General features: G+C 37.2%; 1 pseudogene; it reads right to left on the reverse strand.

Annotated features, from left to right (window-relative positions):
* Window positions 1-11,414: 11,414 nt before the first annotated feature.
* LOC124509295 (40S ribosomal protein S23-like) lies at window positions 11,415-60,047 on the reverse strand (annotated as a pseudogene).
* Window positions 60,048-72,089: the final 12,042 nt, after the last annotated feature.

Here is a 72,089-nt window from a genome sequence, read left to right on the forward strand (position 1 = left end):
TTATTACAGCCAAGTCCTTTACATTTATCAACATATTTAGTTTTCAGAGCAGTCAAATGAGGCAAGTGTTAATACCAAGTTCCTTTTGTTTTCCATATTCTTCAAGATCTTCACTTGGATGGTTCCTTATCATTAAAGGTTTAGTTTAAATGTCACCTTCTCAGAGAGTGCTTTCCTGATCATCTAACCTAAAGGAGTCCAAAGTTACTTTCTAGCGCTTACTCGGTTTTATATTCTTCATAGTACTTGCTTTTTATTTACTTATTTATTTTAGAAATTTTGTTTTACTTTATGTCTCTTTCCCAGAAGCTAGAAAGTAACATACATAAAGGTGAAGACTATGTATATCTTGATCCCTCCTGTATATCTTTTGTACCTAAAACAGTGTCTACTACATGGTATGCAATCAATAAATATTTTGAATGTCTAAATGGATGAATACTTATAGAACAAGAGAAAAGGTAAGAGAAATATACAGATAATCTCTGATACGTTCAGGTGTCCAGACACCACACCACTCTCTGTTTGCTTATTGAATTGTGATTTTTTGGTCTATGCTTATCCTTCTGAAAAGTTTGAACCCCCAAACTATAATTTTCTCTCTTTACTACATTCAAATGCCACACTTTCTAAAATATTATTAAATAAGTATTTGTTTATTATGTTTTCCCCAGTTAGAATATAAGATGTAAGAAGGCAGATGCCCTTCCATCTTGTTAACTTCTATGCCCCTAGCACATAGAATGGTGCTGGGCACATAGTAGGTGCTCAGTAAATATCTGTTGAATGAATGAATAATCATCTCTTTATATCAGTGGTGGATTAGCAATCCTGCTTCTTAGACTAAGAAACCTGGATCTGTAGGCCACAAGGATTGGATGGTCAGCATGATCATACATGTAAATGGTTTTCAGAAGGACAAAAGATGTCATAGAAGAAAAAAGCTAATATGCATGAGTTACTTAAATTTTATGTCATAACAACTTTTTGAGGTAGGCATTATTATCTCCATTATGTAGATGAGAACATTAAGCCTTTAAAAGTTAAGTTCCTTGATTTAGCTCACCAGATAGGAAGACTAAGGAATATGTTGAATTCTGAAGCTCAAGATTTTGAGGCTTAATGGGCTTATATTAACCCACAGACTGTCAGAAGTTTAGTGCAGTCCTCATTATGGTCATTACCAGTTTTGGATCCAGTCCCAATTACAAAAGGATTCTTAAAGCACTACAAAATCTGTAGACTGATAAGACTGTTTTTGAATATATGTCAATGTATTATAAATATTTTACAATAAAATGCGTTTTATAATCAGAAAATAAATAAGTAAAAATGTTTTCTATTTTGCCTAAAGCACCATTGAAAGGCATATGAGAAATAGTAATAAGACATTTACATCATATATTACAGGCAGAGGGTTAATACATTTAATATGTAAGTGTCTATTACATTTTACATCAGAGAGATTATCAAAGGAATTAACAAGAGATTTAGAGAAAAAAAATCAATTTAAAGAGATGCTCTATAATATTAATGATTTAAAAATTGCAAATAAAAATGAAATTACTTTTGTGCCTATTGGGATAACAAAGGTGAAAAATGTAAATAACAGCAGAACTATTTAGGATGTAGTAAAACAGGCATTTTAGTACCATGTGGTAGGCATGTAAATTGTTGCATTTTTTTAGATCATTTGGCACCATCTACTACAGTAAAATGTATTAATATCATTTGGTTCAGAAAGTCCACTTTTAGGATTGTATCTTACAAAAATTCTCTTTTAAATATACAAACATGTATGCCTAAAAATTAATTATAACAATATTTATAACACCGAAAAATTAGAAGAGTAAAACACCAAAAACAATAGTGGAAAACTGAAAATGACCACATCTCTACCAAAGGAAGAAAGGATAGTTATATTTGAGTAAAGTACTTTCAAACAATAAAATAATCCACAGATCTAAAGAGAAGTAAAGAAGCTTTCTTTGTATTGACAATAATATGTCCAAGATACATAAAATGAGAAAATATCTCACAACAAAATTGTAATTGGTTTGTAAAAAATATATGTAAGTATATATATATATGCATCCTCAAATTAATGAAAATATACATAAAATATTAATAATATTTTTAACTGAGAAGTAGACGAGAATGACTTTCCCCTTTTTGCTTTTGTTTCTAAATTTTTGTTTCTAAATTGTTTCTAAATTTTCTATGGTGAAATGTACTATTTGTGTAATAAAATGTTAAAGAATGAGAATATATTTCCATCGGAAATTGTTAGGGTCTATTAATGGAAGCCTAGGATATATAATGTCCAACACATTCAATATGTTGTAATTTCTTTTTTGGTGTCATGCAGTATAGATAAGAGTGTAATTTCACTAACAGCACACCTAAAGGAAATAGAAGCAGAACAGCAAAGGCAGCCTAAACCCAGCAGAAGAAGAGAAATAATAAAGATCAGAGCAGAAATAAACAATATAGAATCTAAAAAAACTGTAAAGCAGATCAACGAAACCAAGAGTTGGTTTTTTGAAAAAATAAACAAAATTGACAAACCTCTAGCCAGGCTTCTCAAAAAGAAAAGGGAGATGACCCAAATAGATAAAATCATGAATGAAAATGGAATTATTACAACCAATCCCTCAGAGATACAAACAATTATCAGGGAGTACTATGAAAAATTATATGCCAACAAATTGGACAACCTGGAAGAAATGGACAAATTCCTGAACACCCACACTCTTCCAAAACTCAATCAGGAGGAAATAGAAAGCTTGAACAGACCCATAACCAGCGAAGAAATTGAATCGGTTATCAAAAATCTCCCAACAAATAAGAGTCCAGGACCAGATGGCTTCCCAGGGGAGTTCTACCAGACGTTTAAAGCAGAGATAATACCTATCCTTCTCAAGCTATTCCAAGAAATAGAAAGGGAAGGAAAACTTCCAGACTCATTCTATGAAGCCAGTATTACTTTGATTCCTAAACCAGACGGAGACCCAGTAAAAAAAAGAGAACTACAGGCCAATATCCCTGATGAATATGGATGCAAAAATTCTCAATAGATACTAGCAAATCGAATTCAACAGCATATAAAAAGAATTATTCACCATGATCAAGCTGGATTCATTCCTGGGATGCAGGGCTGGTTCAACATTCGCAAATCAACCAACGTGATACATCACGTTAACAAAAAAAAAGAGAAGAACCATATGATCCTGTCAATCGATGCAGAAAAGGCCTTTGACAAAATCCAGCACCCTTTCTTAATAAAAACCCTTGAGAAAGTCGGGATAGAAGGAACATACTTAAAGATCATCAAAGCCATTTATGAAAAGCCCACAGCTAACATCATCCTCAACGGGGAAAAACTGAGAGCTTTTTCCCTGAGATCAGGAACACGACAGGGATGCCCACTCTCACCGCTGTTGTTTAACATAGGGCTGGAAGTTCTAGCATCAGCAATCAGACAACAAAAGGAAATCAAAGGCATCAAAATTGGCAAAGATGAAGTCAAGCTTTCGCTTTTTGCAGATGACATGATATTATCCATGGAAAATCCGATAGACTCCACCAAAAGTCTGCTAGAACTGATACATGAATTCAGCAAAGTTGCAGGATACAAAATCAATGTACAGAAATCAGTTGCATTCTTATACACTAACAATGAAGCAACAGAAAGACAAATAAAGAAACTGATCCCATTCACAATTGCACCAAGAAGCATAAAATACCTAGGAATAAATCTAACCAAAGATGTAAAGGATCTGTATGCTGAAAACTATAGAAAGCTTATGAAGGTAATTGAAGAAGATTTAAAGAAATGGAAAGACATTCCCTGCTCATGGATTGGAAAAATAAATATTGTCAAAATGTCAATACTACCCAAAGCTATCTACACATTCAATGCAATCCCAATCAAAATTGCACCAGCATTCTTCTCGAAACTAGAACAAGCAATCCTAAAATTCATATGGAACCACAAAAGGCCCCGAATAGCCAAAGGAATTTTGAAGAAGAAGACCAAAGCAGGAGGCATCACAATCCCAGACTTCAGCCTCTACTACAAAGCTGTCATCATCAAGACAGCATGGTATTGGCACAAAAACAGACACACAGACCAATGGAATAGAATAGAAACCCCAGAACTAGACCCACAAACGTATGGCCAACTCATCTTTGACAAAGCAGGAAAGAACATCCAATGGAAAAAAGACAGCCTCTTTAACAAATGGTGCTGGGAGAACTGGACAGCAACATGCAGAAGGTTGAAACTAGACCACTTTCTCACACCATTTACAAAAATAAACTCAAAATGGATAAAGGACCTAAATGTGAGACAGGAAACCATCAGAACCTTAGAGGAGAAAGCAGGAAAAGACCTCTCTGACCTCAGCTGTAGCAATCTCTTACTCGACACATCCCCAAAGGCAAGGGAATTAAAAGCAAAAGTGAATTACTGGGACCTTATGAAGATAAAAAGCTTCTGCACAGCAAAGGAAACAACCAACAAAACTAAAAGGCAACCAACGGAATGGGAAAAGATATTTGCAAATGACATATCGGACAAAGGTCTAGTATCTAAAATCTATAAAGAGCTCACCAAACTCCACACCCGAAAAACAAATAACCCAGTGAAGAAATGGGCAGAAAACATGAATAGACACTTCTCTAAAGAAGACATCCAGATGGCCAACAGGCACATGAAAAGATGTTCAGCGTCGCTCCTTATCAGGGAAATACAAATCAAAACCACACTCAGGTATCACCTCACGCCAGTCAGAGTGGCCAAAATGAACAAATCAGGAGACTATAGATGCTGGAGAGGATGTGGAGAAACGGGAACCCTCTTGCACTGTTGGTGGGAATGCAAATTGGTGCAGCCGCTCTGGAAAGCAGTGTGGAGGTTCCTCAGAAAATTAAAAATAGACCTACCCTATGACCCAGCAATAGCACTGCTAGGAATGTATCCAAGGGATACAGGAGTACTGATGCATAGGGGCACTTGTACCCCAATGTTCATAGCAGCACTGTCAACAATAGCCAAATTATGGAAAGAGCCTAAATGTCCATCAACTGATGAATGGATAAAGAAATTGTGGTTTATATACACAATGGAATACTACGTGGCAATGAGAAAAAATGAAATATGGCCTTTTGTAGCAACGTGGATGGAACTGGAGAGTGTGATGCTAAGTGAAATAAGCCATACAGAGAAAGACAGATACCATATGTTTTCACTCTTATGTGGATCCTGAGAAACTTAACAGGAACCCATGGGGGAGGAGAATGAAAAAAAAAAAAAGAGGTTAGAGTGGGAGAGAGCCAAAGCATAAGAGACTGTTACAAACTGAGAACAAACTGAGGGTTGATGGGGGGTGGGAGGGAGGGGCGGGCGGGTGATGGGTATTGAGGAGGGCACCTTTTGGGATGAGCACTGGGTGTTGTATGGAAACCAATTTGTCAATAAACTTCATATAAAAAAAAAACTGAGAACAAACTGAAGGTTGATGGGGGGTGGGAGGGAGGGGCGGGTGGGTGATGGGTATTGAGGAGGGCACCTTTTGGGATGAGCACTGGGTGTTGTATGGAAACCAATTTGTCAATAAACTTCATATAAAAAAAAAGAGTAATTTCAGAGGAATTATATGTGTGACATTTTAAAAGGGTGAAGCCAGGACGCCTGGATGGCTCAGTTGGATAAGCCTCCAACTTTGGGTCAGGTCATATCTCACAGTGAGTTCCAGACCCGCATGCATGGAGGCATCAAGCCCCACAAGCATGGAGGCGTTGCATTGAGTCTGAAGCTTCCAGGCATTGAGCCTCACACTGGGCTCCATGCTGACAGTGGAGCCTGCTTAAGGATTCTCTCTCTCTCTCTCTCTCTCTCTCTCTCTCTGCCCCTCACCCACGCACATGCACACACTCTTTCTTCTGTCTCTCTCTCAATATAAATAAATAAACTTAAAAAAATAAAAGGGTGATGTCACACATTGGTGACGGCGGAAAGTGTACCAAAGCCATTTTTAATAATTGAAATTATTTCAAAAAATAAAAGAAAAAAATAGATAAGAAAGTGTAAATCCATAAAAGACCTTGAATAACCAAAGCAATCTTGAGAAAGAACAAAGCTGGATGCATCACTCTATCTGATTTCAAACTACATTACAAAGCAAGAGTGATTAAAACAGTGTAGTATAGGCATAGAAATGTATACATTGATCAGTGGAACAGAATAGAGGGCTCAGAAATAAACCCACATATATATGTTCAATTAATTTATGAAAAAGAGCTAAGAATATACAATAGGGAACAATTTCTTCAAAAAAGATTGGGAAAACTGCATAGCCACCTACAAAAGAATGAAATTGAACTACTTTCTTACACCATACACAAAAATTAACTCAAAATGCATTAAAAGCTTGAATATAACATCTGAAACCATAAAACTATTAAAAGAAAATATAGGTGATAAGCTCCTTGACATACGTCTTGACAATGATTTTTTTAAATTTGACACCCAAAGCAAAAGCAACAAAAACAAAAATAAAAAGTGGGACTACAAAAACTAAACATCTTCACAAAGCAAAAGAAACCATCAACAAAATAAAATGGCAACCTAATAAATGGGAGAAAATATTTGCAAATCATATATTTGATAAGGGGCCAATATTGAACATACATGAAAAACTCATATAACTCATTAGCAAAAAGCCAAACCATCAGAAAGTGGACAGAAAATCTGAATAGATACTTCTCTAAGGAAACCCACGGTTCATGGGTTTGAGCCCTGCATCAGGCTCGCACTGATGGTTCAGAGCCTGCTTGGGATTCTCTCTCTCCCTCTCTTTCTCTCTTCCCCTTGCCTGCTTGTGCTCTCTCTCACTCTCTCCAAATAAATAAATAAACTTAAAAACTGTGAACCTAATCACAGATATTATACCTTACACAAAATTAAAGTGTGTTATATACCTAAACGTAAAACCATAAAAATTCTATAAGAAAACATAGGAGAAAAATCCACGTGACCTTCAGTTTGGTGATGACCTTTTAGATATAACACCAAAAAGCACAATCCATGAAAGAAAAAGATGATAAATTGGACTTTGTTAAAATTAAAATCTTTCATTCTGTAAAAGACACAGATGAACTTATAGAAATTTTTGGTTTCTAACACTATTCTCCAAATAAAATGACACAAAGCTCTTTGAAGAAAAGCTTAATTCTAGGACTGGGGTAGGTATATACAAGATAAGCCTGGAGCATATTATAGTGCCAGAATGTAGGAGAAACTTTAAACAAACCTAAACAAAATGCCACACACAACTATGGGAGTATGCCAAAAGGCACAGAAGCCAACTGAAAGAACTTCTTATAGCCAAAGCTTGAACAAATTAAGGGGCAAATAAGTGATGCAATATTGGACTATAACAAAGTATAAAATAAATATCCATAAGCTCATATTCATATAAATAAATGATAAATAGAAAACAAACAAACAAACAAAGAAGAATGGGCAACTTTCTTCTGAAGAAGAATTCCAAATAATTTACGTAGATACTCCCTTCTCAAGGTATGGGGAATGGGCATAATTTCCCACTCCTTAAGTGGGACCTGTGTACAGTGACTTCCTCCCAAATAGTATATTACAGAATAGGGGAAAAATAGTAAGTTTATAGCATGAATCTGACAAACACTCCTCTAGCAGGTGATCACAGTTTATATTCACAGTGATATCACATTGGTAGCATGAACTCTTGCTATGATGTGATGAGAATAGCATCTTACTTTTGTGGCCCTTTTCCCAAAAATCTATAACTCTAGTTTAATCATAAGAAAAAAAGAAAACCCAATTCAGAGATGTTCTACAAAATTCCTGTCCAGTATTCCTCAAGACCTTCAAAACTATCAAAAACAAGGAAAGTCTGATAAACTGTCACAGTCTAGAGAAGCCTAGAAGGAAGCATATTAATTGAATTTAATGTGGAATCCTGGATGGAATCCTGAAACAGCAAAACATTTGGTAAAATTGGGTAAAATCTGAATAAAGTATGAATTTTAGGTAATAATAATATGTTAAAAAAGGGGGGGGGATATGTAAATCCCCTAAACTATGTAAATCAGGTGCAGGAGAAATGCCAGAGATCTTATGTGAATGATGGGGAAATATCATGTAAGACACTTTCCAATGAGAAGCTGACTGAATAAAGAGGGTTTGGAAAATTGCCTCAGATCCCATGGAAACTTAGTGACCACAGACGTTGTAAGTGGAAAATAAGAGAAAAGCTGGTGTGTTCTTTGGAAGAAAGGGTCAAGGATAGGGTGAGGGCCAGGGGTGGCTGTTGCATACATAGTTTGGCATCAAAAACATTCTTTTGACATTCAGCATTGACATTTTGAAGCAGCCTTGGCATAACAGCTGAATTAAATCAGCCTTGTCAAAATTTCCTGCTTTCCTCTGAGAGAAAGGACCTCTGAAAGGGAAACTTAGCATGAAGGATGACAATGAGCATGCTTTCAGAGACTTCGGATTGAACAGAGACCTGTAATAAAAAACTCAACCAGGTAATTAGGGTAATATTTGCCCAAATTCTGCCTCTAGTGACTAGGAAAGTACAACCATTTCCTCAAACAGCTTGTGGAACTGGTCATATGCTTGTCATCAATTATTTATTTTTTAAAGAAGACCAAAAATAAGAATGATATAAATACATGGAAGCTGCAGCAGAGTGCTTTCCCAAATCCCCAAAATAATTTGGATATAAGCATACAGCCAGAGAATTTAAGAATAATAATCTACTGGCAGTGTTGATTGTTATCCAACTCTGGGACTAAAGATGGAGGTAATCACTACATGTATTTCTGAAGGATCTGTGTTTCATTCTTACAACCAAAGAGAAACAGCAGTAATTCTATGGTGGCAGGGCTGAAATGCATTTGCATTCACTCAGAAAAATCTAAGCTATGTCCAGGGGACACATTAGGAACAGTAATAAAAAATAGATATCAGAAGTCCTACAGAAAATGTAAAAGACATTTTTGGAAGAAAACTAACAAATGGATGGCATAAGTTTGACTCATGAGGTAGCAGAACTTTGGAAATATTCAAGAAGAGGGAAAGTTGAGGTAAAATCACCCAAACATATCTAAGATATGCTGGATCTCTGGCCTTTAAGGATGGATATCTGCAAGGGAAGATAATCATACTGATGCACCAGACTATATAACACACTTGTGGATAAATGCAGGACTATAGTGAGAAAGCCTAATAGGTAATCAGAAGAAGGCCGGTACAGAGACAGTAGGCATGACTTTGTTGCAAAGGACTATGTGTTCAGCATGATTAATTCCAGTACTCATGAGGCCACTGATTACAAATAGATGGCCAAGCAACTGATGGAATAGAGATGTATCAGCAAATACCCTCTTGGACAGGAGATTCAGAGACTGGAAGGTTCTCCTCAAAAATATTCTCATATTATATAAGACCCCACATTCCAGAATTTAAGTACAGCTCCAGGAAATTAGAATAAAGTGATCTAAGAGAACTCTGTATCCATCTGGCCCAATGTGGGCTATATGATCAGATTGACAATCCATGGATACTCAAGATGAAAATAAGATCTGCTTAAAAATAAAATAAAAGGAAAGGGTAACATCTCTTTGGGAGACCATGAAAGAAAACCTTCTCCCTATAACTTTGAATTAAAATGAATTTCTGAAAGACAAACAATTAAAAACTACGCTATATATATATATATATATATATATATATATGGCCAGTCATTTAAAATTTTAAGGTCAGATTTCCTAACTTGAGAGCAAAAATTATAGTAGTTTGATTAGGTAAATGTTGGAATAATGAAGGAACAAAAACTTGTACCCTTATGATAATTATTATCTCTTAATTTTATTGTATTATTCATTTGACATTCAAAATTTGTTCTTTCTAACATTAACATAGTATTAGCCACATTTATTGTTTAAAAGAAGGCAAGAATACTGTCAACTAGAAAATGAATCTAAATTTTTTTTTAATGTTTATTTATTTTTGAGAGAGAGACAGAGAGAGACAGAGCATGAGCAGGGGAGAGGCAGAGAGAGGGAGACACAAAATCTGAAACAGGCTTCAGACTGTGAGCTGTCAGCACAGAGCCCGATGTGGGGCTTGAACTCACGAACCGTGAGATCATGACCTGAGCTGAAGTCGGATGCTTAACTGACTGAGCCACCCAGGTGCCCTGAAAATGAATCTAAAGGTTATTTATGTTTGCATTTTACAGTAGCAACAGAAACAGCTGATCTGGAATATTACTTCTGAGTGTTGTTACTACACTGAAGAGTGGTGGCAAGCATTAGGAAATGGAAATTTCTGTTTTTCCCTGTTAGCCTTTTGTATCCTGAACCCTTTCACTTCACTTGTGAAAAGATAATGATTCAGCTTCCAAGAGATATTGTAGTGATTTACAAGTACCCGTGGAACCTCAGCATCAACTCACTAACCAATGGTAAGGATCCATTTATAACATGAATCAGTTAGATGATAGGCACTGGATTGAGGAATAAGAGCCCCACCTCCTAACTAACTCTTAGAATTTGAGTATTGATTGCTTGGATATGCAGGTACATGTACTTATGGACTTTACCATTTGCCAGATCAGAGTTTGTAAAGTATGGCCTGCGAGCCAAATTCAGCCCACCCTCTGTTTTTATAAATAAAGTTTTATTGGAACACACCCACAATACTTTGGCACTGCAATGGGAGAGTTGAGTAGTTGAGACAGAAATTACATAGCCCAAAAAGGCTAAAATCTTTACTCTATGGCCTTTTACTAAAAAAAATTTGCTACTCCCTGGGCTAGATGGTCAAAGCAGATATATAACAACCACTATAAATCTTTCAGCAGATCCACTCCTTGGTCTGTCTGCCAAATACTTTTTTAAAGTTTATTTTATTTATTATTTATTTTTGAGAGAGAGAGAGCGAGCACACTCTTGTGGGGAAGGGGCAGAGAGAGAGGGAGAGAGAGAGAATCACAAATAGGCTCGGCATGCTGTCAGAGCAGAGCCCAACTCGGGGCTGGAACCCATGAACAATGACCTGAGCTGAAATTGAGAATTGGAGGCTTACCCAACTGAGCCACCCAGGTGCCCCAGCTTGCGAAATTCTATATCAGGTCTGTTCTTTTTGCCCATCCTCTATTTTTCTGGAATTGTTTACACAAACCTTTGTCCTCAGTGAATTAGAGTCTTCCTATGAACAATAGGTTTAAGAGATTCATACAACCCTTATTTCTTTCTAAAGAATATTTTATTTATTTATTTATTTATTTATTTATTTATTATTTAATTATTTGTTGGCATATGAAAATTTATTATTGTCATGTTTTCACCATCAAAACTTATGATCTTGGTCTTTATTTCTTGTCTTTGCATAAGGCCAAAGACATTGGCTACTTTGATAACCTTAAAGCAAACTCCAAGAATGTCATTGACAGCATGACCTTTGAGACAAAATCCAGCAACCAGAACTTCATCATTTTCCTCAATAAAATTCAAACAACCGTCATTGTGTACAAAGGCTGTGATTTTTTTTGCCATTTGATTAGCTGGACCCTGACACACTTCCTAATGGCAGAATTTGTCTGTTTTCTTTCAACCCCTACTTTTTCCAGCACAATTCCTTTTGCATGAGAAGCAGGGTTGGCCTTCAGGGCTGTGCCCAAATGTGCTTTCTTGTATTGTTTGTCATGCTACTTCTGATCTCCTTGGTAGCTACCGAGCTTTCTGGCACTTGCTCATTCTGTTGGCACCACAGGCCTGAGCAAAAGAGCTCTAAAAAATATTTTGAAAGTAAACAAACAAAAATATATAGTATCAAACGTGGATGAGAAGCAATTGAATGTGGCCATTCTGTCATTGTGTCAAGCACAATCTAATTCACAGATATGGATGACTGAGGCCTGAGCACTCTTTAATAGAATACAAATATCTAGGCAAGAGTGAAGAATAACTGCATCTTGATGAGGGTGAGGAAAAGAGGCAGGATATTTGTGGCAGAAGCTTGAAGTGGATGATGGGGATGTCCCTTAGGACTTTATAGGGATCTTGGAGCGATGGTGCTTCAGATTATACTAATACATTTGGAGAAAAACATAAGCTTGTGAAGGCTCTTAAGACTGAAAATTTATGCAAGGCTTTGCTGGACCCTGGCTCACTCCATGAAAGGGCCTCTCATACACAGTGGCCTCTCAGAAGGGGAGACACCAGCTGTGAGTTATGTTTTTAACTTCTAGGAAACAGGCTACATAGAGGGTCTATGTTTATATTATGAGTCACGGCAGGGACAGGTGGTGGGTCTGAAGTTTGACGTTTGCAAATGATGTCTCTGACTGCCAGGATTGTTCAGAAGAGTTGCTTGTTTGTAGGAGTGAGTTTGGAAAAGAAATGAAGAAATGAAAAGGCTTCTTTCTCTCAGTTACCATTTTATAATTAGACTCTTTCCTTGAATTTGTTAAGGAAAAATGATACCAATATACAAGGGCTATTGTAGCAACTTAAATTCATCAACAAAATGTGAGCAGAACTTCAAATGAAAAGAACTGAACACTAGATTCTACCAGCATTGGGAATAATATAAGAATGAATGAATAAATAAATGAATGAATGATGAGGGAAACTCTGGATAAGGAAAAAACAAAAATTAAACCCTCCTTTTTTTCTTAAATGGAGAGTCAGAATTCAAATATTGGCTGCCTAGAATTTCCATTATCTTGACCTTAAAGTTCTCCCTTTTATTTCTGGTTTATATCTTTAAAATGTTATATGCTGTCTGAGAGATGTTTTAGCTTGTCACCATAATATCTATCAACATTTTGTGGGTCCACTTCTTAGTCAGAAAGATTGACATCAAGGACATATTATACAGAACTTCCAAGGAAGTCAATCCAAATACATTTGCTGTATGTATTTGAATTTTGCCTTAACTGCTTTGACAAAGATTTGAATTAGAGAACAAAAGAGGAACTTTGAAAGAATGGCAACAGCAACAAAAGAGAAACACACAACATTGATCTAGGTATAAATGCACATGCACACATACACACATTCACACAAACATAGACATAAATAGCAAAATTTATTCTGGACAACCACTCCCCATACTCTACCACTGATGTGACTTTCATCTCCCAGTTCATTATTAACCTAGGGGCATTTGAAGATGAACAAAAAGGACATATTCCACAATTCTGATGAAAAAATTCAACCTTCAATTTGAGTTAGAAGATAACAGCAAAGAGAAAGCTATTTCTTTCAAATTTTGTGCATCTCTCGTAGGTAGATTTATGAAGACTCAAGGAAGTATCTTACCCAACTTACCTCTGTGTCTACTAAAGTTTGCTTTTAAAATTTGATCTAAGTTATGAGTGTGAATGGACAGTGAAGAACATTAAGCTTCAAATAATATTTACAACTTATTTGGCTTTGCAGTTGTTCTATATTGTTGTCTGAGATATATATTTGCATTTTTGACTGATGGGACCATCCTAGTCCAAAGAACTCCTTTCTGCAGTGTCCAGCCCCAGCAGCCCAATTCAAATTCTCAAGCAGACCAAATGTTCTCTTGAATTCCATGGCTTCACTCACATTGCTCCCTTTACATGTCGTGTTATACACCCACAAGTACTGATTCAATGTTTTTTATTTCTTGTTGGTGTTTATAATAGACATGTCATGCTTGTTATTTGGCTAAAAGGCTAGGGTTGAACACTCTAGGAACTTGAATTAGCCCCATGCCAATGTTTTGGAGAGGAAAGAGTACAGATTGCGGAAATACAGAGGCCAGAGGTGAATTCTAGGCTCTGCTGCTTACATACTGTAAATATTTATTTACATATATAAATACTGTAAATATTTATTTACATACGTAAATATTGCCTCATAGGTTTACTTTAAGTATTAAAAGAGCTAGCACATGGAAAGCTTATAACACACTAGCAGGTACAGCTCACATGAGTTTTCTTAGTTCTGTAAAGAGCAGGATTCATGTTCGACTGTCATTTGTGTTTTACAAATGCTTGTTGATATTTCATAAATAATAGCCACTTGAGTGCTTAATGTGTAGTGTTCTATTATTCTTGCAAATTAATTTCTGTTAAAATAATTTCTTGGCCTTAACAGATCTTCCCAGCTGAAAACCCAGAGTGCTTGCCCAGCTTGAGTCTCAAGGATCTCCACAGCTCTCCAGGATGGTTGGGTGGGCTCCCCAATTTCATCCTGGTGATCAGTCCAGGCCAAAAGAGGGGAAATGACTCACCAAATGTCCTGTTATCAGGATACTTCCAGTCTTGGAATCAGGCAGCTCTTCAGGCCCTCTCTCTGGCATCCTGCCTAATGTATTTATCTCTGTAGCTTCATACTCTCATAGTCTTTCTGGGGCTAAAAGGATAGCAGAAGCACCCATATTATGGACTTTGCAATGTCTTCTTTGAGATACAGAAAGAGAAGAGGGGGAAAAAGTTCAAAGGATAGTCAATATTGCTTTCCTCTTTGAACTCAACACACAAGTCATTCTATTAGATTGAAAGATATGAAATTGTTTTGGTAGTTCAAAAATGACTGAATTTCAGCAATTTCATGTTGTTTTGTCCAATATAACAACTAGTGAGCTGTGTTTCCTACACAAAGTAAATGTCTGTTGGTTTTACTTTCTATTGTAGCCATTCCAAATGTTTTCCATCACATAGTTGTTCAATTGTGTTTATGGCAATGCCACATCTGCTATAGAATGGAGGGAATGGGATAGGAAGTAAACTTGTGCTGAGTGCCAAGGATGGGCCAGAAACTCTGTTAGGCATTTTACCCGCTTTTAGTCTATGTTCAAAAACGTTGTACGGTGGACATCAGGATCTCTTCAATATTCACCTTTTCACTAAGTATGCTCTGTGAAGCTCAGAGAAGTTAATTAAATTTTCCAAGTTTGTAGTCAATAAGAAGCAGAGGAGTTCTAACCCAGTTGTATCTGACTTAAAGGCCCAAGCTCTCTCCACTTTGCCATATGGCCTTCCTTTTATGGTGAACTTTTAGGATGGCAGGACCAAAGCTGGTTTAAACTTGTTTGGTACAGTCCATGTGGGGCCATAGATATTGAGTTGGTTAGTAATATCTGTCTTCTTCAAATAGGCATGTGTAATACAGAGTTTCCTATATGAGTTTGGAATTTAGGAGAAATAAATTATGAGATGAAGCTAGGGAATTACACATAATAATTCCCTATAAATGTTTCTCGAATGAATGAATGATTAGATGAGTTACAGATTTTGAGAGTCACCAGTAAGTAACATTGAATGTATATCCTTCTATATTTTTCTATCCATATCCATTATTCAAAGTATTTGAGATTATACTATATAAACTATTTCATCATTTCTTTAGAAATAACTTTTATTGATTTTTAACAGGTATAAATTTCTAGGATTTAAAACTCATCTGGTAAAGAAATTTCTGTTTTTATATAACTAATCTTAGTCTGCATTTGAGCCCCATTCTGCCTACTGCAAAAAACCTAATCTTGCTAATTGAAGGTAAACTCAGCTATATTATGGTTTTCTTAATCGATTCAGTGTGGGGTAAATCATTTGAGGCTGAAATTTAAGTCCCAGATGTAAGGGACTTACATTACATCACTGAATCATGAATGGGGGTGGTTAAATAAAAATAATTTGTCTGACAGCAATTAGGTGTGGAAGAACAAGTAACCACCCTTAAATGAGGAGGGTAAAAAAATATATCCAGTATCCATCCTTATCCACCTGACAAAAGGGGACCCTGGGGAAGATAATACCTGCCTGCTGATTTGTATATGGGAGTTACTATTGTAGACAAATTTTTACAGCAACTTCATTCTTACCTTCTTTAAGGGGTGATACCTATATTTTCTTTGTGAGGGAAAAGGATTTGCTAGGGGTAGAAAATGTGGCAAGGTGAAATATTATCTGGTATATTTCCTGCCCTCTCACATATATTTTTACCTTGTGATATTTCCCTCTTCCTGTTTGGATACCTGAGAAACTATAGCCTCACAGGAATTCTTGGTGTTGCCCTAATGTGGGTGTGGTATAATAGAAATGGCTTTCTTTCATATGAAGGTCAGAGAATGTCCAAGGTAGCTCCACTGAGTTTCCCATATCTTTCAGAGGTGTGGAACATAGTCCAGTTTTTCTGTGTTCCCAGCAGGCTCAAAAGTTAGCTGAGCAAGAGTGCCTATGGTGCTGAGCCAGTCTCATGGTCAAGTTGAGAGGCTGCAGCATGGCAACATGAACCATCTCTTTGTGGTTTAGATGGGAATTAATTAAAATATCTTAGGGATGTCACCAAGAGTAGTAAAGATCAAAACACTACATAAGCTCTGATAATTTAGATGTCATATAATGAGAAGTGGAGACATATTGATGGGTTGGATTTATCATACATTAACAAAGAAAAATGAGAAGAACCGAATTTACACTAAATTGGAGACAATATACTTCCTACTCACGACAGACTTGGAGCTCAAAATGGAGATTAGATTTAGTTACAATATAGAAAATACACAAAGTGACACTTCTTATATACTGTGTACTTTATTGTGTCTTGAAAATTCACACCTGCCATATTTTTCCCTCCTTGTAAAAATTATATTTATTTATTGGAGGAATTTTACAAAATATAGCAGAATTTCAGCTCTTGATCAGAACCAGAAATGAAACTTAAATATCTCAGACAAAAGAAGGAAACAAAGGTGAGGATCATTACTCCAGGCATCTGTCTGGAAGTTTTTTTCAGTAAAGGAAACATTCTTAGAATCCCCATTTTCAGAACTCTTTAAGACATGTGACAGAAATAAATAATTGTAAAAAATTTAAATAATGCAGACATGAATAAGGTGAATCTGTTTATATTACCTCTTTTTTTCCAAAGATATCTTTTGATCTAAAAATCCTTTAATAATTTCTTTGTATTTATTATACTAGCACCTATGTATATATACACACACAAAAGTTGTTCATATCTGGGACACTTGGGTGGCTCAGTTGTTTAATTCCCCTTCAAAATGAATAAATTTAAAAAAGTGTTCATATCCTTACCCTATTTTTCTGTTGGTGTGTAAGTGCATTTTATATATTAAGATTATTGACCACTTTTATATTATACTTTACAAATATTTTCTCTCAAGATTTTTATGGCTTTTAATTGTATTCATGATAATTTTTGTCATATAGAGTGTGTTTACATTTTGCTTATGCACAAAGTTCAACATAAATAAATTTGGACCAAATAACAGTGCATCATTGCTAATTGTATAAACCTCAAAGTCAGCTAAGCAGGAGATCAGAAATCTACAAAATTGAAACCCTAGTAAATGCAGGACTTAGTGTAAGGGGCAGGGCTCTCAGTGTCAGTTCTAGTTTTGTATCTCTGCTCTCACATTTATATGTTTGGTGATTTGGGATAAGCAACTTATCTAAGCCTCCAGAGGTTTCACCATTATTAAAGGATATTTAAAAAGTTATCACTATGATATTCCTCTATTCTAGCTTTTTAGGCTAAGGGGCATAGTTTCACATTGTATGTTGATGTCATGTTTTTCCTCCTTCTTTTTTCCCTTCTCTTTCCCCCTCCTCTTCCTCTTCCCCATCTCCTTCTGCTCTTCCTCCTCCTCCTCCTCCTCCTCCTCCTCCTCCTCCTCCTCCTCTTTTCCCCCCTCTTTATCTACCTTGGACAACATGACTAACACGTTTAAAGCAACCACTCCCTGAACCCTGAAAACACATCTAGCAGAAAGGTATATAGGGAGAATGAGAGTTAGAATCATCTTATTGCCATTTCTTATGTGCTCATCCTTAGAAAAGTTATTTACTTTCTATAAACCTAAGGTTAATCATCTGAAAAATGTAAAATATTGCTGCCTTCTTTAAAGAATTTTTTTCCAAAGAGAAAATGAGTCAATCTAAAGAAGTTTTCTGGCATGTGCTAAGGCTTCTGGGATGTTATCTAACCTCATATGGCTTTCCTTTAATTATAGTGATGACTGTGATATAAACTAAATAGTATACTGATTAAGCAATGCCCTTCCTACTTAGATGAGTACCAAATTATCAGTAAAAACTTGAATGAAGGTAAATTGTATCTGAACATTCTATCATTGTGTCAAGTAGTACTTGACACAGGGAGGGATGACTGAGGCCTGAGGACTCAACAGAATACAGAATACAGAATACAGATTTCTATGAAAGATGAAAGCATGACTTCCTCTGGTTGGGGGTGAGAAGAGGTAGGATCTTTGTGGGAGAAGCTTGAAGTGGATTATGGGGCAAAGGACATTGTAAAAGTCTGGGAGAGATGGTGCTTCAAATTGCTGTCTGTGGTAGATCATGTTTCTTAAGACGGTGGCAACAATATCTGTCATTCCACGTGCTCCTTTGGAATGTGACCTTGCGTTTAACCAGTCAAGAATATAAGTTTATTTTCCTTTTCCTTGAATCTTTCCAGAGTCCCTGTATTTATTTTTGACCAATAAAATTCAGCAGAAGTAATGCTGTAGAGTTTCCAAGTCTGTGCGCTAAAAAGTCTTCAGCTTTCACCTTTATCTCTTGGAATTCTCCTTTTTCTGTAACTCAGCTGCCATGCTGTGAGGAGTAATTACAAGCAGTAACGTGGAAGGGTCCACGTGGAGAATTGAGTCTCCTTGCTGCTAGCTCCAACTGAGCTCCAAGTCAGTGGCATGCATCTGAGTCCTTAGTATGTGATACTATTTTCGACCTTTTGACCATCCCAGCACTCCAGCTGAGGCCACCTTAAACAAAAGAACCACCTAACCAAACCATAGAATCATGACAAAGAATAATAATAAAATGTTGATGTTTTAAGCGTCTGTGTTTGGAGTGACTTGTTATGGAGCAGCAGATAACCAAACACTGCCTACATTTGGATTTGTAGAATATGGGAAAGACTATATATATATATATATATATATATATATATATATATATATAATTTGTGAAAGCTCTCAAGATCTGATGAACCATGACTCCCTGACCCACCTCGTGAAAGGTCCTCTCCTATATGGGGAACTCTCAGAAAAGAGAGACACAAGGTTCAGATTATATTTAAAAATTCCAGAAGACAGAGAGTTGCTTACAGATGATACTACATAGTTAATGAGTTTTATTTTTTTTTTTATTTTTTTTTTTATATGAAGTTTATTGACAAATTGGTTTCCATACAACACCCAGTGCTCATCCCAAAAGGTGCCCTCCTCAATACCCATCACCCACCCGCCCCTCCCTCCCACCCCCCATCAACCCTCAGTTTGTTCTCAGTTTTTAACAGTCTCTTATGCTTTGGCTCTCTCCCACTCTAACCTCTCTCTTTTTTTTTTTTTTTTTTCCTTCCCCTCCCTCATGGGTTCCTGTTAAGTTTCTCAGGATCCACCTAAGAGTGAAACCATATGGTATCTGTCTTTCTCTGTATGGCTTATTTCACTTAGCATCACACTCTCCAGTTCCATCCACGTTGCTACAAAAGGCCATATTTCATTTTTTCTCATTACCACGTAGTATTCCATTGTGTATATAAACCACAATTTCTTTATCCATTCATCAGTTGATGGACATTTAGGCTCTTTCCATAATTTGGCTATTGTTGAGAGTGCTGCTATGAACATTGGGGTACAAGTGCCCCTATGCATCAGTACTCCTGTATCCCTTGGGTAGATTCCTAGCAGTGCTATTGCTGGGTCATAGGGTAGGTCTATTTTTAATTTTCTGAGGAACCTCCACACTGCTTTCCAGAGCGGCTGCACCAATTTGCATTCCCACCAACAGTGCAAGAGGGTTCCCGTTTCTCCACATCCTCTCCAGCATCTATAGTCTCCTGATTTGTTCATTTTGGCCACTCTGACTGGCGTGAGGTGATACCTGAGTGTGGTTTTGATTTGTATTTCCCTGATAAGGAGCGACGCTGAACATCTTTTCATGTGCCTGTTGGCCATCTGGATGTCTTCTTTAGAGAGGTGTCTATTCATGTTTTCTGCCCATTTCTTCACTGGGTTATTTGTTTTTCGGGTGTGGAGTTTGGTGAGCTCTTTATAGATTTTGGATACTAGCCCTTTGTCCGATATGTCATTTGCAAATATCTTTTCCCATTCCGTTGGTTTCCTTTTAGTTTTGTTGGTTGTTTCCTTTGCTGTGCAGAAGCTTTTTATCTTCATAAGGTCCCAGTAATTCACTTTTGCTTTTAATTCCCTTGCCTTTGGGGATGTGTCGAGTAAGAGATTGCTACGGCTGAGGTCAGAGAGGTCTTTTCCTGCTTTCTCCTCTAAGGTTCTGATGGTTTCCTGTCTCACATTTAGGTCCTTTATCCATTTTGAGTTTATTTTTGTAAATGGTGTGAGAAAGTGGTCTAGTTTCAACCTTCTGCATGTTGCTGTCCAGTTCTCCCAGCACCATTTGTTAAAGAGGCTGTCTTTTTTCCATTGGATGTTCTTTCCTGCTTTGTCAAAGATGAGTTGGCCATATGTTTGTGGGTCTAGTTCTGGGGTTTCTATTCTATTCCATTGGTCTGTGTGTCTGTTTTTGTGCCAATACCATGCTGTCTTGATGATGACAGCTTTGTAGTAGAGGCTGAAGTCTGGGATTGTGATGCCTCCTGCTTTGGTCTTCTTCTTCAAAATTCCTTTGGCTATTCGGGGCCTTTTGTGGTTCCATATGAATTTTAGGATTGCTTGTTCTAGTTTCGAGAAGAATGCTGGTGCAATTTTGATTGGGATTGCATTGAATGTGTAGATAGCTTTGGGTAGTATTGACATTTTGACAATATTTATTTTTCCAATCCATGAGCAGGGAATGTCTTTCCATTTCTTTAAATCTTCTTCAATTATCTTCATAAGCTTTCTATAGTTTTCAGCATACAGATCCTTTACATCTTTGGTTAGATTTATTCCTAGGTATTTTATGCTTCTTGTTGCAATTGTGAATGGGATCAGTTTCTTTATTTGTCTTTCTGTTGCTTCATTGTTAGTGTATAAGAATGCAACTGATTTCTGTACATTGATTTTGTATCCTGCAACTTTGCTGAATTCATGTATCAGTTCTAGCAGACTTTTGGTGGAGTCTATCGGATTTTCCATGGATAATATCATGTCATCTGCAAAAAGCGAAAGCTTGACTTCATCTTTGCCAATTTTGATGCCTTTGATTTCCTTTTGTTGTCTGATTGCTGATGCTAGAACTTCCAGCACTATGTTAAACAACAACGGTGAGAGTGGGCATCCCTGTCGTGTTCCTGATCTCAGGGAAAAAGCTCTCAGTTTTTCCCCGTTGAGGATGATGTTAGCTGTGGGCTTTTCATAAATGGCTTTGATGATCTTTAAGTATGTTCCTTCTATCCCGACTTTCTCAAGGGTTTTTATTAAGAAAGGGTGCTGGATTTTGTCAAAGGCCTTTTCTGCATCGATTGACAGGATCATATGGTTCTTCTCTTTTTTTTTGTTAATGTGATGTATCACGTTGATTGATTTGCGAATGTTGAACCAGCCCTGCATCCCAGGAATGAATCCCACTTGATCATGGTGAATCATTCTTTTTATATGCTGTTGAATTCGATTTGCTAGTATCTTATTGAGAATTTTGGCATCCATATTCATCAGGGATATTGGCCTGTAGTTCTCTTTTTTTTACTGGGTCTCTGTCTGGTTTAGGAATCAAAGTAATACTGGCTTCATAGAATGAGTCTGGAAGTTTTCCTTCCCTTTCTATTTCTTGGAATAGCTTGAGAAGGATAGGTATTATCTCTGCTTTAAACGTCTGGTAGAACTCCCCTGGGAAGCCATCTGGTCCTGGACTCTTATTTGTTGGGAGATTTTTGATAACCGATTCAATTTCTTCGGTGGTTATGGGTCTGTTCAAGCTTTCTATTTCCTCCTGATTGAGTTTTGGAAGAGTGTGGGTGTTCAGGAATTTGTCCATTTCTTCCAGGTTGTCCAATTTGTTGGCATATAATTTTTCATAGTATTCCCTGATAATTGTTTGTATCTCTGAGGGATTGGTTGTAATAATTCCATTTTCATTCATGATTTTATCTATTTGGGTCATCTCCCTTTTCTTTTTGAGAAGCCTGGCTAGAGGTTTGTCAATTTTGTTTATTTTTTCAAAAAACCAACTCTTGGTTTCGTTGATCTGCTTTACAGTTTTTTTAGATTCTATATTGTTTATTTCTGCTCTGATCTTTATTATTTCTCTTCTTCTGCTGGGTTTAGGCTGCCTTTGCTGTTCTGCTTCTATTTCCTTTAGGTGTGCTGTTAGATTTTGTATTTGGGATTTTTCTTGTTTCTTGAGATAGGCCTGGATTGCAATGTATTTTCCTCTCAGGACTACCTTCGCTGCGTCCCAAAGCGTTTGGATTGTTGTATTTTCATTTTCGTTTGTTTCCATATAATTTTTTGATTTCTTCTCTAATTGCCTGGTTGACCCACTCATTCGTTAGTAGGGTGTTCTTTAACCTCCATGCTTTTGGAGGTTTTCCAGACTTTTTCCTGTGGTTGATTTCAAGCTTCATAGCATTGTGGTCTGAAAGTATGCATGGTATAATTTCAATTCTTGTAAACTTATGAAGGGCTGTTTTGTGACCCAGTATATGATCTATCTTGGAGAATGTTCCATGTGCACTCGAGAAGAAAGTATATTCTGTTGCTTTGGGATGCAGAGTTCTAAATATATCTGTCAAGTCCATCTGATCCAGTGTCTCATTCAGGGCCCTTGTTTCTTTATTGACCGTGTGTCTAGATGATCTATCCATTTCTGTAAGTGGGGTGTTAAAGTCCCCAGCAATTACCACATTCTTATCAATAAGGTTGCTTCTGTTTATGAGTAATTGTTTTATATATTTGGGGGCTCCGGTATTCGGCGCATAGACATTTATAATTGTTAGCTCTTCCTGATGGATAGACCCTGTAACTATTATATAATGTCCTTCTTCATCTCTTGTTACAGCCTTTAATTTAAAGTCTAGTTTGTCTGATATAAGTATGGCTACTCCAGCTTTCTTCTGGCTTCCAGTAGCATGATAAATAGTTCTCCATCCCCTCACTCTGAATCTAAAGGTGTCCTCAGGTCTAAAATGAGTCTCTTGTAGACAGCAAATAGATGGGTCTTGTTTTTTTATCCATTCTGATACCCTATGTCTTTTGGTTGGCGCATTTAATCCATTTACATTCAGTGTTATTATAGAAAGATACGGGTTTAGAGTCATTGTGATGTCTGTATGTTTTATGCTTGTAGTGATGTCTCTGGTACTTTGTCTCACAGGGTCCCCCTTAGGATCTCTTGTAGGGCTGGTTTAGTGGTGACAAATTCCTTCAGTTTTTGTTTGTTTGGGAAGACCTTTATCTCTCCTTCTATTCTAAATGACAGACTTGCTGGATAAAGGATTCTTGGCTGCATATTTTTGCTGTCTAGCACCCTGAAAACCTCGTGCCAATTCTTTCTGGCCTGCCAAGTTTCAAAAGAGAGATCAGTCACGAGTCTTATAGGTCTCCCTTTATATGTCAGGGCACGTTTACCCCTTGCTGCTTTCAGAATTTTCTCTTTATCCTTGTATTTTGCCAGTTTCACTATGATATGTCGTGCAGAAGATCGATTCAAGTTACGTCTGAAGGGAGTTCTCTGTGCCTCTTGGATTTCAATGCCTTTTTCCTTCCCCAGTTCAGGGAAGTTCTCAGCTATTATTTCTTCAAGTACCCCTTCAGCACCTTTCCCTCTCTCTTCCTCCTCTGGGATACCAATTATGCGTAGATTATTTCTTTTTAGTGTATCACTTAGTTCTCTAATTTTCCCCTCATACTCCTGGATTTTTTTATCTCTCTTTTTCTCAGCTTCCTCTTTTTCCATAACTTTATCTTCTAGTTCACCTATTCTCTCCTCTGCCTCTTCCATCCGAGCCGTGGTGGTTTGCATTTTGTTTTCCATTTCCTTTAAAGCGTTTTTCAGCTCCTCGTGACTGTTCATTAGTCCCCTGATGTCTGTAGCAAGAGATTCTCTGCTGTCCTGTATGCTGTTTTCCAGCCCAGCGATTAATTTTATGACTATTATTCTAAATTCACTTTCTGTTATATTATTTAAATCCTTTTTGATCAGCTCATTAGCTGTTGTTATTTCCTGGAGATTCTTCTGAGGGGAATTCTTCCGCTTGGTCATTTTGGATAGTCCCTGGTGTGGTGAGGGCCTGCAGGGCACTTCCCCTGTGCTGTGGTGTATAACTGGAGTTGGTGGGCGGGGCCGCAGTCCGACCTGATGTCTGCCCCCAGCCCACCGCTGGGGCCACAGTCAGACTGGTGTGTGCCTTCTCTTCCCCTCTCCTAGGGGCGGGATTCACTGTGGGATGGCGTGGCCCGTCTGGGCTACTTGCACACTGCCAGGCTTGTGATGCTGGGGATCTGGCGTATTAGCTGGGGTGGGAAGGCAAGGTGCACGGCGGCAGGGGGGGCAGGCTTAGCTCGCTTCTCCTTAGGTGATCCACTTCAGGAGGGGCCCTGTGGCAGCCGGAGGGAGTCAGATCGCTGCCGGAGGTTTGGCTCCGCAGAAGCACAGAGTTGGGTGTTCGCGCGGAGCGAGCAATTTCCCTGGCCGGAGCCGGTTCCCTTTGGGATTTTGGCTGGGGGATGGGCGGGGGAGATGGCGCTGGCGAGCGCCTTTGTTCCCCGCCAAACTGAGCTCTGTCGTCCGGGGGCTCCGCAGCTCACCCTCCCTTTGTCCTCCAGCCTTCCCGCTTTCTGAGCAGAGCTGTTAACTTATGACCTCCCAGACGCTAAGTCGCGCTTGCTGTCGGAACACAGTCCGTCAGGCCCCTCCGCTTTTGCAAGCCGGACTCGGGGGCTCTGCTTGGCCGGCGAGCCGCCCCTCCGCCCCGGCTCCCTCCCGCCAGTCCGTGGAGCGCGCACCGCCTCGCCGCCCTTCCTACCCTCTTCCGTGGGCCTCTCGTCTGCACTTGGGTCCGGTGACTCTGTTCTGCTAATCCTCTGGCGGTTTTCTGGGTTATTTAGGCAGGTGTAGGTGGAATCTAAGTGATCAGCAGGACGCGCGGTGAGCCCAGCGTCCTCCTACGCCGCCATCTTCCCCATAGTTAATGAGTTTTAAAGGCTAATGTCTGCATATGATGCAATGTGACTGTATTCTTTTTTTGAAGAGTGGTAAGAATGGTCCCATGGTTTTGAAATATAAAGAAAGGAATGAAATGTCCTCTTTCTCTCTGATTATTTCATATCTTGGACTGACTTCTTTCACTTTGGAAGTAAGAATTTGATCAACATCCAGGGGGTGCTGCAGTATTCCATAATTACCAACGGACTTTTAGTATCAAATACAATTAAAATGACTATACATGAGCTACTGCTACAATTCAATTTGTTACAGAGCAGAAGCAAGGGAGAAGAGAAGGAAAGAAACAGAATAAGAAAAAATATACCATATTTTAAGAGAAAGAAAGGGTTCTGAATATTGGCTATTTGGGCACCTTGTTGTCATGATTACCTCTCTAGAATGGGATGTACAGTTGTTCCAGACAGTCACAATAACATTCATTAGCATTTAGTACATCCATTTCCCTATTAGCAAAAGTGGGAACCCAGTTCAGTTATTATAATAACATAAAATTGAGCTTAAATTGTTCAGTAAAGTTCCAAATTTAGAGATAAAAGAATCCCTAACAAAAGGGCAGCAATGAAACTGCAGAAAGGCATGCAGAAAATTGTAGGCGGGAGCAGAGATACAAACAACACATCTATGTGTGTGTGCGTGTGCGTATTTATAGAGCCCTGCTCTCTCAGAACAATCCTTCTTCCAGGACAATCTTTATCTCAGAGGCTTGCTGGCATAATTAAATTAATTGACCATGTAAAGAGGTTATCATAGTGAGAGTTCCCTTAGCTTGTTCCCTAATGGGTAGGCTTCATGTATTTTTGGGTGGCCTCTGAATTCTATCAGGTACTTAGGGCATTTATAAGATAAAATTAATGGAAAGCATGTATCAGGTGAGTACTCTCTAGAAGCCTAATCTTCTTACATATAATTCTTGTCAAATTGATTCTTTGCACATAAGAGAGTTTCTTCTTTCTCTTCTGAGACTCAGAGTGCTTGCAGAAATGGAGACCTCATTGATCTCCACAACATTTCTGAATGCTTGGGAGTGCTTTGTGCTTCCATCAGGTATCACTTAGGAACTGGGACACAGACAGAGTTCCTGACTCTTGTTCTTGTCTCCTTCCGGCAGATTCATCATTATGCATGATGTTTCTACTATATCTTTTTTTGTTGTTGTTGTTATTTTATTTTTTTATTTTTTTTTATTTTTTTTTATATATGAAGTTTATTGACAAATTGGTTTCCATACAACACCCAGTGCTCATCCCAAAAGGTGCCCTCCTCAATACCCATCACCCACCCGCCCCTCCCTCCCACCCCCCATCAACCCTCAGTTTGTTCTCAGTTTTTAACAGTCTCTTATGCTTTGGCTCTCTCCCACTCTAACGTCCTTTTTTTTTTTTCCTTCCCCTCCCCCATGGGTTCCTGTTAAGTTTCTCAGGATCCACATAAGAGTGAAACCATATGGTATCTGTCTTTCTCTGTATGGCTTATTTCACTTAGCATCACACTCTCCAGTTCCATCCACGTTGCTACAAAAGGCCATATTTCATTTTTTCTCATTGCCACGTAGTATTCCATTGTGTATACAAACCACAATTTCTTTATCCATTCATCAGTTGATGGACATTTAGGCTCTTTCTATAATTTGGCTATTGTTGAGAGTGCTGCTATGAACATTGGGGTACAAGTGCCCCTATGCATCAGTACTCCTGTATCCCTTGAACATTCTGAGGCTCAAGGAATACTAGACCCTCCCAAGCCATAGGTATTCATCATGTCAGTCTAAAAAGTCCAAAATGGGTTAGGAAAAGCACAATGATTGAACCCTATCAGCCAACTGGTTCCATTATACAGAAATGATATTGGATCACATTCATGATATAAGCATACGGTTAGTTTTCTTTTTGTTTTACATTTCTGAATGTTCCCTATGACATAGTTATGCTACTGAGTTAATGGCAGAGTTATTTCTGCTAAAAAAGAGAAGAGATGGAGTGGGAAAAAACGTGTTAAATTTTCAGTCAGAATGATTGAGTGCACTACTTTCCATATGCTTTCCTTTGAAACTTGGATAACAATCCCTTTGTACGGATCAGGAAGTTAGGTCTTGGAGATGCTAAGTAAACATTCCAAGTTTACACACTGTAAATGAGTGGCAGAACAGGAATTTTAACCCATGTTTGCCTATTTCCAAACCCTATGCTCTCTCCATGCTAATACCATGTAGCCTTTTATTTAGATGGTAAGCTTTCAGAGTTCAGGTATTGTCTAATTTGAATTAGCTTGATAAAGTGTCCATGCCTGGTCATACATGTAAATATGTATTAAGCTATAGTTGGATAGCAGGGCTTGGAAATCTGAAGAAAAGCCTGTGATGGAGATATGGTTTGATCTGGCAGTGCCTTGCACTTACTGAGGGTAGAGTAAGTATTTGTTGAATGAATAAAAGAACGAGAGAAAGAAAGAAATTTATATTTGTTAGTCATCAGTTAGAAAATAAAACTTGGGGTGCCTGAGTGGCTCAGTCAGTTGAGCGTCCGACTTTGGCTCAGGTCATGATCTCACGTGAGTTCGAGCCCCGCGTCGGGGTCTGTGCTGACAGCTCAAAGCCTGGAGCCTGCTTCTGCCTCTGTGTCTCCCTCTCTCTCTGCCCCTAACCCACTTGCATTCTGTCACTCTCTCTCTCAAAAATAAATAAACATTAAAAATTTAGAAAATAAAACTTAAAGAATATCTCCTTTTTCAAATTATGTGATTGAATACAGAATTGGATTAGTTCTGTATCAGCTATTTCATGAAATGTTTTTTTTTTGGTAAATAAAGTGTATTTCTTTTATGTTGTGAAAAATGATATTTTTAGTAGATATAGTACATTGTACACTCACAGAGCTAATGCAATGTAAAAATTGCAACACCTTTAGTATTGTCTAGAACACAGTAGGCTTTGAATAAATACTATTCCTGTCTCTCCCATTAAAGATATGATTTTAATATAAATTAAATAGGAAATTTTTATAGAGAATATTTGAAGATATTGGCAGCAACAAATAAAATGTAAATACATTCTTAATTATCTGTGAGCTTCAGCATTATTTCTGAATTGTAGGATGGATCACCTGATAAATATGGGAAAAGGTAAAAATAAACATTATTCCGTTTCCTTTAATTTCATGTGCTCTCCTTTCTCTTATATTACCTTCTAGTGGGCCATCAGAGAAAGTTTCCTACTGAATCCAGGAAATAAATAACAGTAAGTCTCTGATGGTTAGAAGACTGGAGATTGAAGATCAGGGATTCAGATTGTACACCCATTACCAGTTATTGTACCATGGACATGTTTCTTCCTCCAAGATGGCCTCGTTTCTAAAATGAAAATGCTGTATATTAGATTGGGCAATAAGAAATTGATATTATTTTGGTCAGAAATGGTCCAGTATTGGCTATTTCATACAATTCATTTTTATATAACAGTGGTTAGGAGTATGGGCTGAAGACGTCGGTTTGACACTAGGTTCCACATTATAGCAGTTGAATCTTCTGTATTTCACGTTTATTTGCTTTCAGATGGGGATAAGAACAGTATTTACACCACTATGTGTAATAGAGAATTAAGTGTTATAATGTAAGTAAAGTGTTAGATACATTGCAAATGCTCAATAAATACTACCTTCATTTATTGTTGTGTTGTTACTCTTGACTTTCCAGAGAGCAAATAATGGGGGAAATGTTACTTTTTAGATATTAAAGTGTTCTACGAAATAACAATATTAAAACAGGATAAGACTGGTGGAAAAATCTGATACACAATTTAATACAATAGAATATAAACTCAGTCTTAAAAAGGTTTTATGGCATTTCTAACCATTAGATAACATGTATTATTCAGGAAGTGGTGTTTGGAGAGTCAGCAAATTCTTCATTAAAATGTAACTTTTGATCATCTTACCATCACAAAATATGAAGTAAAGAAACTCCACCATGGGGCCTCTGGGTGGCTCAGTCAGTTAAGTGACTCTTGATTTGGCTCAGGTCATGATCTCATGGCTGGTGAGTTTGAGTCTCACTTTGGGCTCTGTGTTGACAGTGCAAAGCCTGCTTGGATTTCTCTCTCTCTCTCTCTCTGCTCCTACCCCATTTTCTTTTTCTTTCAAAATAAACAAACTTTAAAAAAACAAAAATAAAAACAAAAAACATACCATGGTATTTGTACAAAAAAACTAATATATAGCTTAGTGGTAAATAATTTTATTTATTTATTTATTTATTTATTTATTTACATTATAAAAAAAATTTTTTTTACAAAGTTTACTGTAAGCATGGAGCCTGACACAGGGCTCAAACTTCTGACCTGTGAGATTATGACCTGAGCCTAAATCAATAGTTGGACATCCAACCAACTGATCCACCCAGGTGCCCCAAGGAATTTTTTAAAGCTCAGAAGTTTAACCAAATCACACTGTATATATTTTAAGTATTTAGGACTCAAAGTCATTAGTAGTTTCCAGTTAAACAAAAGTGAAATATCACTTATCTCATAAACAATCAAAAATTAGAATGGTGTGTAATGCCAAGTGTTGCTGGAGGTTATGAAGACTGGTCACACTGCTGGTAGGAGTATATACTAGTGAATTCATTCTGGGGATCTATATAGAGGTGCTTAGTCATACCAATGGTACAGCAATTCCATTCCTGGATGTATACCTCAGAGTCATTTTTTATATAGCTAAATAAGGGAATATGTATGAGGATTATTTGTGGTGGTGGGAAATTGAAGGAAAGTTGGAGGTCTATCACAGGGAGAGTGGCAAATACATGTCTGTTTTTCAGAATCATTGCTGATTTCTGTTTCTGATACCTAGCCTTTTCTCATCGATAAATCAGCTCTATCATCAACAAGTCACTGAACCTCCTTTAGCTTCTGTTTCCTCAACCAAAAATAAGGAAACTGGATTGATCAAGGTGTTTTATCCTTTTTACTTTCTTTGATGTGTTATTTCAATGGGCATTCCATATACCTTCACATTTTTTGTGCATCTGCCCTTTCAATATTAGAATAATAGACAATAACTTTAAATAGTAGTTTAAACATTAGCAATTTGACTCTCTTTCAGAGGACTCTGTGCTAGAAGATCTCTATGTAATAAGAATAGCCAGTTCATAATTCACTTAATCAGAATGACATGAATGAAGATAGCTTAAAACGGAGTGTATCTATGGAAAAACATAAAACATGAGTTTTAAGAGTTTTAAGTTTTAAGTTTTAAGAGTAGAAAATGGCATTTTGTTGGGAATTGAAATTTTACTTGAAAAAAAAGTGAGCACTGTTGTAAAACTCATATTATCATGGGAATCCTTTTTTTTCCTTATTTCCCTCTTATTTTATATCTTGACCATTTAAAAACTTGATTTTTAATTCCAAATCACAAAGAGTAATATATGGTAAAGCATGAAAAAAATGTTGATGGCAGGGGTGCCTGGATAGCTCAGTTGGTTAAGTGTCCCACTCTTGATTTCGGCTCAAGTCATGATCTCACAGTTCATGAGATCAAACTCCTCTTGGGATCCTCTCTTTCCCTCTCTCTTTGTCCTTCCCCCGCTGGTTCTCTCTCTCTCAAAATAAGTAAACTTAAAAAATGTTGATGGTAATTGTAAAAAATGTCAATCATTCTAGGAGTGTCTGAAGTAAAATGTGAAAGTCTAGCCCTCAAAACTAAACAGTATTATGTAATGCCTTTGTCTACCTCTTGCAAATTCTCATGTAATATAATGGAACAAACCTGCTTTTTCAGGCCTCTATTCAGGCCTCTTTCTACAGCATTTGGCTGAGTAGTACTGTTCTCTGTTGTGCCAAACTATATCTGTTGAAAAAGAAAGAAAAGCTTACGTGCAAGTAGGAAAAGTAATGACTCTCTGTTTACAGGGTCTAAAGCAGAATGTCTGGAATTGCTTGTTTTCTGCCTCCGTCATATGACCCTTAAGTAAACCTTTTATTTTTCAGAAGTTTCTCTTGGGGACCAACCTAGGCCAATCCAGCATCAAAATCAACAATCTCTGCTCAAGTCATTTATTTGAACCTTTCTATCTCTTAGACATCAAAAATGGGAAAGTACCAACTTTTAGGTTTCAAAAGAGGTGCTAAGCATTAAGAGCAGGCATCTGCAACATCTTGCAAAGTCTAAGCATCTTTCTCTTTATCACGGTATCTTTGGTAATGAGTGCTCAGATAATAAAACAGAGCTGTATCCTTCTTTCAGAAGATCCTTGTGATCAGTGAACAGAACAGTCTCCTTCTGCTGATGAGATAAAGTAGGAGATCATTTGACCCACACATTAGTTCAGTGATAACCTGGATTAACTTTGGCCAAATATGGTTCTGGCCTTGGGGTACAATTTCTCTCATAATAACTATTATACAAGCATTTTAAAAACATTTTTTATATATTCTACATCAAATTGCAACTGTAATCCAAGGTGACTACACTTGCCATTATTTACCCCCATGCTGTTTCATGATGTGCTTGTGTTTAATATCACCATTTACTACTGACCACTCTGAGATGTATTTAATTATTGTGACCTTAAAGATGCTGCTCAGTGCAATCTAAGGCCTGTACTTTCTAACAGGACATCAGTGCAGCCATGCTCCTCACTTCCCTGAGGCTTTTTTTTCACTTAATTCCAGTTTATGGACTTTAAATTGGTACAACTTTTCTGGGTGGCAGGTGGGGAATTAAATTAAGCATGTGTATACACATGTGAGGCAGCAATTATATGTCTTGAAATGTGCCCTAAAGAAATGGTTAAGAATGTGCACAAGAGCATGGAAACAATAAAATTCGTCAGCCTAAATACTTAATTTTAGTCTTCACTACAGACATAAATTTATTGAAAGATAAAAATAAAACAAAGGATGCCTATAAATGAAAGGTATATGGAAACATAGGTAAGTGTTTTAGAAATACACAAACACACAAAAATACTCATGTGTACACACATCAAAGTAGTCATAAAGATATATTCATAAAAACCTAAAAAGTACCCGTATGAGTTTTGGGGGCACAAGGGCAAACTCATAAATGAGCTATTCTAAAGATTAAAAAAAATTTAACATTTATTTATTGTTGAGAAACAGAGAGAGACAGAGTGTGAGCAGGGAAGGGACAGAGAGAGAGGGAGACAGAGAATCTGAAGCAAGATCCAGGCTCTGGGATGTCAGCACAGAGCCTGATGTGGGGCTCAAACTCATGAACTGTGGGATCATGACCTGGGTGGAAGTCAGACGCTTACCGACTGAGCCACCCAGGCACCCCCATAAATAAGCTGTTCTAAACACAAATCTGAAATGCCTTCTTTAGCAAGGGAACTGACAATGTCATTTATCTCACCATTATTTTTTATAAGAAAAATGCATTAGTTGTGCGGTAGGATTATGAAAGATATGTTCTTTTGATATTCTGTATTAATTTTTCTTTCATGGATAGGTGTTATGAGATAAAACATAAATTAAAGAATGAACGTTCTCATTAATATAAGTATACAAGCTTCTGCAATTTTAATAGTATGTGGAAACTCATTTGGTAAGACCTAAATCAAAGTAAATTATAACAAAATTATAAAAGAGTGAGGATATTCTTTGGTATATAGTAAAAGTCAGCACTAACAATCCATGTCACTTTTGAACACAAATAAAAATACAGATATGAAGACTTTAGAGGTATAACATATTACAATTGTAAACAAACAAATAAACAAAAACCCTCATACCTCATCCTCAACCTCCTTGAGCTTGCAGTCTAAAGGGTAAGATAGTGAAGCTAGCAGTATGATCAAGTATTGTAGTTACTATCATAGGGGAAGTCAGTGTGCTGTGAGAGCAGATCAGATAGCACAATTACCCGACTGGGCTAGTGTGTGTTGGGGAAATTTCCCACAGGAAGTGATGTTTAATCTAGGACCTGAGGAATAACAAGGCATTAGCTGAGTAAAGAGAGGGCAGGGCTAATATGAGACCCTATCCAGATATAACAGTCAGGAAATACTCTATGACCTGCTTCATCCCTAGGGAAATCCTGTGTGGAAATCCACTCCCAGCATTTGGGCATGTCCGGAAAAGTGCATGAAACTTAACAGCACAATTGTAGAAAGTGCCTGAACTCTGCAGTTCATGCCCATGAGAGAAACCATGAATGAGACTTCCCAAGATTTGTCAAATCTTTAACTCTTTTTACACCATCTTGGCAATGAGCTCAGTCAGGAAGACACAAATCTCAGAAGGCAGCCACAGTTGTGGTGAGCATAGCATAATGCATAAAGTTGCTGAATCACTATGTTGTACAACTGAAAGTAATGCAACGTTGTGTGTCAGCTATACTCAAATTTAAAAATAAGTGAACGCACAAGTGAGACGGTGGCTGAAATGATCAAAACATCAGGATAATTCTACTCGACTACTTCCCCCTTCCCTTTAGAAGGAGGGATTGGACTACCAGGATTCTTGGACTCTGGTTTATGCTAGTGGGCTATGTATGACGTCTGAGCCTGGTCATGTGTGTCCAGATGAACACTAACACTGAGCAGATCTAATGAAGTGTAGACTATTATACTTCTGGAGCTCAGGAAAGATGAGGTCAGGAAGCAAAGATTTAGGGTGGCACTGGGCGGCACACAAGACACTCAAACACTGCATGATAAATGGATGAATGAATGAATGAATGAATGAATGAAAGATTTTGGAGAAAACAGAAAATGAAACTGTGTGTTTATCTCTTCAGGCGTTTTCCATCCATATTTATCTTTTGACATAGATTGAGATCATGTTATATATCTGCTTTCTAATCTGATTTAATTTTTTTTAAGTTTATTCATTTTTTTGAGAGACAGAGAGAAGCAGAGTGCAAGTGGAGGAGGAGCAGAGAGAGACAGAGACCCAGAATCTGAAGCAGGCTCCAGGCTCTGAGCTGTCAGCACAGAGATTGATGCAGGGCATGAACCCATGAACTGTGAGATCATGACCTAAGTTGAAGTCAGACGCTCAACCAACTGAGCCACCCAGGCACCCCTAATCTGATTTTTAAAATATTGTTCATTTTTATTATTACTAGAAATTCATTGGGGTGCCTGGGTGGCTCAGTCGGTTAAGCGACTCACTCTTGATTTCGGCTCAGGTCATGATCTCATGGTTCGTGAGTGCAGAGCCTGCTTGGTATTCTCCCTCTCCCTCTCTCTCTGCCCCTCCCTTGCTTTGTCTCTCTCAAAATAAAATAAAAAAAATATTTTTTTATTTTCAATAAAATTTAGAAAAATACCTATTGTCATTAATGTGGATATCAATTTGAATATCATAGAGCAGGAATTTGGGGAATGAGGAAGCTGTGTTCCATCAACCAGAGTGAGCTTTCTGGAAGTATCCTAGAGCAAGATATTTCTGAGGAACTCAGGAACTGCCTATAACTTGAGAGAGGGGGAATAGGCAAGCCCAGCCCATCTTAGAAGGAGATGTGTGTGGAACATTCTCCAGAATAGATCTCATATTAGGCTGCAAAAAAAGCCTCAACAAATTAAAAAAGATAGAAGCCATGCCATGCATCTTTTCTTTTTTTTTTATTTTTTTTAACGTTTATTTATTTTTGAGACAGAGAGAGACAGAGCATGAACGGGAGAGGGGCAGAGAGAGAGGGAGACACAGAATCGGAAGCAGGCTCCAGGCTCTGAGCCATCAGCCCAGAGTGGGGCTCGAACTCACAGACCGTGAGATCGTGACCTGAGCTGAAGTCGGACGCTTAACCGACTGAGCCACCCAGACGCCCCATCATGCATCTTTTCTAACCACAATGCTAAGAAACTAGAGAGATCAGCCACTAAAAAAAATACGGAAAGGCCACAGATACATGGAGGTTAAATAACATGTTACTAGACAATGAATGGGTCAAATAAGAAATTAAAGAAATCAAAAAGTACTTGAAAACAAAGAAAAATGAAAACAAGTGGTACAAAACCTTTGGGGTGTAGCAAAAGTGGTTTTAAGAGGGAACTTTAGAGCAATACAGGCCTACCTCAAGAAGCGAGAAAAAAACTCAAATAAGAAGCTAATCTTACACCTAAAGGAACCAGGAAAAAAAAAAAAGAACAAACAAAAGTCAAAACCAGAAGAAGAAAATAATAAAGATAAAGGTGGAAATAAATTATGTAGAAATTAAAAAAACAATAGAACAGATCAAAGAAACCAGGAGCTGGTTCTTTGAGAAGATCAGCAAAATTGATAACATCTCTAGCAAAACTCATCAAAACAAACAAATAAACAAACAAAAAGGTGAAAGAGGAGAAATAACAACCAACATCACAGAAATACAACCAAATTGTAAGAGAATATTATGAAAAACTATATGCCAACAAATTAGAAAACCTAGAAGAAATGGACAAATTCCTAAAAAACATATAACCTACCAACACTGAAGCAGGAAGAAATAAAAAATTTGAACAGAGCAATTACCAGCAAAGAGAGTGAATCATTAATCCAAAAAAATCCCAACAAGCAAAAGTCCAAGACCAGATGGCTTCAAGAATAGTTAATACCTAATCTTCTCAAACTATTCCAAAAATTAGAAGAGGAAGGAAAACTTCCAAATTCATTCTATGAGGCCAGTATCACCCTAATACCAAACCAGATAAAGATACCGCTAAAAAAGAGAACCACAGGCCAATATCTATGATGAACATAGATTAAAAAATCCATAACAAAATATCAGCAAACCAAATCCAACAATACATGAAAAAAATCATTCACCACGATCAAGTGGGATTTTTTCCTCGGATGCAAAGGTGGCTCAATATTCACAAATCAATCAACATGATACATTACACCAATTAGAGTAAGGGTAAAAACAATATGATCATTTCAATAGATGCAGAAAATGCATTTAACAAAGTACAATATCCATTCATGACAAAAACTCTTAACAAAGTAGGTCTGGAGGGAACATACCTCACCATAATAGAGGTTATATATGAAAAACCACAACATTATCGTCAATGGGGAAAAACTGAGATCTTTCTCTGTAAGGTCAGGAACGAGACAAGGATCTCCACTCTCACTACTTCTATTCAACATAGTACTGGAAGTCTTAGCCATAACAATCAAACAACACAAAGAAATAAAAAGCATTCAAATTGGTATGGGAGAAGTAAAATTTTCGCTATTTGCAGATGACATGATACTGTATATAAAAAACCTGAAAGACTATACCAAAAAAACTGCTGGAGCTGATAAATGAATTCAGTAAAGTCGCAAGATACAAAATCAATATACAGAAATCCACTGCATTTCTATACACTAATAACGAAGCAGCAGAAAGAGAAATTAAAACAATCTCATTTACAATTCTACTAAAAATAATAAGATACCCAGAAGTGAACTTAACCAAAGAGGAGAAAGACCTGTACTCTGAAAACTATAAAGAAATTGAAGATGACACAAAGAAATGGAAAGACATTCCGTGGTCATAGATTGAAAGAACAAATATTGTTAAAATGTCTATACTACTCAAGTAATCTACAGATTTAATGCAATCCCTATCAAAAAAACAACATTTTTTTTTCAGAGTTGGAACAAAAAAATTCTAAAATTTATTTATTTATTTATTTATTTATTTATTTATTTATATATATATGAAATTTATTGACAAATTGGTTTCCATACAACACCCAGTGCTCATCCCAAAAGGTGCCCTCCTCAATACCCATCACCCACCCTCCCCTCCCTCCCACCACCCATCAACCCTCAGTTTGTTCTCAGTTTTTAACAGTCTCTTATGCTTTGGCTCTCTCCCACTCTAACCTCTTTTTTTTTTTTCCTTCCCCTCCCCCATGGGTTCCTGTTAAGTTTCTCAGGATCCACATAAGAGTGAAACCATATGGTATCTGTCTTTCTCTGTATGGCTTATTTCACTTAGCATCACACTCTCCAGTTCCATCCACGTTGCTACAAAAGGCCATATTTCATTTTTTCTCATTGCCACGTAGTATTCCATTGTATATATATACCACAATTTCTTTATCCATTCATCAGTTGATGGACATTTAGGCTCTTTCCATAATTTGGCTATTGTTGAGAGTGCTGCTATGAACATTGGGGTACAAGTGCCCCTATGCATCAGTACTCCTGTATCCCTTGGATAAATTCCTAGCAGTGCTATTGCTGGGTCATAGGGTAGGTCTATTTTTAATTTTCTGAGGAACCTCCACACTGCTTTCCAGAGCGGCTGCACCAGTTTGCATTCCCACCAACAGTGCAAGAGGGTTCCCGTTTCTCCACATCCTCTCCAGCATCTATAGTCTCCTGATTTGTTCATTTTGGCCACTCTGACTGGCGTGAGGTGATACTTGAGTGTGGTTTTGATTTGTATTTCCCTGATAAGGAGCGACGCTGAACATCTTTTCATGTGCCTGTTGGCCATCTGGATGTCTTCTTTAGAGAAGTGTCTATTCATGTTTTCTGCCCATTTCTTCACTGGGTTATTTGTTTTTCGTGTGTGGAGTTTGGTGAGCTCTTTATAGATTTTAGATACTAGCCCTTTGTCCGATATGTCATTTGCAAATATCTTTTCCCATTCCGTTGGTTGCCTTTTAGTTTTGTTGATTGTTTCCTTTGCTGTGCAGAAGCTTTTTATCTTCATAAGGTCCCAGTAATTCACTTTTGCTTTTAATTCCCTTGCCTTTGGGGATGTGTCGAGTAAGAGACTGCTACGGCTGAGGTCAGAGAGGTCTTTTCCTGCTTTCTCCTCTAAGGTTTTGATGGTTTCCTGTCTCACATTTAGGTCCTTTATCCATTTTGAGTTTATTTTTGTAAATGGTGTGAGAAAGTGGTCTAGCTTCAACCTTCTGCATGTTGCTGTCCAGCTCTCCTAGCACCATTTGTTAAAGAGGCTGTCTTTTTTCCATTGGATGTTCTTTCCTGCTTTGTCAAAGATGAGTTGGCCATACGTTTGTGGGTCTAGTTCTGGGGTTTCTATTCTCTTCCATTGGTCTGTGTGTCTGTTTTTGTGCCAATACCATGCTGTCTTGATGATGACAGCTTTGTAGTAGAGGCTGAAGTCTGGGATTGTGATGCCTCCTGCTTTGGTCTTCTTCTTCAAAATTCCTTTGGCTATTCGGGGCCTTTTGTGGTTCCATATGAATTTTAGGATGGCTTGTTCTAGTTTCGAGAAGAATGCTGGTGCAATTTTGATTGGGATTGCATTGAATGTGTAGATAGCTTTGGGTAGTATTGACATTTTAACAATATTTATTTTTCCAATCCATGAGCAGGGAATGTCTTTCCATTTCTTTAAATCTTCTTCAATTACCTTCATAAGTTTTCTATAGTTTTCAGCATACAGATCCTTTACATCTTTGGTTAGATTTATTCCTAGGTATTTTATGCTTCTTGGTGCAATTGTGAATGGGATCAGTTTCTTTATTTGTCTTTCTGTTGCTTCGTTGTTAGTGTATAAGAATGCAACTGATTTCTGTACATTGATTTTGTATCCTGCAACTTTGCTGAATTCATGTATCAGTTCTAGCAGACTTTTGGTGGAGTCTATCGGATTTTCCATGGATAATATCATGTCATCTGCAAAAAGCGAAAGCTTGACTTCATCTTTGCCAATTTTGATGCCTTTGATTTCCTTTTGTTGTCTGATTGCTGATGCTAGAACTTCCAGCACTATGTTAAACAATAGCGGTGAGAGTGGGCATCCCTGTCGTGTTCCTGATCTCAGGGAAAAAGCTCTCAGTTTTTCCCCGTTGAGGATGATGTTAGCTGTGGGCTTTTCATAAATGGCTTTGATGATCTTTAAGTATGTTCCTTCTATCCCGACTTTCTCAAGGGTTTTTATTAAGAAAGGGTGCTGGATTTTGTCAAAGGCCTTTTCTGCATCGATTGACAGGATCATATGGTTCTTCTCTTTTTTTTTTTGTTAATGTAATGTATCACGTTGATTGATTTGCGAATGTTGAACCAGCCCTGCATCCCAGGAATGAATCCCACTTGATCATGGTGAATCATTCTTTTTATATGCTGTTGAATTCGATTTGCTAGTATCTTATTGAGAATTTTTGCATCCATATTCATCAGGGATATTGGCCTGTAGTTCTCTTTTTTTACTGGGTCTCTGTCTGGTTTAGGAATCAAAGTAATACTGGCTTCATAGAATGAGTCTGGAAGGTTTCCTTCCCCTTCTATTTCTTGGAATAGCTTGAGAAGGATAGGTATTATCTCTGCTTTAAACGTCTGGTAGAACTCCCCTGGGAAGCCATCTAGTCCTGGACTCTTATTTGTTGGGAGATTTTTGATAACCGATTCAATTTCTTCGCTGGTTATGGGTCTGTTCAAGCTTTCTATTTCCTCCTGATTGAGTTTTGGAAGAGTGTGGGTGTTCAGGAATTTGTCCATTTCTTCCAGGTTGTCCAATTTGTTGGCATATAATTTTTCATAGTATTCCCTGATAATTGTTTGTATCTCTGAGGGATTGGTTGTCATAATTCCATTTTCATTCATGATTTTATCTATTTGGGTCCTCTCCCTTTTCTTTTTGAGAAGCCTGGCTAGTGGTTTGTCAATTTTGTTTATTTTTTCAAAAAACCAACTCTTGGTTTCGTTGATCTGCTCTACAGTTTTTTTAGATTCTATATTGTTTATTTCTGCTCTGATCTTGATTATTTCTCTTCTTCTGCAGGGTTTAGGCTGCCTTTGCTGTTCTGCTTCTAGTTCCTTTAGGTGTGCTGTTAGATTTTGTATTTGGGATTTTTCTTGTTTCTTGAGATAGGTCTGGATTGCAATGTATTTTCCTCTCAGGACTGCCTTCGCTGCGTCCCAAAGCGTTTGGATTGTTGTATTTTCATTTTCGTTTGTTTCCATCTATTTTTTGATTTCTTCTCTAATTGCCTGGTTGACCCACTCATTCGTTAGTAGGGTGTTCTTTAACCTCCATGCTTTTGGAGGTTTTCCAGACTTTTTCCTGTGGTTGATTTCAAGCTTCATAGCATTGTGGTCTGAAAGTATGCATGGTATAATTTCAATTCTTGTAAACTTATGAAGGGCTGTTTTGTGACGCAGTATATGATCTATCTTGGAGAATGTTCCATGTGCACTCGAGAAGAAAGTATATTCTGTTGCTTTGGGATGCAGAGTTCTAAATATATCTGTCAAGTCCATCTGATCCAGTGTCTCATTCAGGGCCCTTGTTTCTTTATTGACCGTGTGTCTAGATGATCTATCCATTTCTGTAAGTGGGGTGTTAAAGTCCCCAGCAATTACCACATTCTTATCAATAAGGTTTCTTATGTTTATGAGTAATTGTTTTATATATTTGGGGGCTCCGGTATTCGGCGCACAGACATTTATAATTGTTAGCTCTTCCTGATGGATAGACCCTGTAACTATTATATAATGTCCTTCTTCATCTCTTGTTCCAGCCTTTAATTTAAAGTCTAGTTTCTCTGATATAAGTATGGCTACTTCAGCTTTCTTTTGGCTTCCAGTAGCATGATAAATAGTTCTCCATCCCCTCACTCTGAATCTAAAGGTGTCCTCAGGTCTAAAATGAGTCTCTTGTAGACAGCAAATAGATGGGTCTTGTTTTTTTTTTATCCATTCTGATACCCTATGTCTTTTGGTTGGCGCATTTAATCCATTTACATTCAGTGTTACTATAGAAAGATACGGGTTTAGAGTCATTGTGATGTCTGTATGTTTTATGCTTGTAGTGATGTCTCTGGTACTTTGTCTCACAGGGTCCCCCTTAGGATCTCTTGTAGGGCTGGTTTAGTGGTGACAAATTCCTTCAGTTTTTGTTTGTTTGGGAAGACTTTTATCTCTCCTTCTATTCTAAATGAGAGACTTGCTGGATAAAAGATTCTCGGCTGCATATTTTTGCTGTCTAGCACCCTGAAAATCTCGTGCCAATTCTTTCTGGCCTGCCAAGTTTCAAAAGAGAGATCAGTCACGAGTCTTATAGGTCTCCCTTTATATGTGAGGGCACGTTTACCCCTTGCTGCTTTCAGAATTTTCTCTTTATCCTTGTATTTTGCCAGTTTCACTATGATATGTCGTGCAGAAGATCGATTCAAGTTACGTCTGAAGGGAGTTCTCTCTGCCTCTTGGATTTCAATGCCTTTTTCCTTCCCCAGTTCAGGGAAGTTCTCAGCTATTATTTCTTCAAGTACCCCTTCAGCACCTTTCCCTCTCTCTTCCTCCTCTGGGATACCAATTATGCGTAGATTATTTCTTTTTAGTGTATCACTTAGTTCTCTAATTTTCCCCTCATACTCCTGGATTTTTTTATCTCTCTTTCTCTCAGCTTCCTCTTTTTCCATAACTTTATCTTCTAGTTCACCTATTCTCTCCTCTGCCTCTTCCATCCGAGCCGTGGTGGTTTCCATTTTGTTTTGCATTTCTTTTAAAGCGTTCTTCAGCTCCTCGTGACTGTTCCTTAGTCCCTTGATCTCTGTAGCAAGAGATTCTCTGCTGTCCTGTATACTGTTTTCAAGCCCAGCGATTAATTTTATGACTTTTATTCTAACTTCACTTTCTGTTATATTATTTAAATCCTTTTTGATCAGCTCATTCGCTGTTGTTATTTCCTGGAGATTCTTCTGAGGGGAATTCTTCCGCTTGGTCATTTTGGATAGTCCCTGGTGTGGTGAGGACCTGCAGGGCACTTCCCCTGTGCTGTGGTGTATAACTGGAGTTGGTGGGCGGGGCCGCAGTCTGTCCTGATGTCTGCCCCCAGCCCACTGCTGGGGCCACAGTCAGACTGGTGTGTGCCTTCTCTTCCCCTCTCCTAGGGGCGGGATTCACTGTGGGGTTGCGTGGCCCGTCTGGGCTACTTGCACACTGCCAGGCTTGTGATGCTGGGGATCTGGCGTATTAGCTGGGGTGGGTAGGCAAGGTGCACGGCGGCAGGGGGGGCAGGCTTAGCTCGCTTCTCCTTAGGTGATCCACTTCAGGAGGGGCCCTGTGGCAGCGGGAGGGAGTCAGATCCGCTGCGGGAGGTTTGGCTCCCCAGAAGCACAGAGTTGGGTGTTTGCGCGGAGCGAGCAATTTCCCTGGCAGGAACCGGTTCCCTTTGGGATTTTGGCTGGGGGATGGGCGGGGGAGATGGCGCTGGCGAGCGCCTTTGTTCCTCACCAAACTGAGCTCTGTCTTCCGGGGGTCCGCAGCTCTCCCTCCCTTTGTCCTCCAGCCTTCCCGCTTTCAGAGCAGAGCTGTTAACTTATGACCTCCCAGACGCTAAGTCGCGCTTGCTGTCGGAACACAGTCTGTCAGGCCCCTCCGCTTTTGCAAGCCGGACTCGGGGGCTCTGCTTGGCTGGCGAGCCGCCCCTCCGCCCCGGCTCCCTCCCGCCAGTCCATGGAGCGCGCACCGCCTCGCCGCCCTTCCTACCCTCTTCCATGGGCCTCTCGTCTGCGCTTGGGTCTGGTGACTCCGTTCTGCTAATCCTCTGGCGGTTTTCTGGGTTATTTAGGCAGGTGTAGGTGGAATCTAAGTGATCAGCAGGACGCGAGGTGAGCCCAGCGTCCTCCTACGCTGCCATCTTCCCTTCACTCCAAAAATTCTAAAATTTATATGGAACCACAAAAGACTCTGAATAGCCAAAGCAATTTTGAAAAAGAAAAACAAAGCTAGAGGTATCACAATTCAGACTTCAAGTTATATTACAAGGCTGTAGTCATCAAACAATATAGTACTGGCACAAACACAAACACATAGATCAATGGAACAGAATATAAAACCCAGCAATATACTCACAATTATATGGTCAAGTAATCTTTGATGAAGCAAGAAAGAAATGATTTGGGAAAAAGATAGTCTCTTAAACAAATTGTGTTGGTAAAACTAGTCAGCTACATGCAAAAGAATGAAACTGGAAGACTTTCTTACACCATACATAAAAATAAACTCCAAATGGATTAAATACTTAAATGTAAGACCTAAAACCATAAATATCTTAGAAGAGAGCACAGGCAGTAATGTCTCTGACATCAGCCATAGCATCATTTTTCTAGATATGTCTCCTGAGGCAAGGGAAATAAAAGCAAAAATAAATGGTTGGGACTACATCAAAATTAAAAGTTTTTGTCCAGCAAAGGAAGCAATCAACAAAACTAAAAGGCAACCTATTGAATGGGAAAATATATTGCAAGTGACATATTCAATAACAGGCTAGTGTTTAAAAGATATGAAGAACTTTTACAATTCAACACCCAAAAAACAAATAATCCAATTAAAAAATGAGTGGAAGACACAAAGAGACATTTTTTTTTCCAAAGAAGAATCCAGATGGCCAATAGACACATGAAAAGATACTCAACATCACTTATCATCAGAGAAATGCAAATCAAAACTACAGTGAGATATCACCTCACACCTGTCAGAATGACTAAAATAAACAACAGAAGAAACAACAGGTGTTGGCGAGGATGAGGAGAAAAAGGAACCCTCTTGCACTATTGGTTGGAATGCAAACTGGTGCACCCACTGGGAAAATAGTATGGAGTTTCCTCAAAATGTTAAAAATAGAAGTACCCCGTGATCCAGTTATCACATTCCTGTGTGTTTACCCCCAAAATTCAAAAATATTAATTCAAAGGGATACATGCACACCGATGCTTATTGAAGTATTATTTACAATAGCCAAATTATGGAAGCAGCCCAAGTGTCTATCTATCATCTATCTATCTATCTATCTATCGTCTATCTATTGGAATATTATTCAGCCATAAAAAAAGAATGAAATCTTGCCATTTGCAACAAAATGGATGGAGCTAGAGAGTATAATCATAAGCAAATAAGTAAGTCAGAGAAAGACAAATACCATATGATTTTACTCATATGTGGCATTTAAGAAACAAAACAAACGAGCAAAGAAAAAAAAAGAGAGGCAAATCAAGAAACAGACTTTAATTATGGAGAACAAACTGATGGTTACCAGAGAAGAAGTTGGTAAGGAGATGGGTGAAGTAGGTGATGGGGATTAAGCAGTACACTTGTGATGAGCACTGGGAGATGTATGGAATTGTTGAATCACTATATTGTACACGTGAAACTAACATAATACTGTATGTTAACTAACTGGAATTAAAACAAAATAAAGAAGGCGATGTGTATGTGTGTGTGTGTGTGTGTGCATGTATTTGTGTGTAAATATTTGGGGCTATGTATTTTAACATACTTTACACGTATATTGTTTTATTTTGAAATAATAGGATCTTTTTAAAAGTTTATTTACTTATTTTGAGGGGGGAGGGGCAGAGAGAGAGGAAGAGAGAATCCCAAGCAGGCTCCGCATGCTGTCAGCACAGAGCCCGAAGTAGGGCTTGAACAGATGAACTGTGAGATCATGACCTCAGCCCAAGTCAAGAATCAGATGCTTAACTGACTAAGCCACCCAGGTGTCCCTTGAAATAATAGGCTCTTACTGTACAGTTTATAATTAGATTTTTTCCAATTGTAAAGTATATTGTAACTGTATAGTTTATAATTATATTTTTCCAGTTGTAAAGTATATTGTGAGCACTTTTCAATATCAATACAGATTTTTTTTCATGATCATTTTGTGATTCAGTTTAAAACCAGTTGTTTTTTTGTGTGTGTGTTGGAAGTATCAGTACAATTATTTTTCACATTATGAGATCAATATGTGGTTATTGAAATAAAATGAAACAATTATGGAAATACATTATTTGAAGGCAAAATTTAACCTCTATGTCTCTTATCTCACTCCACAAAGCCACTATTGCTTGTAGGCTATGTGTTCTTCCAGGTGTTTTTCCTTGCTAATTACTTACTAAAATATATCAACAGATTATATAGATACACATATAGTTTAATATTCTTTTGCAGAATATATTCATAATTTTCTGAAATTATATCCATAATATTCTGAAATATTGTCTTATTTTCATTTCTATAATTAATTATAGTTGAATTTTTTTCATATTTTATTGTCAGTAGTATTCCTCTGTGAGATTTCTGCCTCTTAAGTATTTATAAATCTCCATTATTATTTATAAAAGTTTTGATTTATAAGGCAGTACAGCATGTGTTTGAAAATGCACTGGTGGGCATTCTTCACTGTCCTGATCATCTCTAGGTAAATTCAATTCCCTAAATAATTAGATTCAAGGTCTAGGAGGCTTCTGGTTAATTAGGAAAGATCTTGGGCTTAAGTAACCTGGAAACTTGGGACAAGTTACTTAACCTATGAATGTTATAGTCTTCATCTGTTTAATGGCAATAATTCTGGCTACCTTGAATGGTGGTTATTAAGAATAAAAAAGATGAAATATAATGTTTACCCCATAGAGTAGAAACTATATAAATGTCACGTTCACTGTCCTTATTTCACCTTCCCAAATTGCAACACCAATACTTCTGCCTGAACCCTCAGGAACCAGCTACTTCATGTGACTCTTTACTTAGTTGTCTTAGCATAATGTGCACATTTTAGCCCTACAATTGTCAATACAAAGGATTGTTGCATTAGTTACCATATATGTGTGATACAGATGACACACTAAGAAAATAATCAAACCCTTTTGTGTTGTTTCACTTTCCACATTACTTTTAGAGAAGTTTTTCATTGAGTCCTGGAAAGACAAGATGCTACATGAGAACAAAGCATAATAGCTGGTCTGTTTGAGAGATATTTGCATTGAGGATCAGGTGATTGAGTTGCGGTTATTATGTTCATGTCACTTATCTTCTTTCAATTTCATTTTCATAACAAAATAATCCTATCTGTAAATTGTTAATAACCTGGATTTTGAATACACACAGTCCACCACCATAACTTTGCCAATAACTGATTGATCTTGTACAATAACTTAATTTTCTAAGCCTCTGTTTTTCTCTACACAGGGCATAATAGTGCTACCTATTCTACATGGTGGTAGGGAAGAATTAAATAGGTAACACATGGAACCATCTTAGCATAGTGACTAGCACATAGTTGAGTGCTCAGTTAATTTTAGCCATTATTGCTATAAGTATTCCTCTCAACCAGGGCCAGGACAAAGGTGAGGGAAATGAGGGAAGTGAGGCACCTAGGGCACACCATTTAAGGGGACAGATTCTCTCAGGATGGTACAAATGCCCATCCCACACCTGGAGAATATGGAGTATCTCTATGAGAGGGAGGGCTTGTTTTAGGCAGGCTGTGCCATAGTCCATGGCAGGATTTCAGGTGGATGCTTTGTTTTTGCCTATTAGGGAATCCAGAGAACTCTGAGCATCTGCAATGTGCGTGGCACTGTGATTTCTCCATTGTATGTTTTACCTAATTTATTCATCACTCATAACTCTGATGTGAGTAATTCTTTTTTTTTTTTTTTAATTTTTTTTTTCAACGTTTTATTTATTTTTGGGACAGAGAGAGACAGAGCATGAACGGGGGAGGGCCAGAGAGAGAGGGAGACACAGAATCGGAAACAGGCTCCAGGCTCTGAGCCATCAGCCCAGAGCCTGACGCGGGGCTCGAACTCACAGACCGCGAGATCGTGACCTGGCTGAAGTCGGACGCTTAACCGACTGCGCCACCCAGGCGCCCCTGATGTGAGTAATTCTTATCTCCGTTCCACAGATCAGGAGACTAGGGCAGTAAAAAATGAAGTACTTTGTTTGGGGCCACACATTTACTAAGTGGGTAAACAGAGATGACAATAAGTGTCCTTTTGACTGCCAGCTCCACATTTCTTAGAGTATACCACAGAGCCTCAGCTGTAAATCTCACATTTATAAACCAGGGGTTATTTTCTTACTATGTTAATGTGTAACAAAATTAAAATGCATATGTATTTTCTGATACATAGGTCCAAGTCCTTTCTCTTTCATTCACTAACTGTCTTATTTTGGGCAAGTCATTGAACTTCTCTGTGCTATATTTTATCACTTGTAAAAGTAAATGAGTTAGATGTCATTGTCAAGAACTCTCTATTTTATGTCCTATAATTTATTATTTCATTGTGCCTATTATTTACCTTTGTTTCCCTGCCTTCTTTTTCTTTTTATATGGCAGCAGTGTGCAAAGATGCCCTTAAATACTTTGGGAGTGAAACTCTTTCTAAAACGAACCTTTAAAAGTAAGAAAAATATTACAAAATGAAACTATAAATCTTCTGTTTTATATAACAATATCATATGGATATAGAGTAATACAAGGTATATTTATTTGGAAGTGTTAAGGATATAGAAATTATTTTTTGGCTTTGAGTTGGGGTTATACTAGATAAAAAGTTAAGAAATAAATCAAGCAGGGGCGCCTGGGTGGCTCAGTCGGTTGAGTGTCCAACATCAGCCCAGGTCATGATCTCGCGGTCTGTGAGTTGGAGCCCCACGTCGGGCTCTGTGCTGACAGCTCAGAGTTCAGAGCCTGTTTCAGATTCTGTGTCTCCCTCTCTCTCTGACCCTCCCCCATTCATGCTCTGTCTTTCTCTGTCTCAAAAATAAATAAACATTAACAAATTAAAAAAAAGAAATAAATCAAACAAAACCTGAGTGTGTTCGCTGTGACTATAAAATAGTAACTCTGATTTTTTTTGAGGATTATAAACTGCTTGTGCAGTCAGTTGCAAAGTCTTGATCAATGATAATCTCGTTGCAGAGGTGTATGGCTTTATAGGAATAGAATTGTGAAGAACAAACCTGGTCTGCAGTTTTAATTCTGGTGCTGTTGAGAAGTGACAGTGGTGTATCTCATTACTGTGTTATCACTTGAATACAGAAAGGGGGCCTCTAGTTTAGAAGAGGACACCATGGATAAGATAGAGGGGAGCTAGATGATATCTCTTAAAGCAAAGGACATACTTCAGTTTGATGGGGATTTGAGTGAACTATGAATGCTTAACTGGGTTCCATTTTGCAGTAAAATGATAATCAAAAACTTTAATTAATGGAGATTTAAAGTATTTTCACATTCTTCTCCTAAAGCTGGAATGGCACTCATGGTAATGAGTCTAAGGCCTGTGCCTTTGGCAGCAATTAGCTCTAACCTACAATATATTGGTTCTTTACATTTGGGAAATTTGAGTATAAGATACATCTCATTTTTAACCTTCACAATCCTGGATGACTGAAAAGCAGTGGAATTCAAATAAATGAGGTCAAAAGAGTTTGAAGGAATTTATCCAAAGTTTTCACAGAGATACTGGGTTAGGTCTGTTAGGAACCAGAAAGATCTCCCAACTTAATTGGACTCTCCAGAAGCCAAGCCAAAAAAAATTTTCCCCCTCTGAGTGTCTTGCCTTTTAAGGTATTCTCTGATGTTAACATTTAGAAAGTAAAGTAAGAAGACAGGAAAGCACTTCTTATGCTTGTATAATAAGTGCATGTATAATGTTATTTGGTTTCACCTTCCTCCATTCCCCTCTAGAATTTCCTGTGCCCTTGGGAAGGGAACTCTGACTTGAAATAGAAAATACAGTTCTCTTTTAGGAGAGGACATTGGGCATAAAGAACAACAGGAATTCTAAATTGCATAGGTCACCGTTCCAGGGGTGAGGTAAGCCCAAATCTCTCCCAGAAATCTGCCACTGTGTTGTGTCAGAAAGAGATGCATAGAAACCTTCTCTTTAATGATAATTGACTATGCTCTAGACCATGATTAGATCTCAATAAATATTTTGTCCAATCTAGTTGCGTTGAACTGACTCTTAAGTAAGGTTTTGTAGGTCTTAGCTATATTCAATGGAAACCCTTCTAATAAAGGTGACCACAAAGTTCCACAAAACCATGGATCAAAAACCCAGTTTGGCAAGATGGGGCAAGTAGATAGACAACAAGCAGAGGAAGGAGCTAAATATGAAATTTAGCCGGATAATCCACAAAGGCACTCCTGTATCTGTGAGGAAATTTTGTATAGAAATGTATCACAGCTAAGATAAAAGGATGTTTCTCTGAATAAATATTTCCTGATTGAACAAATTAACGAGAGGTGCAGATTTGGGAGTTGCCATCAGGAAAACAAAGAATACACTATTTCAATTTTTTTATATCCATAAAAAATTTTCAAATGTTTTGTACCATAGTGTACATACTGTTTCATAATCTGTTATTAAAAAGTACAATTATTGTTTCTTCTTACAGAAATCAATGCTTTTCAGTTGCCACAAAGGTAATCGCCACCTGCTGGTCAGGGTCAGAATTACATCTTTCAACATCTGGGAGGCGGCTCTGCAAGGATTTGGGGAAGGAGGGGCCTCTGGTCTGACCCACCAAACAGGGCTTGCTGGAGGCTTGAATGGCACAGGTAGGCCTTCCTGCAGCGTCAGATACTGTTTAGTTCTCTGTGCTCTTGACAGGAAGTTCTATCCCTGTCTCAAGGAAGAGACAGCCGCCAGTGTGAGTGTCTCTGAGGGAGTGTGTAACCTAGTGTATTTATCTGTGTGTGTGTGTGTGTGTGTGTGTGTGTGTGTGGTGTATACGTATGTGTATATTTTGTATTTTGGGTCATATCTTTTACACACATTTGCTTTGTGCTATGTACTTATACACATAGGTGTATTACCAACAATAAATGGGATCACATTGTACATAGTGTATAATCTGCTTTTTATGCTTAAAGGTGAATGCCGTTCTAAGTGAATAGTTCTATAACATTATTTGTATGAGCTAAATCATAACAATGTTTCTTGTGCTTTGAAAATTGTATATCAATTACTTTTCTGGATGACAAAATTGGTATATACGTACATTAAGGACATCAAATCATAGAGAAATGTATAGAGATGAAACTGTTGTTTGCCTTCCTAAGATAAACATTCTTAATAGAGTGTTAATATATTCCAGAAATATTTTTATCCCAATATAATGGTATTAGCATACGTAAGTACTTTTGTGCAAATACATGCACTATATATATATATATGCACAATATAAATATACAGGTACACATATCTATTATTCAGCACAAAGAAAAGGGTCAACATTCTAATCTGTACCTTTTCTTTTTTCTTATGAAATATTAAGATTTTTGTTTGTATTTCTTTCATTATTGAGTTTGGGTTATCTTTTCATTGATTTGTTGTGTCCTTATATTGCTTTTTATGAAAATTACAAGTTACCCCTTATTCATCTATAACTGATCAAAAAGTTAGACCAAAAAGTTAGCTATTTGTATTGAGGATGACCATATAATTTATTGTTTGAATGAGACACTTTTGAGAATGAAAGTTGCACTGTTAAACAACAGACATAAGTTGGGAACATATCAAGCCATATGGTCACCTTCAGTTGTATCATGAATATTAACTCAATGTCTGTAGTATATAGGAATGACTTTCCTTCCCATTTTATATTTTGTTTTATTTTCTTGTAATGCTAGTTTTTTTAAATCTTATTGATTTTATTATTAAAAACAATATGGTTAATTGTATTTATTTTTTTTTAATTTTATTTTTTTAATTTACATCCAAATTAGTTAGCATATAGTGCAACAATGATTTCAGGAGTAGATTCCTTAATGTCCCTTACCCGTTTATCCCATCCCCCCTCCCATAACCCCTCCAGTAACCCTGTTTGTTCTCCATATTTATGAGTCTCTTCTGTTTTGTCCCCCTCCCTGTTTTATATTGTTTCCCTTCCCTTATGTTCATCTGTTTTGTCTCTTAAAGTCATCATATGAGTGAAGCCATATGATTTTTGTCTTTCTCTGACTAATTTTGCTTAGCATAATACCCTCCAGTTCCATCCATGTAGTTGCAAATGGCAAGATTTCATTCTTTTTGATTGCCGAGTAATACTCCATTGTATACATATACCACATTTTCTTTATCCATTCATCCATCGATGGACATTTGGGCTCTTTCCATACTTTGGCTATTGTTGATAGTGCTGCTTTCAAAGAAACAGTTTTCCCTAAGCCTTGGAAAGAGGATACAGTACAGGCAAACCAAGTATGATAATGAACTTCAGGACCTTGGATGAGTCATTTCCCCAGTGCTGGCCTCACCTGTAATATGGAGTCACACACAATATGACTATGGTCAGGGGTTTGGCTCGTGGGCGTTACCATTTTGTGGTTGAATTACCTTTGGCAAATTACTTAACTTCTTTGAGCCCCATTAAAAAACATCTTTCAAATGGCTGTTATAACAGCAACAACCTACATATTAAGTTGTAATGAAAATTAAAATGAAAAAACACATGTAAAGCATTTAGTGAAATGTCTGGCACTAAGTGCTCAGTAAATGTTATCTTTATGTTCCTTTATTATTAGCTTTCTCAAGCCAATCAGAAGAAGGATAAAGGGATTGTGGCTGGGAAGGGATGTAAAGTATTAACTTGGAAGGCAAATTTCGACAAAGATACAATATTAAACCAGTTCAATCCTGGTGCAAGAATTGACATGTATATAAGGGTGTTTGGGTGGCTCAGTTGATTAATCGTCCAACTTTGGCTCAGGTCATGATCTCGCTGTTCATGGGTTTGAACATTAGACTCTGTGATGACAGCTCAGAGCCTGGAGCCTGCTTCGGATTCTATGTCTCCTTCTTTCTCTGCCCGCTCCTCTCTCTCTCTCTCTCTCTCTCTCTCTCTCTCAAAAATAAATAAACATTAAAAAAAGAATTTACATATATATTAATGAGTCAGAATAGAAAAATAATCAGTAGAACCAAGTTCACAGAAACATTGAGTATTTGATAAATGTGGCGTTTCCAATTGCTTGAGAATTTATAGTCAATAAGAATTGGTGCTGGATCATTGGTAAATTACTACAAAGGAAATGGGGACCTTATCCTCACACCATATGATATAATGTAAAGGTCAAAAATTAGTACACAATACCATGTATCAATCCAGTGTGACTCCAGTAACGTAAAATGTATGTACAGCTGATATGTATGTGCATACATGTGGATGTTTCTGGCTGCAAGTGGATGCAACAAACCATGAACACTATTTATCAATGAGAGTGAGATTGGAGGTTATTTATATCTTTAAATATTTGCCTGTGCTTTTGGTAATATCCTAAATGAACATGAATTACTTTTTTTATGTTTTGTTTTTGAGAGAGCACAAGTGGGGAAGGGGCAGAGAGAGGGGGACATAGGATATGAAGCAGGCTCTGCACTGACAGCAGCGAGCCCGATGTGGGGTTTGAACTCATGAACTACAACATTATGACCTGAGCCGAAGTGGGAGGCTCAACCGACTAAGCCACCCAGGTGCTCCAACACCAATTACTTTTATAGTCAGAACCAAAGCTTGTGAATCCTTTTATAGTTAAAGAACACAAGGCAGTGTGATGAGTTGAAAAGAGAAAAGGCTTTGTGGTCACCCACACTGTGTTCTTATCAGAGTTCTGTGCATTATTAAAAAGTGACCCAAAGGTAAGATACTTAACCCCTCTCAGCTTCAGTTTCTCATTCTGAAAAGGAGTAAAGTAATTCTTTCTTCACAGGGTTACTGAAGTAATTTGATGGAATATCAAATATAGATTAATGTGCTATATTTTATTCTGTAATACAGTTGGGATCTCATTGTAGCTTTGCTACTTACTCCTGCAAGTTCCTTCAACCCCTCTGAAACTCAGTTACCTCATCTTTAAATGTACTGATAATAATCTTGAAAAATTATGTATGTTATCTGTCAAGCAGTGTCATAGTAGGCACTCCCCCTTGGTAATTATTTCCATAAATATTATACATACTAGTAATAGAAAATAAAGAGATAGTTATTTCTGACTAGTGGCAGAACAATTAATGGTGATTATTATTTTTTCAAGTAATTCTTACTTTCTTCTTTGTAATTAAATATTATTATATATCCTGAGAAGCCTTGATCCAGCCATTTTGCTCTGTGGAATTTATCTTACAGCAAAACTTGTTTCAAGAATTTCCTATTTGAAACAATGATACAATCATGGTGATTGTGCATATATTTTTAGAAATTGTGTAAGATTCTCCATAGGATAAATTCTTGAGAGCAAAAATTTTCATCCAAGGCATATGGCATTACCAAATGCAGATTTAAAACGTTCACTACTTACTGATTTCCATTCCCATAGACAATGAGTGAGACATCTTTCCTCACAGTCACCCAATAAGTTAAAAACGGGTTTATGCACATTGACCCATTTTGCAGGGAATTTTTTTCTTACAGGACAATCTTCACAGAGTTATATATTGCAGGGGTTTACCCTATGGTTGAGGAAGAAGGACCAAGGGACTATGTTCTTGGCATAATACAAAACCTTAGTGGTAAATAAGACTGGTATAAATCAGGTATTGTTTTCTCCTCTTGTTGTCTTATTGTGTGGTACAGTAGAAATATTTGTATTCCTTTCTGATAGCTAGGTACTAGTCCTTTCCCTCCTGCATAGTAGTTCTATAACCTTGGGCAAGTTACTGCACATCTGTGTGCCATATTTTTGTCAGCTGTAGGTATTAAAAAGATGGATTCAGTCATCAGGATCACTTTAACCCATTCACGTTTTATTATCTAAAATTTGGTTGGGATTTAAAATTCTAGTTGAAAAAAAGAAAGCTGAAGGAAGATGCAAGCAAGGCCATTCAAAAGTTTAAACTTTAATAAAATTTTCACTTTCATTTCCTCTTAATACCATCATTTTAATAATAAAAATATTATCCTGTTAAACGTTATCAATATACACATGTGTAAAGTAAAATTACAGATTATTGTTTCCTGTTTCTGTATCTCCTGATTACTCTGGACTGCTAAGTACCACCTTACATAAATGACATATAAGATTAATTATTATTGTTTGTAAATAAAATTTAAAATTCCCAATGTGCATAGACATGGGACACCATGTTTTTCTTCTCTTAAAAATGTGTTAAAGTGAGACATGTCATGAAATATACTCTCAGAAAGGAGTAGGGAGCAGACTATTCCAGGAGAAAGACAAATGGGAGAGCTTCAAAATTCAAAATAAGGATATTTTTAATGTTTATATTGTGTGGATTATAAAATAATATTGTTCACCATATGTGCCTTTAACAATTCAAAAAATAAATGAGCATATAAAGTAAAATCTGAAAGTATCCATTACTTACCAAGACTTTGTTATATAATGTTTGTACCTGCTTCAGGCCCTTCAGACAAAAGCATTTGGCTGATTCTGTTTTTACAATAACTCTGGAAAACTATTTCTTGCTTACAAGAGAAAAGTGAGGCATCGTGTTGCCTCTGACCCATATGAAGGCATTTCTATCACTCATAGCAACCATACAGAAAAAGCAATTTCACACTGCTTCACATTCCATCCCTCTTCAGTCTAAGGGGCTTCTAGAAGTCCATCCCTGACCAGACCTACAGGATGAATAGCAGAGGCCACCAAAAACTGGAAGCAGTCAAGATATTTGCATCTTCTAGAACCTTTCATAGACTGTGTGGCGTCTTTTTCTTACTGATTCATATAATACATTACATATTCTTCATGAATTCTAGATACTAATCCTTTGTTCATTATATTTGTTGAAAATATATTTTTATAGTATGAGGTCTGCCTTTTCATGTGTTTTAAAATGCATTTTTTGAGGGGCACCTGGGTGTCTCAGTCGGTTAAGTGTCCGACTCTTGATTTCGCCTCAGGTTCGTGGGTCCAAGCACCACATTGGGCTCTATGCTGGCAGTGTGGAGCCTGCTTGGGATTCTCTCTCTCCCTGCCCCTTCCTTGCTTGTGCTCTCTCTCTCTGTCAAAATATATAAATGAACTTAAAAAATAAAATGCATGTTTTGAAAAAATATAAAATGCATATTTTGATACACAAGAGTTTTATATTTCATTGTAATTTAATTATCTGTCATTTGCTTTATGGTTTGTTCTTCTTGTGTCTTGCTTTAGAAAGTTTTCCTACTCAAATGTCAAAAAGTTAATTCCTATATTTATCTCTATGTGTTTCAAGACTTTTTTTTTTACATTTAATCTTTAATCCACCTGGGACTGAATTTTTATTGGTGTGAGATACAGAAGCAATTTTATTGTATTTTTTTTTACATATAAATAAACAATTGTCCCAATACCATATAGTGAATAACATCTCTTCCCACTGACCTGATCTGCTACCTCTGTAATAGGGTGAAGTCCCATATGTGTATGGTTCTACTTCTAAGCTCTCTCAGAGTCTCCAATGGTTTATTTATAGGGTTGCCATAATTAGCTGACAGCACAGAGCCCAACGCAGGACTTGAACTCACAATGGTGAAGTAGGCAAGATCATGACCTGAGCCGAAGTCGTATGTTTAACCTACTGAGCCACCCAGCCTCCCCCACACTATCTTAATTAGTATAGATTTCTAATGTGTCATGGTGTCTGGTAGGGTAAGTTTCCTATCTTTCTGGCTTCAGAATTATCTTGGCTATTCCTGGCACTTTTGTTCTTCCTAATGTACTTTAGAATCAGCTTATACATTTTTTGAGACTTATTTTATGGACTAGTATAATGTCAATTTTTATAAATGTTTCATTTACAAAATGCTTGAGAAGAATTTGATTTCTCTAATTGTGGTGCAGAATCCTATGTCCATCAGATCAAATGTTAATTTTATTTTTCAAGTCTTCTATATTTTTACTGATTTTTGTCTGCTTGATATATCAATTAATGAGAGAGGAATGTTCAGAACTCTCACTATAATGGTAGATTTGTCAATTTCTCTTTGTAATTTGTCAATTTTTGCTTTGTAGGTTTTGTAGCTGTGTTATCAGGAAGCATAAAAACATATAACTGTGATACCATCTGGGAGAATTATACCTTTCATCATTCTGTACTGACCCTCATTATACTTAATAATGCTTTTTGCCTTACAGACTATTTTTTTCTGGCAATAATATAGCTACATCAGGTTTCTTTGTTCAGTATTTGCCTGACATATCTTTTCTGTCCTTTTACTTTCAACATTTTGATGCTGTTATTTAGTAGTAAATCTTGTTAACTCCTTATATCTGGAATTATTTTTTCCTTTCTGTGCCATTATATTTTAGGTGTCTTTTGCAAATCAACCAAGTACTGTCTTTTAATGGCTGGGTTTGTTTATTTATATTTAGGATGATTTCTTGTATATTTGGATTTCTTTTTATTTTGTCCTTTCTATTCTCCTGCTTCTTCTATGCTTTTCTTCTTTTCGACTTTCTTGCAATCTTATGGATTCTTTTAGGCTTTTCTTCCTCTAAAATCCTTGGTTTAATTCTACTCCTCTGGAAATTATACATTAACTTACTATTATTTTAGCTATTATCATTAAATTTTTAAAATAATTTGCTCATGGGGCGCCTGGGTGGCTCAGTTGGTTGAGCATCAGGACTTCGGCTCAGGTCATGATCTCGCAGTTCGTGAGTTCGAGCCCCGCGTCGGGCTCTGTGCTGACAGCTCAGAGCCTGGAGCCTGCTTCTGATTCTGTGTCCCCCTCTCTCTCTGCCCCACCCCTGCTTGTGCTCTGTCTCTCTCTGTCTTTCAAAAATGAATAAACATAAAAAAATAAAATAAAATAATTTGCTTATTTTATTTTAAAACCAGAAATTTTGCATAGAGGGGAACAAAAATAACCAAATGTTAAAAATTGCTGTCTTAATTGTCTTTAAATGTTTCCTGTGGTTTCTACAAGTGTTCTTCTCTAAGTGTTCTACCAGCCTCTTTAACTCAGAAGTGGTCTTAAATGTGGTTTACTTTTTTCAACTTAAGTTATTGAGGTAAACTTTACATATAGGCCCTCTGACTCTTTTTAGGTGTTTAGGTGTATAACTTTGACAAATGCGTACAGTTGGTTGGCATCCATCAACCAAAATGGAGATATAAACATTCCTATCATCTGATAAAGTTCAATCTCCTCTTCCCTTCCACCAATTCTCTGACAATCTATGATCGGATTTTTGTGTCCATAGTTTAATATTTTCCAGAATGTCATAGAAATGGAATCATATAGTAAATATTCTTTTTTGGACAGGGGTCTGGCTTATTTCACTAAGCTATATTAATTTTAGATTCATCCATGTTGTAGAGTATAATAGTATTTCATTTAAAAAAGTTTTTTTTTTGATATTTATTCATTTTTTTTTGAGAGATAGAGACAGAGCGTGAGTGGGAGAGGGGCAGAGAGAGGGGGGAGATACAGAATCTGAAACAGGCTCCAGGCTCTGAGCTGTCAGCACAGACCCCTATGTGGGGCTTGAACCCATGAACCACAAGATCATTACCTGAGCCGAAGTCCAATGCTTAACCGACTGAGTCACCTAGGCGCCCCAATAGTACTTCATGTTTAATTGCCAAATAATATCCTATTGAATGAATATACTACATTTTGCTATCCATTTGTTTTTTTCCCACTTTTCTTCTATTATAAACAATGCAGCTATTTACATTTGTGTTCAAGTTTTTGTGTGGACTTATGCTTTTATATCTTTTGGGATTGTGTCAAATCTGAAGACTGCTTTGAAGAATATTACTATCTTAACAATATTATGTTCTCTAACCATGAACATATCTTTCCATTTATTTAGGGCTTCTTTAATTTTCTCAACAATATTTTGTAGTTTTCATGGTACATATATTTCACCTCCTTGGTTAAATTTGTTTCTATTTATTCCTTTGAAATCTACTACAAATGAAATTGTTTTCTTAATTTACTCTTCAAATTGTTCATTGCTCATGTATAGAAATACAACTGATTTTTGTGTGTTGATCTTATACCCTGCAAATTTGTTGAATATGTTTGTTAGTTATAGTAGATTTTTGTGGATTCTTAGGGATTTTCTGTATATAGGATCATGTCAACTGTCAGTAGAAATAGTTTTAAGTTTTCCTTTCCAATTTAGATGTCTTTTATTTCTCTGTTTGCCTAATTGCTCTGACTAGAATTTTCAGTACTATGGTGAATAGTAGTGAAAAAGGGGATCCTTGTCATGTTACTGATCTTAGGGCGAGAGTTTTCTGTTGCTCACAATTGAGTATAATGTTAGCTTTGAGTTTGTTTTTTTTTTTTTTTCAAAATAAATGTCCTTTATCATGTTGGGGAAGTGCCCTTCTATTCTGAGTTTTCTGAGTGCTTTTATCTTAAATGGGTGTTCCATTTGTCAAATGCTTTTTCTGACTCAGTTGAGATGATTGTGGTTTTTTTTCCCTTTTTTCTATTAATGTGGTATAGTACATTTATTGATTTTCTTGTGTTGAACTATGTTTCACTCATGGGATAGATCTTACTTGATAATGGTGTGTAATCCATTTACCATGTTGTTGGATTCAGTTTGTTACTGTTTCATTCAGGGTTTCTGCATTTTTATTAATAAGGGATATTGGCCTATATTTTTCTTGTGGTGTCAGAGGAAAACTGACTTTATAGAAAAAGTTAGGAAATATTCCCTTTTATTCTATTTTTTGGAAAAGTTTGAGAAGGATTGGTGTTGATTCCTTAAATGTTTGGTAATAATTATTCATGAAATTATCTGATCCTGGGCTTTTCTTTGTTGGAAAAGTTTTTGATTACTGATTCAATTTATTTACTTCTTATAGGTCTGCTGAGATTTTCTTTTCTTTTTGAGTCATTTATGGTCATTTGTGTTTTTCTAGGACTTTGTCCATTTAACTTAGATTATATAACTTGTTTGCTTATCATTGTTCATAGTATTGTCTTATAATACTTTTTTTATTTTTGGAAGGTCAGTAGTAATGCCCCCACTTTCATTATTGATTTCAGTTATTCAAAGCTTCTATTTTTGCCATTATAACAAAAGCTTTGTCAATTTATTGATTTTTTAAAGGAACTGATTTTTGGTTTTGTCAATTCTATTGTTTTTTTATTCTCTATTCACTTATTTCTGTTCTAATATTTACTATTTCTTTCCTCTAACATGTTTTGGTTTAGTTTGCTCTTTTTTATGTTTCCTTAAGGTGTAAATGTAGGTTACTGATTTGAAAATTTTTTCCTTTTTAATGTAAACATTTGTAGCTATAAATTTCCTTCTGGGCACTGTTTTCACTTCATCTCATAAGTTATCGTGGTATGTTGTGTTTTAATTTTCATTTGTTTCAAAGTATTTTCTAATTTATCTTGCAATTTGTTTTTATCCATTGGTATTTTAAGAGGACATTTCTTAATTTCCACCTATTTATGAACTTTCTAGTTTTCATCATGTTATTGATTTCTTGTTTCATGTCATTGTGATCATAGAAGATACTTGGTATGCTTTTGGTCTTTTTAAAGTTTTTGAGGTTTTGTTGTGACCTAACATATGGTCTACTCTGGAGGATGTTCTATGTATACTTTGAGATGAATGATAAAAGCACAGCATACCAAAACGTATGGAATGCAGCTAAGGCAATTTAAGAGGGAAATTTGTACTCTAATTACATTGGAATACCATTGTCTACTCTTCTCTGATTGTACTTTCCCTTCCTCAGAGGTAAACACTCTATTAAAATTGGGTTTTATGATTTTCCTAGTTTTCTTAATATTCTCATTACCAATGACTGCACCCTTTGAATCAGAAAGGATCTCATAATGTAAGTGTCCTTGTATTCCCTACTATTGTCACACCACTTTATGTTTTTGAGATGCTCTATGTGCTGATTCCAGTAGTTATATTTTATTGATGTTCACATCTATATATGATTCCAATGAATATACTATTTTTTTGGTGTCGTATTAATGGGCATTTCCCCCCTAAAGATTTATTATGACAGTTTTGCAAAGAATATTCTTGTTATTTGTTTCCTGGTGCTCACATGTCAACTACTTTTTCACATTGTGTATGAAGGTTGTGCAATTGTTGGATTATTATGTAGGATCACACTCAGCTTTACTACATACCTCCTAGGTGTTGCCATATTGCTCTCCAGAGCGGCCGTACATTCACCAGTGGCACCTGTCATTTCTATTTGCCTATATCATGCATCTAAGGGGGAAATTGCATTTCTGGTTACAAACATGGGCCCTGGAGTTAGGCAAACAGGGGAGATGATAATAGTTTTATTTGTTATCAGCTGAGTGAGGCTGGAGAATCTACTTAACTTCTTTCAGCCTCTCCTTCTTGATGTTTGAAAAGAAATTCTAACCTCTACCTCACGGGAGTGTTGTGAAGAATTCAAGAAGAAATCTTTGTAAAGACCTCAACATGGTATTTGGTGCATCACCCACAATACCAATGTTTGCTTCCTTCCCATCCCAACTACTCTGATCTTTAAAAAGGATGTTCTCTCTCAACCTAAATAGCATTATCATGTTTTAGTAAATATTTGCAACTGTAAGAAGAAGGGAACCGCACATACCCATCCATTTGACATAGGTATTTCAGTGCCATCTCTGTGACATGCAGTGTAATGGAGATGTGCCAGCGCAAAGTACTTTTTCTCTCATTGTTTCTTTTTCTCAATTGTTTCTCATGGAACAATTATGTTTTTCCTATCCTCAGTTGTTACTCTCTATGTTCGCATCAGGACTGCCCATGACCTGGGTGTCTGTGAACATCTTGACGCCCAGGAAGAGGTGACTGGGGATCAGCTGGAAAGGACACTGGAATGCGGGTCAGCATCTCTTCCTGGATCTCAGTGCCTGAGCCATCCCAGGGTAAGTTCCTTCCCCTGCATGCCCTACACTATCACATGGGTGTTCACTGAGCATATGTCACTCCTCACACCTCCAGTGCCCAGGGGTTGCAGAGGTCATGGTAATGGTTCCACATGGTCCAGGTCTTTGTGGAGGTAACCTCTGTAGAACCTCCTTAATGTATAAAGAGGAGGAAGAGCTCACTGGAATCGTCAGAGATTCCCCAAAGACGAGCTGGGCCTGGCACAGTGGGCAGGACTAATGGGGGCTGGTTGGAAGGGAGGGGACGGGGAGTCCAATCTGACTGGTGAAGACTGGGGGCTCCCAGGTGAGCAGACATGGCTCAGAAATAACTGACTGGACACTCCAGGGGGCTGAGACCATCCTGGTTTAGGAGCAATTGTATGATTATTATGTATTTGCTTCTTTTTGATAATACATGATCTTCCAGAAAGTCCGGGTGAGATCAAAGCCTTGCCTGACCTAGGAGATACTTGGTTAGAGGTGTGTCCTCCTACCTTTACCTCACCACCTTTTCAGATGCAGGCTAGGATGCTAAGAACAGCCAGGCATCACTTGTTCCCACTTTATTTTATTTTAAAGGAGTGGGGACAGTGTCTAACCTTGTCTGCTCTAGGTGTGAGGTTTCTGCTTTTGTATATGGCCACTGAGAGGGTGAAGGGCTAACATCTAACCACTGTTTTTCCAGCACAGGGGTTACAAGACAGTGAGATGACAAGGAACCATAAATAGAGGGGAATTCTGGGATCATTAAGGGCATGATGCCATTAAGGATTTATGAGCAGTCAAATAAGATCAATAGAATCCAAATTTAGGAAGATCAGCAGTCATGCAGTACTTTGGGGTTAGAGACCACAGGCAGGGATCCCAGGGTTAAGGGTGTCTGATCAGTCAGAGATGAGTTCTGGGACAAAGTATTGGGAGCAAAGAGTAACACGGGATCTAGAGGTATTTGGAGTGAAGGCACACAAACTGGCTGGAGATGAGGGATGGAAAAGGGCATCATCATGGCTGCTCCTTTTGGACACTTGCAGATGCTTCTGGGGCTCCTTCCCCACAGAGGTTCCTAGGCCCTGAAAGGGGACAGGAAGGGGGCCCCCCCCCCACTCCACCAGGAACCCTTGTAAGAAGTGCATCTTGTTGGAGGTGTCCATGAACTTGATACCTTTATGCATAATGGAAAGGAAAGAAGCAATGCACAGGAAATGTCTTTTCACAGACCTAAACCCACACTAATTCCATAGCCCCAGCTATCCCTAAGCAGAGTGTTCCAGGGCATAGGGAAATGAACAGAGCAGCTGCCTCTGGATGCTTCTGGCTGGGTCTCCTATTTGCTTTCTGTCTTCCTACATCACATTCCATATCATACCACAATCTACCTGTTCCTGGATATAGGCATCCACCATGGGCTCTGTTCTGTAAAGATCTTTGATTAACATGGAGACCAGATACTGTGGAAATAAGGAGTGCCAAGCTTAGGAAACTGCATTGCCACTCTGAGATGACCAACCAATTCAGGACCATTGTTCAGTCAATGTTCTTTAGCCAAAAGATTACCAGTAATATACCTTTAACCAAATTTAGGCATTTCTCTCATTATAATTAGGGAGAATGCACACCATGGAGACCCATGGAGTATCTCAATAAGAGGGCATTAGGAAAGTCTTATGGGATTTGGGCTTATGTCAGGTGATTTTGGAGAGCGTTCCAGGAAATGGAAAGATGGCAGAATAGGGCATTAAGCTCCCCAAGCCTCAGGCCCCCCATCCAGGGACTGAGCAGAAGACCCTCCCTCACAGAGTCCTTGTGGGCATTTGATGAAATCACAAAAGCAGCATCGGTAACTCAGGTGTTTTGGTCTCAGCCATGCCTGGGATGTGAGGCTCAGCTTCCTCATCTGTAAAGAGAGAAACACCATCTGGACCCTGAAGTTATGTCAAGAGATTCAATATTATTATGTAGATTAAAAGATAATTCAGTGTCATATTATACACATAGTTAATAAGAATATAGAGGATTATATGTAACCAGAATGTAATAGAGAATTTTGCTTGCTTCTTTAATTTTTCCTCTTTTCCAGGGGTGCCTGGGTGGCTCAGTCAGTTGAGCGTCCGACTTCGGCTCAGGTCATGATCTCACCGTCTGTGAGTTTGAGCCCCACGTCGGGCTCTGTGCTGACATCTCAGAACCTGGAGCCTGCTTTTGATTCTGTATTTCCCTCTCTCTCTGCCCCTCCCCTGCTCATGCTTTGTCTCTCTCTCTGTCAAAAATAAATAAACATTAAAAAATGTCCTTTTTAATTTTTCCTCTTTTCCAAATTCATTTATATATTTTGGAAATATATTTTCAACAGTATTCCACAAAGTAAATGGTTTAAAACTTTCTAACCCGCAACTCTACCTCTAGAAGGTTCATGTGGTCTTTGCTATGGACAACCGTGTCTGGTAAAAGGAACAGAGTCACAACAGAGCTCTCATTGGATCTTTTAGAGGAGGAAGCATCAATCCGCAGCCTCCACAGTTTCTCTACAGTACGTGCCCCAGTTGTTCTCTATGGAACAGCTCTGCAGTTCCATTACTTAAATGGCCCGTGTCCTGGGTATCCTTCTCAAAAGTGGAAGAGGTGAATCCTGGAGCAAAGCTCCAAATAAGCCATTTGAAAGCTCTAGGGTTCTCAGCGCATTGTGTGAAGCCACAGCCCATGAGAAATTTTGAACTCACTCCCATTGGATCCCTTGCAAATGAAAAAGTGTATCTGGCAATGGTGAGCTAGTGGAGTTATCAGATGACTAAGGATAATCAAACCACTAGGCTGAGGACACTTCCCACAGGAAACAAGGCTTAAACTGAGACCTGAGGGGTAAGGGGGCACTAACCAGGGAAAGAGGGGAGCATGGAGCTAATCTGAGACCCTAACTGGGTATCACAGTCAGGAAATACTCTATGACTTGGTTTGTCCCTGAGGAAATCCCATGTGGAGATCCACTACCCGGCTGTTGGGCATCTCTGGAAAACTGCGTGTACCTTCACAGCACAGTAGTAGTGGTACCTGAACCCCTTCTCCCTTTGCTCTGACCCCAGCCTGGTAATATGATTTTCATCTGTGGAACCATGGAAAAGAAGAAAACTGCTGAGTAAATGGGTTTAATCATGATTTTGTTTTACGTACACTTTCACAATAATAACTTTTAATAGATATTTAATTTTTCCAAATAATATTTTTTCATTGGAGAAAATTAAAAATTGGAGATTAGTATCATCTAGTGATAAAGCCCAGAATGGCGGTTTGTACATCATTTAGTCAGGAAAGGGTTCTTTTGGAAGTTTACTTGGCAAATGAAATAATTTAGATAGGGTCCCCCTGGGGCGCCTGGGTGGCGCAGTCGGTTAAGCGTCCGACTTCAGCCAGGTCACGATCTCGCGGTCCGTGAGTTCGAGCCCCGCGTCAGGCTCTGGGCTGATGGCTCGGAGCCTGGAGCCTGTTTCTGATTCTGTGTCTCCCTCTCTCTCTGCCCCTCCCCCGTTCATGCTGTGTCTCTCTCTGTCCCAAAAATAAATAAACGTTGAAAAAAAAAATTTTTAGATAGAGTCCCCAGACATTGAATCACATTAAGTCATGTGATGAGAACTTTTCTTCATCTTCTTCCAGGATATAAAAAGGTGTGTGTGTGTGTGTTTGTATGTGTATGTGTGTGTGTGTATGACAGAGAGAGAGAGGGAGAGATAATAAAAATGTATAGATATATATAGTGAGGCACATACATAAATGCCTGCATACAAGTATATATTTTGTAAAACTTTCTGTGATCTCTCTTTTAAAATTATGTGTGTATGTATGTGTATGAAATGTGTGTGTATATATAATATAAAATATGGTATTATATTTTTACAACATTAATTTATGACCAAATTCCCAATCAGATATGAACTACAATGTTATAAAACTTTATATGTATTTGTTTCAAAATTTTATGCAATAGAAAAATGTGTGCTGCTTGTGAAAAAGTTTTTGTTACATTTCTTTGATCCTATTACATAGCAAGATGTCCATCCTTGGTAATTTAGTTTATATTCTCCAGATATATGTCTGTGTATATAATACTGTATAGGTAGGTTCACATGAACATATATATTGTTCTTTTAAATTTTAATCACTACATATATAAAAATGTGTACATATACATTCTATTTATAATGTACCTTTTGTTTAATATGTTATAATTATTTATTCTTTAAACTTATATGTTTGTGATGCAGAGGTTTCATATAAACTCACTATATCATGAGCTCCATTATGATTTTGAATAACACCTTTTTAGGTATTCAGACTTATTTTTATATTAAGCTTATTTAATATCTGTCTGTGAAATATGCTGGAAACCTTGCCCACAAATCACATTTCCTTAAAGTTACTTCTTTTTGTTTATGGATAGACAAAATCTTTTTAATTTTTCATTATTTTTTCTAAATAAATTCATAATATAGTTCGCTGTAAAAAATTGGAATCAATATCCATTTACTACTTAATGATGATTGTTAAAAAGAAAATTTGTGATTCTACTGATACTGTGGAAGGACTTTGTCAGGAGTGTGTGAGAAATGGTGATTTTGGAATTAAGTTTGGAAGGTAAAGAAGATGTTTATGAAAGTGATGACAATGAGGAAGGTAAGATGTTAATGTGAGGAAGAACATTGGTAATAAGAATGAAATGCCAAAAATCTCTGAGGAACAGAATTCATACTTGAAACTTTTTTTTTCAATCTGTGTGCTTTTCTTTGTTATCTCACATTTTAGTTGAATAATAAAAAACAATTTCCCATTAAGTTTGATAAAAGTGATAGTCATTATGAACATAAGACTGGAATCAAGATACATAGGCTTCATATACCAGACCCATCACTGATCATCAGACTTTTAGTGAGTCACTTGCCCCCTGTGCTGGCCTCTGCTCTAACACATCATAATCCTCTATATAGAAATATGTCTAACACACAATAATCCTCTATATAGAATTATGTCTTGGGGAACCTGAGTATTTCAGTTGATATCTCATCTGACTCTTGGTTTCGGCTTTGGTTATGATTTCACAATCCTGAGACTGAGTTCCTCATTGGGCTCTGTCCTGGGTGTGGAGCCTGCTTGGGATTCTCTCTCTTCCTCTGTCTCTGCCCCTTGCTTGTGCTCTCTCACTCTCTCCCTCGGAAAAAAAAAGAAATAATTCTTTACTCAAATGCCACCTTCTTCAGGGAACTTTTATGACTACACTACTTAAAAATATTCAAACCCCCATCCTAGGCATTCCCTCTCCCCTTTCTCTGCATTAAATTTTACAAAATAAAAATGATAGGGAAAACTTAGGTAGTGCTCACCTAAGTGTTCATATGTACTAACACATTTATTTTCTCACATAAAGGGAGGTATTATTATTATTACTCTATCTCCATCTATAAGATGAGGAAAGGTAGACACTGAGAAGTTTAAGTACCTTACCTAAGGCCACACAGCTGTTATGTGTGCAGAGCTGTGACTGAAACTCATCATATTGGCTCCAGAGTCTCTGCTCTTGTTACCTTCTTGCTCCTCTCCAAAGCACTTATACCATCTCACATACTCTATATATTACTTCTTGTTTACTGTCTATTATCCACTTCACTATATCACGAGCTCCAAAAAGGCAAGGACTTTGTTCATTTTGTTCATGGTTATATCCCGAAGCAGAGGCACAGAGTTCTGTAGCCACCACAACAAAAATCTGATATTAATATAGCCACTACAGTTTTCTTATGCTTACTATTTGCATCGTGTATCTTTTCCTCTCCTTTTACTTTCATCACATTTGGCCTTTATGTAAAACCTTTATTTAAAATGCATGTCCTGTAGAAATTCTATATTTAGATCTTGCATTTTAAATCCATTCCCATATATTTAACTGAGGTGTTTAGTCTATTTACATTTAAAATAAATATCAATAAAATTAGATTTAATTGTGATATTTTGTTATTTTTTAATATATTTCCTTTAAAAATTCTCTGTTCTTCTTCTTTTAGATTAAATGAATAGATTTTAGTATTCCATTCTATTTTATTTATTTTTTTAACTATACCTCTTTGCATTTCTAAGCAGTTGCTTTAGGGATTGCAATATAGATCACTAACCTTTTACAGTGTTTTTAGAGTCCATCTTGTACCACTTCACATAAAATGAAAGAAACATGTGGTCATACATTTCCTTTAACTACACCTCTTTTTTATGCTTATAGTTGTCATATGTATTACATCCACATACATTATAATTCTATAACACATGTTATAATTGTTACTTTAAATAGTCATATGTATGTATGTATGTATGTATGTATGCATGTATGTATTTATAAGTAGGCTTCATGCCCAGTGAAGATACCAACGTGGGACTTGAGCTCATGGCCATGAGGTCAAGACCTGAACTGAGATCAAGAGTCTGAATACTTAACCAACTAAGCCACCCGAGTGCCCCCAATCATTTGTATTTTAAAGAAATTAAGAGGGAACTAAAAGATAGTTTTTTATATTTACCCACATATTTACTTCTTCTGCTTTTTATTCATTCCTATAGATTAGAGTTTATATCTGGTATTATTTATCTTGTATTCCAGGTACACTTACGATAACTTTTCTTAGTTTTTATTTACATGACACTGTCTTTGTTTTGCTTTGACTAGTGTCATATATTTTTGCTGGATAGAAATATATAGATTGACAGGTTCTGGCCTCCATTGTTTTTGAAGAGAAGTCAGTTATCATTTGTATTGTTGCTCTTCTGTATGTAATGGCCTATCTTGACCCTAAACTTCTTTTAAGATTTTTCTCTTTGTCTTTGGCTTTCAGCAGTTTGACCATGATGTGCTTAGGGGTGGTATTCTTTGTCTTTGTCTTGCTTGGGGTTTTCTCAGCTTCTTGTATCTGTAAATGTATGTCTTTCACCAAATTGAGGAAATTTCCATCATTATGTCTTCAAATACTTTTTATTCCCCATTGCCTCCCTTGTCTTCTGCCACTCCCAGGTACACATATGTTAGACCTCTGGAATTGTCTCCAGGTCACTGTGACTCAAATTTTTTCAAACATTTTCTCCTGTTATTCAAATTGTATAATTTCTATTGATTTAGCTTTAAGTTTACAGACTCTTTCCTCCATCACCTCCAATATTCTGTGAAGCTCATCCAGGAATTTTTTTCTCTGAAATATATTTTCCAAATCTCACATTTCCATTTATAAATATTTCCATCTCTCAGTTGAAATTTGTTGTGTTTTCATGTATTATGGGAATATTTTTCTTTATGTTTTTGAGTACTGCTGTAATAGATTATCTGCTGTTTCCAACATCTAGCTGATCCTGGGTTAATTCTGTTTATTACCTTTCCACTCTAGTATGGGTTACACTCTTTTATTTTTTTCAAATGTCAAATAATTTTGGACTGTATCATGGATATTGTGAATGATACCCTGTAGATTCTGAATTTTGTTTATTTAAAGACCATTTGTTTTAGAAAGCAAGTTAACTTGGCTCAATTTTGAATTCAATCTAGTTCCTGAAATCATCACCAGCTGAAATATTTTTAGCTCAAGCTAAAAGAACAGAATATTAGCATTTTCCTCTCCATGTGTATGCAGTTCAGGGGGCAAACAGAGGTTTGGGCCAAGAATTTATACAGAATTTGTGGTACCTTCTTTTGGCTTTTGCGTTTTAGTGAATTCCTTCTTTGTTTTCCAGCTGCTGTGGCTGTCCCAAAATCTGTCCACCGAGTCCAAAACAAGTAAGACTATAGATGTCCATCTGACTTTTAGACACTCCACAGGTAACCAAGCAAAATGTCATAAAAAAGGCAGTCATATTCTATTCCCTCTTCCAAAAGTCAACCTCCCTCCAATCTCTGCTTGTTTTCAGTCTTTTTCAAGTGCTTTCAGATAGTTATGTTATTTTTTTCCAGAGTTGTTAATTGTGATCTATGGGAGGATTGGTCCAAAATGAGTTACTCTGTCATTACTGAATTTTAAATATATACTATGCCTTTACTTATGGAAAAAATGAGCCATTGGATTTCTTGCCTGAAGAGTTTGGGATCAATTGTGAAAGTGAGGGCTTCATACTTCAGTGGAGACAGAGAACACAAATAGAGATGAGTCTTCAGTTAGTATGGGTTAAAAAATATATAGGTTTCATATACAAACCTCTATATTTAGAAAAGTGAATCATTAATTAAAATGAATTATTTTTATAAGAATTCCTTGAATTAGAAGTATGTGAGGTTTTGCTGATTGTTTCCTTTGCTGTGCAGAAGCTTTTTATTTTGATGAGGTCCCAGTAGTTCATTTTTGCTTTTGTTTCCCTTGCCTCTGGAGACGTGTTGTGTAAGAAGTTACTGTGGCCAAGATCAAAAAGGTTTTTGCCTGCTTTCTCCCGAGGCTTTTGATGGCTTCCTGTCTTACATTTAGGTCTTTCATCCATTTTGAGTTATTTTTTTGTATGGTGTAAGAAAGTGGTCCAGGTTCATCTTTCTGCATGACACTGTCCAGTTTTCCCAGCCTCACTTGCTGAAGAGACTGTCTTCAAAAATAATATAAAATAGACTGTCAACATTATAAAATATAAAATAGACTGTCAACAAAAATAATATAAAAACAGGGAGGGGGACAAAACAGAAGAGACTCATAAATATGGAGAACAAACAGGGTTACTGGAGGGGTTGTTTGGGGGGGATGAGCTAAATGGGTAAGGGGCATTAAGGAATCTACTTCTGAAATCATTGTTGCACTATATGCTAACTAATTTGGATGTAAATTTTAAAAAATAAAATAAATAAAATAAAATATTCCATTGGATATTCTTTCCTGCTTTGTCAAAGATTAGTTGGCCATACGTTTGTGGGTCCATTTCTGGGTTCTCTATTCTGTTCCATTGATCTGAGTGTCTGTTCTTGTGCAAGTACCATACTGTCTTGATGATTACAGCTTTGTAGTACAGCTTGAAGTCTGGGATTGTGATGCCTCCTGCTTTGGTTTTCTTTTTCAGGATTGCTTTGGCTATTCATGTTTTTTTTTCTGGTTTCATACAAAATTTAGGATTATTTTCTCTCTGTGAAGAATGCTGCTGTTATTTTGATAGGGATTGCATTGAATATGTAGATTGCTTTGGGTAGTATCGACATTTTAACAGTATTTGTTCTTCCTATCCAGGAACATGGAATCTTTTTCCATTTTTTTTGTGTCTTCTTCAATTTCTTTCATAAGATTTCTATAGTTTTCAGCGTATAGATTTTTCACCTCTTTGGTTAGATTTATTCCTAGGTATTTTATGGTTTTTGGTGCAATTGTAAATGGGATCGATTCCTTGATTTCTCTTTCTGTCACTTCATTGTTGGTATATAGGAATACAACCGATTTCTGTGCATTGATTTTATATCCTGCCACTTTGCTGAATTCATGGATCAGTTCTCACAGTTTTTTGGTGGAATCTTTTGGGTTTTCCATATAGAGTATCATGTCATCTGTGAAGAGTGAAAGTTTGACCTCCTTCTGGCAAAACTAAAAGGCAACCGACATAATGGGAGATATTTGCAAATGACATATCAGATAAAGGGTTAGTATCCAAAATTTATAAATAACTTATCAAACTGAACACGCCCAAAACAAATAATCCAGTGAAGAAATGGGCAAAAGACATGAGTAGGCACTTCTCCAAAGAAGACATCCAGATGGCCAACCGACACATGAAAAAATGCTCAACATCACTCATCATCAGGCAAATATAAATCAAAACCTCAGTAAGATACTACCTTACACCTGTCAAAATGGCTAACATTAACAACTCAGGCAGCAACAGATATTGGCGAGGATGCGGAGAAAGAGGATCTCTTTTGCATTGTTGGTGGGAATGCAAGCTGGTGCAGCCACTCTGGAAAACAGTATGGAGGTTCCTCAAAAAACTAAAAATAGAACTACCCTACACCCAGCAATTGCACTACTAGGCATTTATCCACGGGATACAGGTGTGCTATTTCAAAGGGACACATGCACCCCCATGTTTATAGCAGCACTATCAACAATAGCCAAAGTATGGAAAGAGCCCAAATGTCCATTGATGGATGAATGGATAAAGAAGATGTGGTATATATACACAATGGAATACTACTTGGCAATCAAAAAGAATGAACTCTTGCCATTTGCAACAACGTGGATGGAACTGGAGGGTATTATGCTAAGTGAAATTAGTCAGAGAAAGACAAAAATCATATGATTTCATTCACATGAGGACTTTAAGAGATAAAACAGATGAACATAAGGGAAGGGAAACAAAAATAATATAAAAACAGGGAGGGGGACAAAACAGAAGAGACTCATAAATATGGAGAACAAACAGGGTTACTGGAGGGGTAGTGGGAGGGGGGATGGGCTAAATGGGTAAGGGGCATTAAGGAATCTACTCCTGAAATCATTGTTGCACTATATGCTAACTAATTTGGATGTAAATTTTAAAAAATAAAAAATAAAATAAAAAAGAAGTATGTGAGGTTTTATAATAAATTATTGGAATTGACTTTCCTCCACAATGTACACAATCTTAAACCACAGCAAGTGATAGCAAGTTCCCTTCAACTACTCTCACCTAAAGAGGACTCTGCATATCTGTGTGCATACACATACATGTTTGACATATTAATATATATATAATAAAAATATAAAGACAAATATATTTTCAAAGGAAAATTCAATCTTACCATAACTCATGTTTGCAACATGTCTTTTTCATATAACATATTTTCCAAGTAACTGAATACATTTCTAAAATAATTTTTGTGGTTTAATTCACAAGTTTCTCCTATATTTAAAAGATATTATACTGTTTACTTTCACTGATTAAAAAATTGATATATTTGCTCAAAACAAGTTATTAGCTTATATTTTCTTTTCCTTCCATCTATGTTAGATATTAATCTGGTTATATAAATTATAAATCTGTCTATCTATGTATCTATCTATCTGTCTATCTAAAGAAACTGTATCCAAATTCTAACTTTGTTTATCAGTTGGTGTTTGGATTACTGGTTATTTTCACCACTATACTTGATTGTACTTTCCATCAATTTACTTCTATTACTATTGTTATTTAAATATCCACTGGTATATGGTTCCATTGCAGATGGATTCCCTGGTTCCTGCCCTGTAGGGAACTCCAATAATTCTGAACATTTGTCCCACATATGTTATTTTATTTATTCCTGCGAGGAAGATGATTATCTCCATTTTCTAGATAAGGAAACTGAGTTTTGAAAACAAGAGAGATATTATCTAGTGTCTCACAATCACTGG

The sequence above is a fragment of the Lynx rufus genome, unplaced genomic scaffold, assembly GCF_022079265.1.
Source record: "Lynx rufus isolate CCGP_SWC_20201006 ecotype Redwood Valley unplaced genomic scaffold, mLynRuf1.p SCAF_14, whole genome shotgun sequence".
NCBI classification, from domain to species: Eukaryota; Metazoa; Chordata; class Mammalia; order Carnivora; family Felidae; genus Lynx; species Lynx rufus.